Source organism: Rhinoderma darwinii, chromosome 6 (assembly GCF_050947455.1).
Source record: "Rhinoderma darwinii isolate aRhiDar2 chromosome 6, aRhiDar2.hap1, whole genome shotgun sequence".
Lineage (NCBI taxonomy): Eukaryota > Metazoa > Chordata > Amphibia > Anura > Rhinodermatidae > Rhinoderma > Rhinoderma darwinii.
Window position 1 is genome coordinate 109,664,514 of NC_134692.1, and position 72,089 is coordinate 109,736,602.

The following is a 72,089-nucleotide window of genomic DNA, read 5'->3' on the forward strand; positions in this document are numbered from 1 at the left end:
TTAAAAAAATGTGATAAAAAGTCGCATCTACTCCAAAATGGTACCAATAAAAACCACAAGTCTTCCCGCAAAAAAAATGCCCTCATACAACCGCATCGGCGAAAAAATAAAAACGTTACGGCTCTTCAAATATGGAGACACAAAAACAAATAATTTTGAAAAAAAAAGCGTTTTTACTGTGTAAAAGTAGTAAAACATATAAAAACTATACAAATTTGATATTGTTGCAATCGTAACAACCCGCTGAATAAAGTTATTTTGTTATTTATATCACACGGTAAACGGCGTAGATTTAAGACGCGAAAAAGAGTGGCGAAATTTCAGGTTTTTTTCTATTTCCCCCCAAATAAAAGTTAATAAAAGTTAATCAATAAATAATATGTCCCCCAAAATGGTGCTATTGAAAAGTACAACTTGTGCCGCAAAAAACAAGACCTTATATAGCTATGTCGACGCAAAAATAAAAACGTTATAGCTCTTGGAATGCGACGATGGAAAAACTTAAAAAATGGCCTGGTCACTAAGGTCCAAAATAGGCTGGTCATTTAGAGGTTAAATAAGTGAATGAAAACAGAAAAGTACCAAGTGCTTTTCTGTTTGTAAACATAAAACCAGAGTGTCATAATGATGCCGGCTGCGCGAAAATCACGCAGCCACGCACCATATGCTGATGCCACACTGATCTTTTGCGCGTGCAAAACGCAGCATTTTTTGCGCGTGCAAAATGGACACGTCTGTGTGAATAAGGCCTTAAAGGGGTTTAATCATCTCATAAAGTGAAGGCATATCGCTAAAAGCCCACTTCATACGCTCCAGGTATCAGCTGTGTATTACAGCTGGCACCCGGGACTAACGGCCAGGAACAACGATCGCGCTGTTCCTGATAGTTTAACCCATTAAACACTGAGGTCAATCGCGACCCCAGTATCTGAGGCGTTAATAAGAGAGGGGCGTTCCCCTCCGACAGCTCATAGGCCCCCCACGATGGATCGTGGGGTGCTGATGGTTGTCATGGCAGCACCGGGGCCTTACGAAGGCCCCAAGACTGCCATTTGTCTGCCTCTGATGATTGCTGGTTCAAGTCCCCTAGGGGACTAATAAAAAGTGTAAAAAAAAGATAAATAAAGTTTTCACTAGTAAAAAAAAATATTAAAAGTTGAAAAAAAAAAATTTCCCATTTTTTCCCTAAAGTAATGTTAGAAAAAATTAAATGAACATAACTGGTATCGCCGCGTCCATAAAAGTCAGATCTAGTACAATATAATGTTGTTTATCCTGCTCGGTAAACGCTGTAAAAAAAAAAAAGAACTCCCAACTCACCTTAGCGCCTCAAAAAAATTGAATAAAAATTGATCAAAAATTTGCATTTACCTCACTTAGTACCAATAAAAACTTCAGCTCGCCTCCCAAAAAATAAGCCCTCACACCGCTCAATTGACGGAAAAATAAAAAACGTATGGCTCTCAGAATGTGGCGACACATAAGAATTTTATTTTTTAATAAATCGTTTTTTATTTATAGAACTGGTAAAATATAAAAAAACAGAAATTTGGTATTGCCGTAATCGCATCAGCCCATAGAATAAAGTGAACATGTCGTTTTTACTATACAATGAACTCCGTAAAAAGTAAACCACGCCTTAAAATGGCACAATCGCTGTTTTTGCTCATTTGACCACATAAATAATTTTTTTCAGTTTCCCAGTACACTATACGGTAATACAATACAATAAATGGTGACAGGATAAACTGCAACTTGTCCCGCAAAAAAACAAGACCTCATATTGCTATGTTGATGAAAAAATAAAAAAGTTATGGCTTTTGGAAGGCGGGGAGGAAAAAATAAAAAGGAAGAAATGAAAATTAGCTGCGGTGGAAAAGGGTTAATATCCTAAGCTCCCTCTAGGGGTGTCAATGGCCAAAACGTATCATTTAACTAGGCAGGGGATTTGAAGCTCTTCATATGGAGTTTATATACTAATTGACAGCGAGAGCTCTTCACGCGTCGGCAGCTACAGTATAAATACTCAGCATTATCTGTATATAGATACCCTGTACATTAAAGGCTATGTAAACCTTTGAAAGGTAACATTTTTCTTTTATAAAAAGGTGTATCAGTGAGTTTTGTGTAACTTTGTAAATACTTTATATTAAAAATTTGTTTTACTTTTCTAGATACAGCTGTTCTGTATTCTCTATACAGAGCAGCGGTATCTAGCGCTATTTACTGAATCTGTCAGTCCCTCGTCAGATGTGATAGATTACAGGTGGATCCCGCGTGTCAAAGACGCAGGACTCGATGTCACTGAACCCGTCAGGTCCACAGGACTGACGGATTCAGTGAATAGCGCTAGATACCGCTGCTCGGTATAGAGAATACAGAACAGCTGTATCTAAAAAGTAAAACAAGTTTTTCATGGCACTTTTCATAACATTTTTTCGTCCACGGCCATTAAGGACCGCGGTGCAAAAAACGCTGTGAAAAGCTAGCGCCGCGTGTTTTTCTGCCTCCCATTGATTGCAATGGGAGGTCATTGACGGAACCGCAGCGAGAAAGGACATGCTGCTTTTTTTCCTGCAAGTGGCTAAAAGCCGTCTTTGCCTCCCATCAAAATCAATGGGGGGGGGGGGGGAGATTCTTCGTTTTTTTTTGCACTGGTTTCTGTGTCAAAATCAGCTCCAAAATACTATGTGTGAACTGGGCCTAAGAAAAACAGAGCATCCGACTACGATTAAGGTATATTAAAATATGAATTAGCACAGAATGTTGCATTAAAAAAAAGAACACGGTGTTAAAGGTGGAGATTCACTTTAAATTAATGGCTAGTTGGTTTATCCTTACCAGAACATGCTGTATATCCACTTACTAAGCAATATAGACTTGTACGGTCAGGAAACACAAATCTTTTACACATCAAAGCAAAAGAGGATTAATTAGGAGTCCATAGTAATGAATGGGGATTTAGAGACAGTGAAATATTTACGTTTCATGGGGTTGCATCTTTTTGGAAAGGGAAATGAATCTCTTCTTCAGCATTCATGAACTTGTTTGGAAAGTAAATTGTAATTGGGTGCTAAGAAGATTCAGTGATGCTTTTTGCTTGTTGTTTTGGTATAGCTTTGACAGCACGAGGCCTGAGGTCGGGAAAGAAGGTTTAATACAAAACAGTGTAAGAAAAAAATCTCAACAAACATGCACATCACAGGATTATGAATCAGACTAAATTCTTTCAACAGTCAAAATATGCTTTATAATTTCCACATGTTGTCTGGCACATTCAGTTAGAGAAATGTAGCAGAAAACCAATTTTTCTGCTTTGCCAGGAAAAAAAAAAAATCTAAATTACTATCAAATGACATGAGATGGAAACGTCAAATGCCCAGCAGAGGAATGCAAACAGCCAATCCAAAAGCTTGCTTTGTTTTTCATGGGCTCGTGTGTGTCGTGTGTTTACAGTAAATCTTCATATGTTGATGTTTTCATTAACGTCAAGAAAATCGCGTTGTAGGGAAGAGAAGCAAGAGGGCACAGAGTAAAAGTGAAATATTTTAGGTTCTGTTGTAAAATATAGGCAAATTAGGGCAAATTTACTAATACTGGTGTAGCACTTAGGCCCTGTTCACAAAGACGTAGGCTGTGATGGATGTCCAACAGTGGCATCCGTCACCGTTGAATTTAATGGTTTACGTTAAATTGATGCGTTGTGAACTGGGGCCATGAGCATTCATGACGTATCCATTTAATAGATACCATTGTAGTCTATGTGTTACGGATATCACTATTAGACGTTATTTTAGCGTATCCGTCACCAAAAGACTGTAATAGTATTTGTTTGACCGATACGTCATGAAAGGCTTTTGGAAAGCCCATGACGTATCCGTCAAAGAGATGCCTGTGACATATGCCATATAGTGGCATTTATCACACATAAGCTACCATGTTAAAAAAAAACATATCTGGTTTATGTTTTCTGCAAGATCCGGCAGAATGAAAAAAATGAAGTCTGCTAGGTTATTGTAAGGGTCCGTTCACATATATCCGTTGTCCCTGTCAGTTTCCCGCCGGCGTATTGCAGAAAAGCCGGAGGGAAACTGATGCTAGAACGGATCCCATAGCTTTCTATTGGATCCCACCTGGCACAGGGGACATACGTTGAGGCTCCGTATAGTGCAGGACCTGTGCAGGAGCCGGATCCAAAAGCATTACCTGCAGCGTTTTTGGTTCCGGCTGCCAGGGAGGTCCGGCGCCGTCCGTATCCTATCCATTTTAATTGTGGCCGGATGAACGCCGGGTGCTGCCACATCCACCTTCTGGCAGCACCCGGCAGGAAGGTGGATGTGAGCTAGGAGCGGAATCCCCAGTCATAGCATTGCTGGGTATTCTGCTCCAGGAGTAGCCCCTAACAACTACCTCCCAACCGTCCCAGATTCAGCGGGACAGTCCCGGATTGCGGGTGGTGTCCTGCTGCTCCGGGCGGCCGGGTGTATGTTCTGCTGTCAACTGTGTCTACGTCCTCAGGATGCAGACACAGTTGAACTTAATACTGAAGGAGGGAACCATCAGGTCCCTGCTTCAGAATGAGTTCAGAGCGGAGGAGCAGAGGGAGCTCCTCCGCTCGCCGAGGATTCCCTGGGCACAGCGCTACTTTAAGCGCTGTGCCCGGGGAGGCCCCTGACGTCACTGTCCATATATGGATAGTGAAGGCAGTGGCTACTGATTGCCGATGATCTGGCCAGGGATTCCGCTCCTAGAGGAAACCCCTGAGGTTATTGTCCATATATGGACATTGACGTCAGGGGCTCCTCCTGGAGCGGAATCCCAGGTCAGAGTCGGCAACGAGGATTCTGCTCAAGGAGTAGCCACTGACGTCACTGTCCATATATAGACGGTGGCGTCAGGCAGGGGGTCCTCCATGAGGGAATACCGTGTGTAGCGTCCATGGCCATGGGCCGTCGGGTTTACTCACCTCCCGACGCCCGCAGCCATGGATCCGTGAGCGCTGGTCCCCATCTCCTTCCTAGGAGACGCCAGCGCTCACTTCCGCTCCGGTGTGCTGTGTCCCGTAGGGTGCGTGCGCATGCTCGTACCCGGCCTTAAAGGGCCAGTGCTCTGATCCTTGCCTGAGCGTTGTAAGTTATCCCAAGTCTGTCTTGCAAATGGTCCCTTAGTGTTTTCTGTTCCAGTTGTTACCCGTGCCCTGTTACCTGTTCCTGTATCCCATGCTGTTCTTGTTCCTGTGCCTACTACTGTCGGAGTGGTGTCACGTCCTGTGTCATCTGCCACGTCCAGTGGAATTCGCCACGTCCAGAGGAATTCGCCACGTCTGGCGCAACCTGCGGCACCTGTACCATCCGCCACATTTGGCGTTGCTTGCTGCACCCATCTTCATCAGTGCCAGAGCTGCGGCCACTGTCTGGACTATCCAGGTACCCTTGTGCGGGACATTGTATTGTTTGGCCAGCTGCCTCCCCGCTACGGCGGTACAGCCTAGTGGGTCCACAAACCCGCAACGTGACACCCTGCCACTGTGTCGGCAATGCTGTGGCCGGGGATTCCATTCAGGAGTAACCTCATGTCATTGTCCATATATGGACAGTGGCGCCAGGAGCTCCACCCGGAGGGAATCCCCGACCATAGCGTCTGCAATGCTCTGGCCGGGGATTCTGCTGCTTAAGGTAGCTTCAGTGGCGCTATCTACATGGGAACGGGGGTAGCACTATATACAGCAGGGGTGGCGCTATCTACAGGGGGTCGCTATGTGGCACAATCTACAGGGGGAGTTGTGTGGTGCCATCTACAGGGGGCGCTGTGTGGCACTATCTAAAGAGGGCATTGCGGCATTATCTACAGGGGGGTGTGGCACTATATATAGAGGGCACTGTGGCATTAGCTACAGGTGTGTGGCACTATATACAGGGGGGTGTGTGGCACTATCTACAGAGGGCACTGCGGCATTATGTACAGGTGGGTGTGACACTATATACAGGGAGCGTGGTGGCTCTATTTACAGAGGGAACTGTGGCATTATCTACAGCAGTGGTGGACAACCTTTTTTGCACCGAGGACCAGTTTGATGCAAGAACATTTTTCCATGGACCGGTGGGGCGGGGCAGGTGGGTTTGGATAGAGTCAGTTTACACATTGCATAAATACAGTGTATACCTGTATTATAATACCTGTATTATGCTGTGGAAAATCCGCAGCATAATACAGTAGCAGCAAAGTGGATGAGCTAAAACAAGTCTCATCCACACTCTGCGTAAATACTGAGTGGAAAAAACGCTCAGAAATGGACCTGCGGTGCAGAATTGTATTCCGCAGCATGTCAATTTTATTTGCATAAACGCTGCTTATTCTGTTGCGGGTTTTCCCCATTGAATTCAATGGGAGGTAAAATCCACAACAAATAGCAGCAGGGGCGTAGCTAAAGGCTCATGGGCCCTGGTGCAAGAATTCAGTTTGTGCCCCCCTCCCCAAAAACACCAGGCCCCTGCATCCCCCCACAGTATAATGCCCCCATAACTGTCTCCACAGTATAATGTCCCCACACAGTGTAATGCTCTCCATGGTTTCCCACACACAGTAAAATGCCCCCATAGTATAATGCTCCCCATAGCTGCCCCACGCAGTATAATGCTCCCCATACAATATAATGCTCCCCATAGATGCCCCTCTGACAGTATAATGCCCCCATAGCTGCCCCCAAAGTATAATGCTCCCCATAGCTGCCCCCAAAGTATAATGCTCCCCATAGCTGCCTCCAGAGAATAAGGCCACCTATACAGTATAAGCTCCCATACAGTATAAGGCCCCCCCTTAGCTGCCCCATACAGTAAAATTCTCACATAGCTGCCACCATATCAGCCCCCCTTCCCTACACAGTAGGGAATTATGTTATAATTTGTAATTAGGCACATATGGGGGCATTAGCCCCCATATGTGCCTAATTAAAAATAATAACATAATTACTTACCTATCACCGTTCCCACGACGGGTGGAGGATCCCTCTCCTCCGGTCTGTGCTGTGAGTGACTTGGCGCAGACAGGCGCGATGACGTCACAACATCGTGCCTGCCTGTGCCGAGCTTCTCACGGCAGAGTGAATGCGAATGTGAATGGGGCAAGGAGCCGTCACTCTTGCTCCAGCATTCAATTCAACTGTATCTGCATCCTAAGGATACAGATGAAGTTGGAACTTGGACCAGCGGCGGTCACATGGGATGAAACATCATCCCAGGAGGCTGGCCTGGATGACGTTAGAGGGCCAGCCTCCTGGGATGACATTTCATCTCATGTGACCACCGCTGCATCCACTCACAGGCTGCAGCGGTCTCCTGGGATGAAACGTCCCAGGAGGACTCCTCAGCAGTTTTCCGCAGCGGACATTCCCTGAGCCCACTGGGGCGGATACCAGATACCCGGCCCGGCACCAAAACGAGGCCCGGTATTGGTCCGCGGCACATTGGTTGGGGATCACTGATCTACAGGGTGTGTGTGGCACTATATACAGAGGGCATTGCGGCATTATCTACACAGGGCACTGTGTCATTATCTACAGAGGGCACTGTGGCATTATCTACAAAGGGCAGTGTTTCACATGAAATTCATCTGTTTTTAAAAATTTGTCAAAAACGGAAAACACGGACACTCAACAAATACAAAATAGATGAAAAACGGCCATCAAAAACGGAGTTAGACGGCTGTTTTTTACAGCTGACACCGAACCATGTGGTGTGAATAGAAACAATAACAATACTTGCGTGGTGTGGGGTGGGTAGGAGATGCGGGTGGGATTGGGTAGCTGTAAAGGTGCCAAAAACTAGCTACTCCCTGAAATTAGGGCTAGTGTTTGGCGTCTTTGCAGGCTCACAAGGCTGCTTCAAAGATCTGGGCTCTCTCTCTTGGCGCTGGCCTTGGCGCTGCACCTAGTATGACACACGTGACATTACAATGTGTGTGTCAGACTTCAGTGTAGCGCTGAGGCCGGAGCAGAGAAGGGGAGCCCTGACATGGTTCACAGGTATCTAATCTATAATGTATCCAATCTATCACAAGCTATGCACCACTCTGATAAAATTGGCACACTTTCAGACACTAGACGACTTTTTTGGTGGACCATTGTGGTAAAAACTGATGACAACTAACGACAACTGATGGGTTTGTAGTAAAAATTGTGAAAAAGCTTGATGGTAACTGATACATTTTGCATCAGTATTTGCATCAGTTGTAATCACTTGAGAGACAAAAAAACGGATGCTGATGCAACAGGCTTTGTTCACATCTGCGTTGGGGTCCCATTCTGACGTTCCATCTGAGGTTTTCGTCAGAACGGGATCCTGAACAGGCACAAACTGACAGGAACGGAAACCAGAGGTTTCCGTTTCCATTACCATTGATTTCAATGGTGACAGATCCGCTGCCCGTATTTTCCGCTTGTGTGTTTTGTGCACCGGACCCGTCGTTTTGCCAGAAGCAATAGCGTAGTCGACTACGCTATTGCTTCCGGCAAAACGACGCTATTGCTTCCGGCAAAACGACGGGTCCGGTACATAACACACAAAAACGGAAACCACGGGCACCAGATCTGTCACCATTGAAATTAATGGTGATGGAAACGGAAACCTCAGCACTGAAATCACCCGACGATAATCTCCGACTGAACCCCTCAACGGAAAGCCAACGCTGATGTGAACAGGCCCTAAAACAAGTGTGAATAGATTAATGTAAGGGAGATTTATCAAAACTAGAGGAACTTGGAGGAGTTGCTCATAGAAACCAACCAATCAGGTTTCTGCTCTCATATTCCATAGAGCAACAGAAAATGACAACTGGACTCCTGATTGGTTGCTACAGGAACAAAAAATAATCAGGACTAAAGCTATTACAGTTAACACAAATATAATCTATTTAGCCTAATTCAGCTAAATTTCAGTGCCAGAATAAATTAAAAAAATGTCAGGAGCGCGTATTGAAATGTCGCTGAAAGCGTTGTACAATTGGTTTACTGTAATCTATAGTTGTTCGCTGTCTATAAAGTTGTTGGGAAAAAAAAACTTTGTAAACCTCAAATGAGGCTTGGAACGCAGCAATACAGGAAGTAAACAAAGTTGAGGCTAGTAAGAAACGTTGTGAGGTTCACGTAATTCCATGGCTGATGTCCCGGAGAACGCTCCGCAGCGTGAGTGAGGCCGGCAGTGTGGAGATGATGGCTGTGGTTACCGGAGCAGTATGGAGTAATGTGTTGTTGTTCTTCTACAGACTGTCCTGGCACTGACAGCAGCGAGGCGGGGAAGAGCTCCGCATGTCAGGGATGTCCCAATCAGTCAATCTGCGCCACAGGGGCAGCTGCAGGACCAGACCCAGGTAATAAATACAGCGGTGATCTCAAACCTGCGGCTCTCCACCACTCCTAGCGTGCCCTGACAGCCTGTGTCCCTTAGAGCATGCTGGGCGTTGTAGTTTTGCAGCACCTGGAGCTTCACTGCTGTACAGTATTATTCACTGCATGTGCAATATGTCACTATTCAATCTAGCTGTCAATGTCGATTTTTGTGTTTTCTTCTCTAATCAGTTTATTGTAATAGATCCATTACAGAGACACTGGTAAGGCTCTTCACATCTGCGCTCGTATTTCCGTTATGTTCTGTCACTGGAAAAGAATAAGGGTATGTTCACACGAGGGCGTCCGTTACGGCTGAAATTACGGGGATGTTTCAGCCTGAAAACATCCCTGTAATTTCAGCCGTACCGGCATGTGCAGGCGCTTGAACGCCGCGTCAATTACGGACGTAATTGGCGCTGCTATTCATTGGAGTCAATGAATAACGGCTCCAATTACGGCCAAAGAAGTGACAGGTCACTTCTTTGACGCGGGCGTCTATTTACGCGCCGTCATTTGACAGCGGCGTGTAAATTACGCCTCGTGTGAACAGACAAACGTCTGCCCATTGCTTTCAATGGGCAGATGTTTGTCAGCGCTATTGAGGCGCTATTTTCGGACGTAATTCGGGGCAAAAACGCCCGATTTACGTCCGTAAATAGGCCGTGTGAACATACCCTTACACAAATAACGAAAGCGCTGGATCCGTCAAATGACGGACAACAATGGCACCCGACTGAACCCATTGACTTTAACTGCTTCCATCGGGTCTCTCATTTTGCTGCATGCTGTGCTATTTTGTCCAGCAAACATGACGGAATATGCAACGGAGGTTCACAACGGAGCATTAGATGCGTCCAGTCATCTATGTTACAGGCAGCCCCCCTCCCCCGGTGATTTGCCCGGTCTCTGTCACCACATTATAAGTGGCCTATATTGTACATGATGTGATCGGCGCTGTAATGTAGATTACAGCAGTGTTTTTTTATTTAGAAAAACGATCATTTTTGACGGAGTTATGACCTATATCAGCTTTATGCTAATGAGTTTCTTAATCGACAACTGGGTGTGTTTTCCTTTTTGACCAAGTGGGCGTTGTACAGAGGAGTGTATGATGCTGACCAATCAGTGACCAATCAGCGTCATACACTTCTCTCCATTCATTTACATAGCGATATAGCTATATCGCTATGTGCAGTCACATAGACACTATAACATTACTGCAGTGTCCTGACAATAAATATACATTACCTCCAGTCAGGACGTGATGTCTATTCAGAATTCTGACAGTTCTGTAGCGTCTCTGTGATCTTTACAGCAAGGCAAGCGTAATCTCGTTTTAAATGACAGGTTACATCGCGAGATTACGCTTGCCTTGCTGTAAATATCACACAGACACTACAGAAGTGTCAGGATTTTGAATGGACATCACGTCCTGACTGGAGGTAATGTATATTCATTGTCAGGACACTGCAGTAATGTTATAGTGTGTGTATGTGGCTGCACATAGCGATATAGCTATATCGCTATCTGCAGTGTAAATGAATGGGGAGAAGTGTATGACGCTGATTGGTCACTGATTGGTCAGCGTCATACACTTCTCTCCACAACGCCCACTTGGTCAAAAAGTAAAATACGCCCAGTTGTCCATTAAGAAAGCCATTAGCATAAATCTAATATAGGTCATAACTCCGTCAAAAATGATCGTTTTTCTAAATAAAAAACACTGCTGTAATCTACATTACAGCGCCGATCACATCATGTACAAGATAGGCCACTCATAATGTGGTGACAGAGCCTCTTTAATATTAAAGAGATTGTTTGGTTCAAAAAAGCAGAATTCTGTTTAAATAGAGGCGAGTTCCTTCATTCAAGACCCTCACCTGTTATTCAAAGAGGATATTGGCTGCAAAGAGCATCTCTCGCTTTAGAGGACCCATTGATTTCAATGGGAACTATGTATTGCTTTAATTCTCCTTAGGGAGTGCGGTGGGAGTATCGAACTCCTGCTGCCATGTTCTCCCTCAATTTACACCTAAGGCTTCGTTCACATCTGCGTTGGGACTCCGTTCATCGGTTCTGTCGGACATTTCCGTCAGGGGAACCCATTAATGTAATCCAAACTGAAACAAACGGAATCCATCATCACTATTGATTTCAATGGTGATGGATCCGGTGCAAATGGTTTTGTCCGTAATCTACTACAGTATTGATTCTGACAAACGGAAACCATTTGCACCGAATCTGTCACCATTGAAATCAATGGTGATGATGGTTTCCGTTTGTTTCAGTGTGGGTTCGCCTGACGGAAAGGACCGACGGAACCCATGAACGGAGTCCCAATGCCGATGTGAACGAAGCCTAAGTGTATGTTCACATGGCTTATTTTCTGCCGTTTTTCGGGCCGTAAATGGCCGAAAAATCTGAAGCAGAACGCCTCCCAACATCTACCCATTGATTTCAATGGGAAAATGCAGTTCTGTTCCAAGAGGCCGTTTTTTTTACTCTGCCGTTTTTCAAAACGGCCGAGTAAGAAAAACGGCTACGAAAAAGAAGTGCAGGTCACTTCTTGGGGCGTTTTTGGAGCCGTTTTTCATAGACTCTATTAAAAACCGCTCCAAAAACAGCCGTGAAAAACGCGAGTTGCTTAAAAAACGTTTGAAAATCAGGAGCTGTTTTCCCTAACTGATCAGCTTGGTGAACATACCCTAACTGATCAGCTTGGTGAACATACCCTAACTGATCAGCTTAGTGAACATACCCTAACTGATCAGCTTAGTGAACATACCCTAACTGATGAGCTTAGTGAACATACCCTAACTGATCAGCTTAGTTTTGGCGCGCCCATTTATCAAAAAAATTTTTTTTAGCAGGCCTATTTTTCGAACAAACCTCCGCTATGAATGTGTTGCTATAATTATGCTCGATTTATACCTTTTTAGATGTCATAGAGGTCGGTACTTCAAACCCACATAGCGGGTAAACCGTTGCAAAGAAAAACTTAATTTTTTCTGGAGGACTTAGTGTGACCCTATGTTACAACTATTACTACATTTCCCCTGCAGTGATGCTAAACTCGGGTTGCTCCTTCCAGTGATAACCGCTAATGAACGACTCCTTGGGGGTCTGATCATTTGGACCCCACCAACCCTGAAAATGGCGTATTCCATTCCCTCATTTTTGGCCAAGAGGTATCCGCACATACCTGGTCACTCTTTGATACAGTGAACGGAGGTATCCGTTGATGTTTACTCGTGTTCCATAGATACTGCTGTTGCTGGGAATAGGGGTCCATTTCTTTGAGTTTTGGGATTGGTGGGGTTCCCAATGAATATGCCCCACTGATCAGACATTTTAATATTATCAATATGCTATAAATGCTCCTAGTGGCAAAACCCATTTAATGTAAGTATGATCCGTACATTTTACCTTATATGGCTGACCGTGAATCCCAAACTTATTACCTTGGCGGAACACCTGAAACATGTTTAATCTCCAAGGGAACCCCTATTCAAAGAAGCTCTGGTGTAGGAAAGGATAAAGCGTTTCATCATTTTAGATTCTGGCTGAGATTTGTTGCCTGCATTACCTCCCCCAGTGACCATCTTGGCTCAAATCAGTTTGTCATGTCTTCGGCAAGGATCAAACACGCAGATCTTGTGGCAGTTTTTGGCCAGAAGTGAATCCGAAAGGGACGGTATAAAGAAAAGACTGAGGCATCTCCTTTCTTTTGTATTCACTTCGGTATTTGACTAAAAAAGACTAAGCCAAAAAACTGCATCAATACTGTGTGTGATCCCGGCCTAACAATGACATGTCTTGCTGCTTCCCTCTGTGGAATCCCTGATCTGGTTCCGAGGGCCCCAGGTGGGGAATCACTGGAGTAAGGCCATGTTTACACCGCATATCCGCTGTATCTGAAACTCCTATTTCTGCCACAGTTTGGCCAGCGCTCCGCACTTTGATTAGTCCTATTGTATTTTAAAATAGGTAATCCATGGATTTTAAGCACAAACTCCGTGCCAATATTGAACCTGCTGCAGAATTGAAATCCACATTGCTCATTTTTTTTTTTTCAGAGCATGTTGAATGGGCATAAAATATGGCATTCGCATGCATTGCCAGCAAAAATGTTAGTGGATTCTGTCAGAATCTAGGTGTGGAATTCACGCCATTAATTCCCGACAGAATCCTCGGTGTGTAAATCTAACAAATATCATATGGAGGACCGCATTGTGAAAAGATTTCTGTTTTCCTTTTTCCAACTTGCAAATCAAATATCTGCCAATCTCCCATCATGAAAAACGCAAATCTAGATGCAAACGCCCTTCTCTGCCACCTAAATGATTTTATAAATAGGTTTTTCAATTGCGCAGAACTCGAAGGCCATGTTCACACAGCTTATTTGCCTGCGTTATTTCGGAGCCTAAACCGGCCGCATTGCACTTTAAATACGCCTTCATACAGCTTCCCATTTATTTTAATGGGAAATATGCTGTGTAGCTTAGACGAGACGTATTTTTTAGGCTGCTGATTAAAAAAGCGCCTTCTAAAAAAATAAGCCATATGAAAAAGAAGTGTCGTTTCGCCTTTTGAGATATTTTTTTTACAATTTCCAATGGACAATGCCAAAAACGCTGGGCAAATCTGCTTAAAAAAATGCCTGGTTTTCAGAGGCTGAAAATGTGTCTCGTTGTTTTCTGCTCCACACAAAATCCGTGCGAACGTGCCCTTTCATGTATCGCGGACCTTCTATAACCCGTTTGCTGGTTAACCCAGTGCCATAGTAAAGTGCCATGTTCTGACCCAGGCTGTGTATTGCAGCTTGTTACACTGGGGTTTTGCTAGCTTTATTCTCCTGGCTATTTTCTCCTTACTGTTTCCATATCGTTTGTTAGCAATAGAAGAAATCAAAGATAAATTATCTACCGTGAAACACAAGATACTAGTCCTGTCAGGAAAAGGAGGAGTTGGGAAAAGCACATTCAGCGCGCACTTGGCTCATGGCCTGGCAGAAGATGAGAGCAAGCAGGTAAGCCTTGGCATTGTCCTCATTTGTAGATCTTCTACACAGCTTTTGGCTGCAGACCATAAGGTTTCTATTCACTGACATTCAGAGATCCTTAAAATGGTGAGGAATTGAAATACAAAGTACACTATATTAGAAAGTTGCAGAACTTTTCATTATACAATAATTGGGCTGTATTAACATAAAACTGGAAAGCCTCTTTACATTGAATGGCCTCCCAATGGGACAGCGGTTTTGTGACCAGTATACAATATGGTTCTCCAAAATTTGTTCCCATCTGTGTTTAACCCCTTCCTGCCGGAGCAACTTTTAGACCAAGTGACAGAGCCTCATTTTTAAAATCTCTCGTGTTACTATATGTTGTAATAACTTTGGAATGCTTTTACCTATCCAAGCGATTCAGAGATTGTTTTCTCGTGACATATTGTACTTTGCTAGTGAAAAAATGTGGCCGATAAATTCAAGATTTTTTTTTTTTTGTGTGAAAAACACTAACATTTAGAGAAAATGTGCAAAAATGTGCATTTTTTTTAACTTCAAATGTATCTGCTTGTAAGGCAGATGGTTATACCACACAAAATAGTTACTAGTTAACATTTCCCATTTCCCATATGTCTAATTTGTTGGCATCATTTTTTGTACATCCTTTTATTCTTCTAGGACGTTACATGGCTTATAAGTTTAGCAGCAATTTCTCACATTTTTCAAAAGCCTCTTCTTTTTTTTTTTTTTCAGGGAATAGTTCACTTCTGAAGTGGCTTTGAGGGCCTTATATATTAGAAACTCACACAAATAACCCCATTTTAAAAAAAACTGCACCCCTTAAAGTCTTCAAAACAGCATTTAGAAATTTTCTTAACCTTTTAGGTGCTTCGCAGGAATTCAAGCAAAGTGGAAGGGAAATTTGCAAATTAAATTTTATTTTTTGCAGAAATTCCATTTGAATCCATTTTTTTCTCTGTAACACAGGTTTTACCAGAGAAACACAACTGAATATTTATTTCCATTATTCTGCAGTTTTTAGAAATATCCCACATCTGGCCCTAGTGTGATAATGGACTGAAACAAAAGCCCCATAATCGAAGGCTGGGTTTACTTTTCTTGATTATATTTTAGGCACCATGTCGGGTTAGAAGAGGTTTTGTGGTGCCAAAACAAAGGAAACACCCCAAAAAAAGACCCCACTTTGGAAACTACACCACTTGAGGAATTCATCTAGGGGTGTAGTGAGCATTTTGACCCCACAGGTGTTTCATAGATTTCATTAGAATTGGGCAGTGAAAATGAAAAATTACATTATTTTCCAATAAGATGTAGCTTGACATAAAAAATGTTCACTTTTTAACAAATAAATGAGGAAAAGCCCCCCCACCATTTGTAAAGCAACTTCTCCAGAGGTCAGAAATACCCAACATGTGGTCATAAACTGCTGTTTTGGCAAGCGGCAGGACTCGGAAAGGGAAGGCAAACCATTTAGCTTTTGGAGCGCAATTTTTGCTGGATTGATTTCTCTGCACCATGTCGCATTTGTAAAGCTCCTAAGGTACCATTTTGACACCACAGGTGTTTCATAGATTTCATTAGAGTTGGGCAGTGAAAATGAAACATTTATTTTTTTCGCAATAAGATGTAGCTTTAGTTTAAAATGTTTCCTTTATTTCAACAAATAAAGGAATAAAAACACCCCAACATGTGTAAAGCAACTTCTCCAGAGTACAGAGATACCCAATATGTGGTCATAAACAGCTTTTTGGATACATGGCAGGGCTGAGAAGGGAAGGAGCGCCATTTGGCTTTTGGAGTGCATATTTTGCTGCCATCGTTCTCATGCGCCATGAGGCATTTGAAGAGCTGAGGTACTAGTACAGTGGAAACCCCCCAACAAATTACCACATTTTGGAAACTACACCCGTCAAGGAATTTTTCAAGTAGAATGCTGAGCATTTTGGAGCATTTTGACCCCACAGGTGTTTCATACACTGGGCAGTAAATAAAGAAAATGTAATTTTTTTTCAAAGAAAGTGTTGCTTTAGCCCCAAATTCATCATTTTCACAAGGGGTTAAAGGAGAAAAAGCACCCACAGTTTGTTACGCAATTTCTCCTGAAGACGGCAATACCCCATTTGTGGATATAAACTGCTGTTAGAGCACATGCTGTATAAGCTTGGGTGTGACTGTAGACCCCATTGCGGAAATCACTTTGAATCTGGACATACAGTCACGCCAAATTGCAGGAAGGGGTTAAAGGGGTTTTCCCATCTTGGACATCTATGCCATATCTACAGGATATGTCATGAATATGTGATAGTTTTGGGTTTCACCTCTGGAACTCTCACCTACAGTATCTCTAGATAGGTGACCACCTTCTTACCCTCTGTCGCTGGGCTCTAGCCACTGAGTTACGAGGGTAAGGCATTTGTAAATAGTTTCAAAGGGCTAGTGAAAGAGAAGAGATTCTCCCCATTGAAGTCTATGGGCCAAGCACGCAGCATCTCTGCATAGAGCCCGCAGTATAACAGTGTTGACATGATGCAGAATTGAAAGTCGAACCACATATTTTTTTCTCGCAGTGTATCCATGACATTTGATAAATCTCATTCACCTTGCTGCTACTTTCAATGCTGCCGAATTTTGCACAGAATTCCGTTGCAGAAATTCTGCAGCGTTCGTGATATGTGCAAACCCAGCCTTGAAAATTGGGTTTCAGAGCAAATAATTGAAATCTGATGGTATTTAGAAGTGATCGCATGAGCTGTTGATATCTCTCTCTGGACTGTCTGCTTCCGTCTGGAAACTTTTGTGGCCTACGTCCAGTTAGTGACTATTTTAGCATTTCTGTTGAATCCTTTTTTGCCAGAAGCAGACAGATGGTGAAGGTGGAAACATACGTTTTAGATCATATCCTGTTTCCTGGGATTATTGCAGTATTGTCGGTCTTTCTTTTTATTAGGTATTCTCAATTTAAATAATAGTGTGTAACATTTGCATGGACTCTGCTCTGCGTCACACTTGCATACCTCATCCTTCCACCTTTCTGGAAAGCCAAAATGGCTGCCAATGAAGACTTGTGGGATTACACAGTTCATAGTTTCATCTTCCTGTTTGTCATTGACATACACTGATTCAGGAAGCGTCCAGATTCCTCGATTCTTCAGGGAGGCCTGAATATTGTGTTTACGAGTAGGTTCACTTATCTGCTGCCCAATGCCGGTGCCAGCAAGCCACTTTACCTTGGCCAAAGTGTTTAGACACAGGGCTAGAGTAGCGGATGGAATCTTTGCCCCACGTGAAAGAAAGCCTATCTATGACTCTGCCCAACATATAAGTAGTTCGGATTATACAAAAAAAAAGTTAAATATTAAAGGAGTTATCCCACCACATCAACTTATCACCCATTGACAGGATCATCCAAAGTCTCCTGAACGAACGGAGCAGCGGTCGCGCATGTGCACTCTATGGGACTTTCAGACTACAGCGCTTGGCATAATATATGTTCCTAAGTTTATTTTCACTTCTGTTTAGTTCCTTTTTACTGTGTGCGTAGAAAAAAATTCCTTTGCTACCATAAATGGCAGATAGATGCAAGTCCCACCACTGGACTTGCACCTATCTCTAAAACGGGGTCCCCTAATCCCCGTTCAGCCACTCTGTGTTGTGGCTGAATGAGTTGAATTCTGACCATGCAAAAGGTCATGACTCCCGGCCATTTCCTGGTTATATGGTCGTGAGTTACTAAAACAGCATAGCTCGTTGAGCTACTCTGTTTTCGTAAGTCCCATAGAACTGAATGCTAGTTACGGAAACAGCGTAGCTCGCATGCTACTCTGCTTCCGTAACTGCTATTCACCACTATGCGCGTTACGGAAACAGCGAGCTACGCTGTTTTCTTAACTCACGACCACATAACCAGGAAGTGGCCGGGAGTCCACGCGATCAGGCAAAGCTAGAATGGGGTTTAGGGGGCCCCCGTTCTAGAGATAGATGTGGGTCCCATCTCTGGTGCCCGCACCTATCTGACATTTGACATATCCCGTGGGTATGTCATAAATGTCTCACATGGGAAAACCCCTTTAAAGGCCACTTATAGTTCTCCTGTGAGGCAGACCACTGCTTTCCCCAGCTCCACTACATGCCAGACCACTCCTCCCGCTCATTTTTTAACTAGACCAGCTTTCCTTGTGGGCCCAACCGCTGCTTTCCTTAGTTACCGATGTGGGACTGGCCCCTCCTTCACCCACCTCCCTCATGTGGGACTGGCCGCACTTTCCCCCATGTGGGACTGGCCGCTCCTTCCCTCAGCTGCCCCATGTGGGACTGGCCGCACCTTCCCCCAGCTCCTCAACTCAGACACCTGTTTTCAATCAAATCCACTGCAGTGCAAAGGGTATCTTAAGCGGTATGCTCCACGAGTCGAGGGGGTTCATTGTAGGAATCTAGTGTAACAGGCGGTCTCCAGACATGACCGTACTATTGCAGATTTCCCCAATTTTTTTAAGTAATTACAGCAAACCCAGGATAATATTGTTGTGTGTAGTGAGCCAGATTATGCATTAAAGCTCCATGCAATGTGAGCAAGAATCCAGGGGAAGAAAATGGATCCCTGCTTGGAAAGATCCATCCTGGCCCGCAGCCAAAGTATGCCTATGTGTACTTGTGGTTAGGTGTGTATGTATTTGGATGTATGCATGTCTGTCTACTTTATGTGCCTCATAAAAATTAGTGTTAGCGCTAACTTACACGTAGTGGTTTTGTTCCCTCCTTTTTCTGACACGATTTTTGCAAAACTGCGGTAAAAACTGGATAAGATAGAATCGTACGAATAAATCCTAACACTTATTTTTATGAGTTAGAAAAAGGGTATTCCTACTATATTAATTTAATAATTTGCTTTGTGGGGGAATGATCGCTGGGCTTTCCATTGAATGTCAGAACGGGGTCGATTGACACTCACTTTTGTCGCTTGTATTTGCATTTGTACTGGAGGTGGGTGGAGGCATTAATTATTGTACTGTGTGTGGCAGCATTAATTATTGTACTGTGGATATTCGGATTAAATGAGCACTAATGGCGTGAAGCATTAAAGGGTTATTCCCAACTTAGACATTTTATGGCATATCCACAGGGCCCCCACTCTGGCTCCCCATCTATATTGAGGACGGGGGTCATCTGACCCCTGTTTCGACCTAGTGAGGTGGCCGATGGCTGCCGATTCCAAGTGGGGACTAAGTAAAGAGGTGGCCGCGCCTGCTCGGCTCTTTTCGATACCCCCATGGAATATGCATGCATGGCCACCTCTTCACTAAGTCCCCATCTAGATTTGTCAGCCAGCGGCCGCCTCGCCAAGTAAAGCAGGAGTTGAGTGACCCCCGTTCTTGATATAGGTGGGGTGCCAGAGCTGAGACCCGCATTTATCAGACTGTATGAGGGTTATTATTTGAGCACTGTATTGGGGTATCAAACCGGAATTATATATGGTGGCGTTTATTAAGAGAAACTGTGGACCTCCACGTTGACTGGATGATTAAACCTTCTCTTGTGTTCACTAATGGCAACATTGCAGTGTAATATGCTGCCAGCTTAGTGCATTTATTTAAGATAGCGAAGGAACGTAGCTTTGGGGGTACTTGGTTCAAATTTCCAATTCTTTTACGTTAAATATTTTATTACGTCATGGCTGCAGCAGGCCAGAGTGTGTGACTACTCATTTACAGTAACACAACCTACAGAAAACAGTGTATTACTGATGGGGAAGACCACTGCGGGGGAATTCTTACACAGTCTACGTCCTACGTTTTTTTCAGGCTAGGATTCAGTCCCGGCTGTGTACACTGAACGTTCTCTGCAGATTTGTTTTCTGAGTGGGAAGGTGGAGTCCCTTCCTGTAGAAGAATTGGCAGTAATAGTCTAGGAAGTTCAGGGGAACTTTGCCAGACTTATAGAAAGGTTGCGTTAAGATGATTTCTCCTTAAGTTGTTGCAACAATAGTTTAGAAATGGATAAGTTCCCCAATATAGTGTATTTCTTGTCGATTCAAAATCAGGCTTGTCCCCGACATCAGGCTAATAACATATTGATTGAAGTTATGGAGCAGTCCTAAAACTGCACAATTACTAGGAGATAGGGCAGTTATAAACTGGTGGCAGAGCCTCTTTAAAGTGTACCTCTCATTTCAAAAAGAAAACCTGTATTTCTGATAAAATGCTGCTGCAATATATCCTTGTTTTATCTTTTAACCCCTTAATGACCGGGCCTGTTTGGGCCTTAATGACCAAGCCAGATTTGTTAAATCTGGTATGTGTGATTTTATCAGAGAATAACTCAGCGAAAGTTTTGAATATCCAAGTAATTCTGACATTGTTTTTTCGTCACATGTTGTACTTTATTTTAGTGGTAAAAGTAGACTGATACGATTTACGGAAATTAATAAAAAAATAGAAAAAATGAAGAAATTTTGTAAAAATTATCATTTTTCCCTATTTTTAACGGCAATATGTCACATATGTACACACATACAGTACAATTTTTTTTTATTAAATATATATTTCCATCTCTTTACTCTATTTTGGCAGCACTTTTGAAAAAAAAAATTTTTTTTTTGAGCAATTTAGAAGACTTACAAGTTTAGTAATAATTTTATACATTTTGAAGTACATTTGGTTTTCCTGCATCAAGCCAGGTTTTCAGAGGCTCATAGGTGTCAGAATGGTGGAAACCCCCACAAGTGACCCCATTTTGCAAACTACACCCCTTTAGGTATTTATTAAGGGGTTTTGTAAGTATTTTGACCCCACAGTTTTTTTGTAAGAATTCATGCAAAGCAGGCGTAAAAAAAAATAATCTCACTTTTTTCATAAAAATATCACTTTGAAGACCGATTTCTGTGTAAAGCGACCATAAGAATGAAGAAACACACCCCAAAATCTATCACCCTGTTTCTCCTGTTTTCAAAAATGCCCCCATTGTGACTCTAATGCATTGCCTGGACACACAGCAGGGCTTGAAAGGAAGGGAGCACCCGGAGGCTTTCAGGACTCATATTTTGCTTGAAAATGTTTTAGGCCCCACTGTATATTTGGAGAGGTTTTGAACTACCAGAACGATAGAAACTCCCCATAAACGACCCCATTTAGAAAACTAGACCCCTTAAGGTATTTATCTAGGGGTGTAGTGAGTATTTTGACCCCACAGTTTTTTGCTAAATTTAATGCATAGCAGGTGAAAAAAAATAAAAAATCACTTTTTTTCCATAAAAATATCACTTTGAAGACCGATTTCTGTGTAAAGCGACCATAAGAATGAAGAAACACACCCCAAAATCTATCACCCGGTTTCTCCTGTTTTCAAAAATACTCTCATTGTTGCCCCAATCTGCTTATTAGACGTGTGGCTGGGCCAAAAAGAGAGGGAGCACCCTTTGGCTTTCAGGGCACAATTGAATAAATTCTAGGCCCCATATCATGCATTTAGAGGCATTGAGCTACATGAACAAAAAAAAAAAACACGCAGAAATGACCCCATTTTAAAAACTAAACCCCTAAAGGTATTGATCTAGTGGTGTAGTGGGCATGCGGACCAAAAATTTTTTAAAGGAGGAAATAATGGGTATCATTTCAGACACTATGGGTATATAATGTTTTATTCAAACTCTTATTACGTTTCCAGATAAAATAGAGGAGACGTGGTAGAAGGTTATTTTGTTCGAAATATGCCACATTAATAAATTTGTGCGGCATACAGAAGAGAAGTGAAGCCGTGTATTCATAATGGATACATGTTGCTATAGACGTATTTGCCTGTACTTATGACTATGTCTTGCTGAAGAAGCAGTTGGTGCCATTATAATGTCATTGTGGACAGAATTCTGTCCTAATATAAAATCAGTCAGAGAGGAAAAAATAAACTGTACTGGAGTGACGGGCAATATCTTCAAACAAATGGAGGAAAATGTATCCAACTATGTTGCAAACTCGAGTCTGTTCACTAGATAGAAGAACACCTGCAGGGCTGTCAAGACAAGCTTTTTTTTTCAGTGACTGGTTGTACAACATCTCTTTAGCTCCATCAATCCTTATGAGGGACGAATGTGCCAAGTGACGCGGTACACCATAACAGGCCCCTGCCCGGCAAGGTAGGAACCGCTATGTGCACAAAACAACCAATCACCTACAGAATATATAGAGGGGCAGTGTCCAAAACCATCTATAGGAACAGTAAAGGATCAATAATCCCCAAAATGATGTCAGTATTTCCAGAAGAACCGTAACAAAGCCCATGGTGTATTGATAAGGAACAGCTCGATTATTAGAGATCCTCCAAAAAAAAAATATCACTCCCGTATCACCCGTACAGAATTAGGAATGTAACCGCTGTATGTGGCAGGACATAGTCATAAGAAAAAGGAAATACATCCCCAATTTATTCTTGTAACCATTTCTAAAATGCACGACTTCCACTAATTCAGGGGCGGCACGGGCAATGCCCACATTTATTTTTTATTTCAAGAACGTTTGTGGGGGTCCATGTTCTGAATAGACAGATGTGGGCTCCTGCACAATAAACAGTATTCATTTGTGAGTGATCAAGTCCTGGATTTAATTGTCCAAGAATTGTATAAAAAAAATCATAAAGGGGAAATTTAGTTTTACAGTCTGGAATAAATAAACCTCCCCATGAGAATCCCTCCCTCCCTTGGAAAGCCCAGAAACGAAACAAAAAAATATGCATAAATGAAATTGACTCCCTAAAAAGAATCCCCCCCCCCACCCCACCCTTTTTGGTTTTCCCTAAATTATAGATAAAATTAATAATTAGAAACGGTGTGGTAGGTCTCAAAACAGGGGTAGTTGCACAGGCCTGGATTTGAAGGGCACATGGGGCAGTAAAACCGGGAATCGCTCCTCCTTCCGTGTTTACTGCACACCCGGCATCTCCTTTGGGGGTATTCCTTACTCTCAGTGGCAGGGACGGGGTGAAGGAAGTGGCGCTCAGTGAGCCTTTTGACATCCTCTGACTCGAAGGAGTCTCTAGGTGCGGGGGAGTCAAACAGGAGGTGCTCTATAATTTTCTCCTGATACTGGAGGAAACTGAGCGTTCCCTGGGTCTTGTACAGCACATAGCTGTTGTAAGTGGCCATCTGGATAAGGTAGATCGCTACTTTTTTATACCAGGCCCTAGTTTTGCGCTTGACCAGGTACGGTTGTAGGACCTGGTCAGATAGATCGACTCCCCCCATGAACTTGTTATAGTCCACCACGCAGACTGGTTTCCTCTTATCAGAGGTAGCGCCCCTCTCTCTCACTGCCACTGTGGTGTCCTCGTGCACGGTGGAGAGCATGTACACTTCCTTTTTGTCACTCCATTTGACAGCGAGCAACTGGTCACTTGCAAATGAGAGTGACGCACCCCTTTCTAGTCGCCTGGACACCAGTCGTTGAGGGAAGCCGACTCTATTTTTTCGTACCGTCCCACAGGCCCCTGTATTCGCAGCATGGAGGGACTTATACAGGGGGACACTGGTGTAGTAATTGTCGGTGTACACATGGTACCCTTTTTGTAGGAATGGCACCATGAGTTCCCAGACAATTTTCCCACTAATGCCAATATCCTCTGGGCATCCTGGGGGATTAAGGTGGCGGTCCCTGCCCTCATAAATGAAAAAGCCACAGGTGTAGCCCGTTGTGCTCTCGCACACCTTATAGAGTTTCACTCCGTATCGGGCTCTTTTGGAGGGGATGTATTGGCGAAACGATAGACGGCCCTTGAAGGACATAAGGGACTCATCTACCGCTAGTTTTTGGCCTGGGGTGTATAAATTGAAAAATGAGTCACTTAGGAGGGAGATTAGGGGTCTCAGTTTGTTGAGGCGATCATAGGCTGGGTCACTTCTTGGGGGGATTTGTGTATTGTCAGAAAAATTCATGAAACGCATTAGAGTCTCATAGCGCGTTCGGGCCATAACGGCTGCAAATACAGGCGTGCTATGGATAGCGCTGGTGGTGTATTTTACAGTATAATACAGCACAAGATTTGTATAGTATTTCTCTCTCTCCTCTCACAGATCAACTACAGTGAGAGGAGGGAGGGAAAGAGCACAAATCTTGTGCTGTATTTTGAAAATATGGGACTATGGTCACTATGATAGGTATATCACAGTGACCATCTGATCAGGGACCAATTATAACGGTCCCTGATCAGTTTCCATTTACAGGCAGAATCGCTGCCTTTCACTGACAGCGCATGCGTGCGCCATTTTTTTTTTATTTTTTTTTTCCGGCGGTTGGGGGGAGGGGGGGGGCACGATCGGAGGCCTAACAAGTAGTTTTTTATCTCCTCTCACCAAGCATTCATGGTGAGAGGAGATAAAAAGTCAGATTTCAATGCTGCATTAATTGTAACGGCGATCGCCGGTATTCGTTGAATACCGGCGATCGCCGGTTTGGGGACCGCAAACAACGGTCCCCAGACTGTGCTCCAAGCCCTCAGCTACCTCTGGTAGCTGAGGGCAGGGAGCTATCCCTCTGCACGGCGCCGCAATCTTAATTAGATTGTGTGCGCATGCGCGGGCGGCATTTTTTTTCTCTTCCCGGCAGCTGCGGGAGGAGAAGAAAAGGGGGACACGATCGCGGGCATCGGAGGCCCTTCAGGTTAGTTTTTTATCTCCTCTCACCAAACATTCATGGTGACAGGAGATAAAAATGTCCATTTTCCACCGCTGCACTAGTTGTAACGGCGGTCGCCGGTATTCGTTGAATACCGGCGATCGCCGGTTTGGGGACCGCAAACAACGGTCCCCAGAGTTTGGAGCTATCTCCTTTCACGGCGCCGTAATTTTATTCTGATGCAGCGCCGTGAAAAGGCGTATGTATCAGAATAAAGCCCGTTAGTGGCCGCCGTTAAAAGGCGTATTGGCGGTCACTAACGGGTTAAGCCCAATTTGCAGCACTACGCGCCACTGGGACCATACAGAATCTGTGCTGCTGCTTGGCTGAGGGCGCGGTATCACTCTGCAGCATTTGCCAGTACATTGTGTACTGACGCCGCTGCCCTCACACAATTCATTGCAATCGACAGTCTTTACTAGCTGATTGGTCTTCAGGAAGACCATGGGCACATGCTGAGCAGGACGAGGAAGACATCTATATACACAGTACAGGAGTGAGGTATGCTGATTTTATATGGCAACAGCCCGTATAGGATTTGTATACTGGGGGAATGCAACATATCAACGGGGGGATAGGGAGGTGAATATACTGGAGTCAAAAATAGTTATCATACTATATTAGGAAGTTATAGATCTACAAATGCAGAGTTTGATTATGTGCTGAACATAAAGCCCCGTCGGATGTCGTACATGGCATACGCCATACATAATCTATGGATAGTTCAGCGTATGCACTGGGAGTACACACCCAATACGGTGTGAACAGAGGCAGATTCGTGAATCCAAGTGTTCTGAAACAAATATCTACTTAACTCCTTCACACCCCATGATGTATAGTTACGTGATGAAGTCCGAAGCGATTTACGCAAATTTCCGTACACTTATGGCACACAGGTGTCATGAGTGGAGCACGCACTGTTCACAGCAGGAGCCGGCTGTAATATACAGCTAACCTCTGATCATGGCTGTGTAACCCGTTACATGCTGCAGTCGATAGTGATCGGGGCATCTAAGTGGTTGAGATAGGGAGGTATAGAAACCTATAGGTTTAATGACCGTTAAAAAAATGACATGTCAATTAGTTCAGTGTATTATAACCGCGATCAGAAGTTCAAGGCTTCAAGTCCCCTACTGGCACTAAAAAAATTGAAAAAAATGTTTTACAAAAGTAAAAAAAAAAAACGTTTCAAGTAATAAAAACACAAATTGGCTTTCTTCCATGATTACCGTATTTTTCGGAACCATAAAACGCAGTTTTTAGCAAGAATAAATCTTGCTGAAAAGTCCCTGCGTCTTTTATAGTCGGCAGTCAAGCCCTGACCACTTTCTTACCTAACCCCTTCCCGACCCATGACGTGTTGACACGTCATGGAGCGAGGGGGGGGTCATGTTTGTAGCGGGCTTACTCGCTAAGCCCACGCGATACACTTCAGCTGTCAGCTGACATGCTGTTCTAACGGCCAGAAACTGCGATCGCGCTGTTCCTGGCCGTTTAGTTAAATGCCGCTGTCAATAGCGACCGCGGCATTCATAGGTGCTTTTCCATGAAGGACATTTATGACCTATCCACAGGATATGTCATATATGTCAGATAGATGCGGGTCCCACCTATCTCTAGAACAGGGCCCCCTAAACCGCGCTCTAGCTTCTTGTGCTTGATTACATGTCGAGTTACTGAAACGGAGTAACTAGCTGAGCTATGCTGTTTCCGTAACTCCCATAGAACTGAATCGTAGTCATGGAAACATAGTAGCTTGCATGCTACCCTGCTTCCGTAACTGCCGTTGACTATTATGGGAGTTACGGAAACGGCCTAGCTCGGTGAGTTACGCTGTTTCCATAACGCATCCTTGTATTGCGGTGTATTGTATCAGCAATCTAATGATCTATTGGCTGGTTCGTGTCCCCTAGGGGAACTAATAAAATGTGTAAAAAAAATGTAAAAAAAAGATACATTTTCAGGAGTGTAAAAAAAATAATTAATAGTTACAAAAAAAAACTTTTGCCATTTCCCCCAAGCAGAATGTAAAATAAATTGGTATCACTGCATCTATAAAAGTCCTATCTATTACAATATACCATTATTTAACTTGCACGGTGAACAGCGTAAAAAATGTTTTTAAAACGCTTAAAAAAAAAAAAAAATAACAATTTTACGTTATTTATCCAGCGCGGTGAATGGCGTAAAAAACTAATTGGGAAATAAAACTCGAATTGCTTATTTTTATTCACCTTAGGCTATGTTCACATGGCAAACCAAAAACGGCCGTAAAATATGGAGCTGTTTTCAAGCGAAAATAGCCCCTGGTTTTGTGCCGTTTTTTGCAGTGCTTTTTCACGGCCGTTTTTGGAGTTGTTTTTTCAATGAAAAACTGCTCCAGATGTGACCTGTACTTTTTTACGGGGCGTTTTTTTTACGCGCCGTTTTTAGGAACGGCCGCATAAAGAACGCCCCGTGGGAACGGAAAGTCCTTTTTCCATTGAAAGCAGTGGGCAGATGTTTGGAGGTGTCCAGCCCCTGTATTTTTTGCCGTTTTTCAGGGCATTCACGGCCTGAAAAAACGGCTGAAAATAAGCCGTGTGAACATACCCTAACCTCCAAAAAAAAAATTTGACTCGTGATCAAAAATTGCGTGTACCCCAAAAAAAATACTGCTCATCCCGCAAAAAACAAGCCCCTACACGGCTCCATCGATGGAAAAATAAACGTTATGGCTCTCAGAATATTGCTTCACGAAAACATGATGATTTTGTTTTTATTGTGTAAAAGTAGTAAAAAAAACTATATAACTTTGGGATCGCCGTAATTGCACTGACCCGCAGAATAAAGTTAACATGTCCTTTTATACTGCAAGATTAACGTGGTAAAACTAAACCCAAAAATCTATTGCGAAATTGCTAATTTTCTAATTCCCCATCCCACTAAATGAAATCACTAAGTTTTTCAATACATTATATGTACCCCAAAATGATGCATTAACAATACAATCCATCCCTTAAATAAAACCTCTTTATACGGCTCTGTCATTGGAAAAATTAAAACGTTATGACTCTTGGAATGATGCAAAATGATGGCTTACATTCTACACCCAGGTCTTTCTTGTATAAAACACCACATTATCATTTGCTAGACCCCCCCCCCCCCCATGTGGATCCCATAGATGCAGTGAAGATGATGACCGTTTGGGGCCTTGTGCTGCATATGGACATTTTTGTTCACTACCCCGATTTACCGCATGGCCACGTCCCGTGGTACATAAATCTGGTTGTAGACATTGTACAAATGGAATTGTATAACACTTAGACACTTTTCACATCAGCTTATTGCATTCCATCGAAGATTTAAGTTGGGAGGACTCCCCACGTATACCTCTGATGGAAGGCCCCAATGTATAGGGGAGTTGAGATGATTTCTCAAGTTGCTGGAACAATACTTTGCAAATGCATAAGTTCTCCTATACAGCTATTCTTTAGTCGATTCACAGTGAAGAAAAACCTTGTCGCAACGTAAGGCTAATAACATATTAATTTAAAGGGCATGTGTTGCTTTTTCAGTTAAACAATTAGTATTTGAGTGATTACACATTGTTTTAATTTTTTTAATTTTTTCACAAGTCTGAAAATATTTATAAATTAGATTCTAATTTATAACCTTTCCATGTGCTGGTCACTAGAGGGAGCAGTTCCCAAAATTGCAGCATGGTCACTGTGGTAAAGTAGCCTCATTGATTTATGCTGCAAATTTGCGGTAGACACACTCGCTCTAGTGTCCTCACACAATCCCCCCTCCCTTCTTTTGGCTAGTGCCAGGAAAAGGAGGGGTTTGAAGGTCTTCAAACCTCCTACACTGTGTGCCGCCGTTTTCTGAGCGACTGCACAGTGTAGGAGGATTAGATACAGGTCTCAGCAGACCGTATCACACGAACATAATACACACATCACATACACTAACATAAATTACCTGCTCCTGCCGCCTCCGCTAGTCTACGCTCCTTGCGCCTTCGCTTAGATGAACATATGGCCGGAAGTCGTCATCTTACTGTCCGGCAGCGTCTTCTGGTCCACATGAAAATGGCGCCGGATTTCGCTCTACAAACTTGCTTTGTTTTCGTCTTTGTGGGAGCGGCGCATGCGCCGTTCCCACACAGACTGCGTACGCTTCTGAGAATGGAACGGCTCCCGTTCGCATTCTCTATGGGGTTGTATGTACCATATTCCATCTCTGTATGTGTCGTTAATCGACACATACAGAGATGAAAAAAAAATGTCAGCCCCCATAGAGAAGTAAAAGTAAGAACACCGTAAAAAGTTTAAAGTCACAACACTAATAAATAACATTTTTGTTTTTATATTTTATTAAAAGCAATATAATAAAAATAAAAAAATCAATTCATGACACCTTCACTTTAAGCTGGAGGCGGATGATTTCAAATTTATGAAAACTCACATTTTTCAACATTCTCTTAAAATTTTAGATTTTTTATAATATGAATTAATAGAACATTTCGACCAAAATTTCCCACCAAGTTTAAAGTATGTGTCACAAAAGAAAATGTACAGCCCTGTCCTCCACCCCTGTGAGCTTTATTACCATCGCTAAAAGTCATGTTCCAGTACATTGATCTATTGGAAAATGATGTCTACACTTTGTATGTGATATGATTTCCGAAGGAGAGCTGAAGTGACATTTGCGACTATTGATGTAATTTGGCGCCGAGGGCTATACCTGAATTTCTCTCTCTTTTCTGTAGTGTTTGATCCTTTATGAGGATGGTGTTAGGGACATAAATCCTTCTGAACAGCAGATGATGTCATACCTGTAATTAACATGATTTCCAGGACTTCTTCAAGGCCCATTATTTCTTTTGAACTTTCTGAGCTTCACTTCATCTATTCTTTCTGCTACATCTTTTAAGAACCTCGAATAGTAGAACTCCTTAAATTAATTAACCTCTGGCAATTACCCATGTCAATTATTTTTGCTTTAAATATATTTATGGCCTATTTTTATTTTTTTCCCCTACGGCATATTTATTCCACTTTCCTTCCCTATAAAATACAACTGTAGAAGCCCCTGTTTTTTTTTCTTCTCCTACATGAACCGGGCCTAAGATGGGCATAGACACTGGTAGGATGTAGGCCAACAGCAGCATCTGGTTGGATTCCACCCAGTGTTGTGTACGATCAGATCAGTCGAATGGTAATTCAATAGATCAGGTGTGGGTTGAGTGACTTGCTCCACTTATCTCCTGGAAAACTCCATGGATCGGGCATGTAAAATTCAGCTTTTCCAATTTTTTGTTCCATTTGACAGCAGCCATTTTTTAAGGTGTTGTCTTCTGGCTTTTTTTCTCTAAACCCTCAGGGTAATTTGCTTGAATACTTTCTTATAGTTTATGATCTAGTCTGCTGTGAGCTAGATAAGTGAAAGCGCATTCAGTCGATATCCTACCACTCCCAACTTCCTTGTGGTTATTAATTTTCTAGTAAGCAGAGGGTAAACCGAGGACAAACGAATAATTTGCTTTATAACCTTTTATTGAGAGTTTCCTCGGAAATGCTCTCCGTTCATTCTCCATGGATGAAGTATTACAACAGGTGCTGAGAGGTGTTAAAATAATTCCCATTATATAACCAATTACTTTTTAAGAAGGGCTGTGTTTTGGCAAATGGTCCTTTTCAGCTTGGATCAAAGTCGCCTAATGATATTTCAGGCTGTGACGTGCTCGGATTTGCTTGTATTTATTAAGTGCAGTACTAGAGAGCAGCTGCTGGGATCACAATGAACGTTCAGTGGTATTGGCTGGAGGTTCTTAGAGTTGTATGACGCTGACTGTTACATGCTGCGTGTGTTACTCCAACATAGAATTACAATGACGTTTTTATTGCCAGTTACAAATTGTGCCATTTCCCAAGAGGAAGATCAGATTTGCTCCCGGAAATTCATCATATTTGCCATAGTGTAAGGGCGGTTTTATTCACTTTTTAATATTTGTATTAAACACAGCTGCTTTGTATGTAAGGTTGCCACCCAGACGCTATTCTACCCATCTGACCGGTATTATCATGGTTAGGCCGGTGCTGGTATTTTTGACGTGTTTTTTTTACCGGCCCAATGGCTCCCAACCATCCTGGATCCAGCGGGATAGTGGCAGATTCCAGTCGGCCGGTTGCATGTCCTGGTTTCAACTGTATTTGCAACCTCTGATGGCTCCCAGCTGTACGGGTTCACTATGTAACACATTGTGAGCGGCTTGGCACAGACCGGAAGAGACTGGAAGAGATCCCTCTGCCAATCAGCCTGGGAACAGGGCTAGGTGAGTATTTTATTAGGCACTATGAAGGCGTTGTGCTGTGTGGGGAGGCAGCTATTGGGCATTATACTGTGTTGAGAGCAGCCATGGGGCATCATACTGTGTGGGGGCAGCTGTGGGTGCATTATACTGTGTTGGGTGACCTGGGTGTGTATGGGCGGAGTTATAGGTGTGGTGTAACAAAAAATATTGCATCAGTTGTCCCTCTTTGCAATACTTAAAAGTTGGGGTGGGCAGGTTTCTCAGTTGCTGTATTCTTGGCTCAGCACATATGCTTCTCCTTTGTCCCTCCGACTCCTCTGCTGATTTTGGCGCCAGCACCAGCAGGAAGCGGGATGGGCGGAACAAGAGGTGCAGTATAAATCCCCTCTTCTGGCGAGAATACGTTAGTCAGGGGGCCAACGTGAAGGGAACGGGCGGCTGAGCAGCAGCCTGTCACAAGTCATAACTGTCTGAGATGGATGGTGGCTGTGGGCTAGGGTGCCAGTAAGATTGTTTTCTGTACCTAATGCAGCACTGCGCTTTTGTGGTGGATTCTCTGTGTCTCTCTCTTGACTGTCTAGAATGGAGTAGTTGAGACCGGAGCAGTTAACTTGCAGAAGTCAGGACGATCTGTCTCACTAAAATGGTAACAGTCTAAATTTAAATCTAAATTAATCTAAACTAATAACTTAATTAAGAAGACTAATTTAAATTCTAAATCTGAAATCACACTTAGTGTTAAGCCACACACCCTTTTCCCTGGCCTGTATTTTTTTGTGAGAAGGTGGCAACCTTAATCAGACTTGATCCCTTTATGATCTGGAGTGCTTCTGACAATAGAGCAGGTCAGCTGCAGGAAAATAATGCCCCACCTGCACCACACTGAGGCTTAGGCCTTATTCGCACGGACCTATATAATTCAATGTGGCCATTCACAAGGCTGTTGTTTCAACGACCCTGTGAAAGGTCCGTGAGAAAATGGGACATGTCGTATTTTTGTCACGCTTCACACATCCCTCCATAGACTCTAGTCTATGGGGGATGCGTGATATCGCACTCCGCAGCACAGACCACGTATGCACCTCGGACGTGAAAAACTACCGTTTTTCACATCCAAGATGCGCAACGCCCATGTGAATTCGGCCTAAATCGGGTGAATATGGCAGCCAGTACTCTGCCTATAGCGTGCAGACATAGGCTGTCATAGAACACCCTGCATCTGCTGACAGGCTACAGATACTGGGGTGTTTGTTGAAAAACATTCTTTGTTGCCCATAGTAACCAAGCACAGCTTTCATTTCTTATAGTACTCTTGAAAAATGAAAGCTGCTCTGTGATTGGTTGCTATGGCTAACAGACATTTTTTTTTCTCTTGAGTCTATGGGTCAGATTTATCAAAACTGTCCGTATTACCCATCGCATCCAATCAGAGCTCTGCTTTCATTTTTCCACAGCAGCTTAAGAAATGAAAGTTGTGCTACAATTGGTTGCTATGGGTTTACTGTTAGATATTTTTGCAAATAAGGCCCAATTTGTCTGCAGCTTGCAGGCTTTGATATCTCAATCGCTAATAAAGGGAGATGTTCCGAAAATTGTCTTATATTCACCAAAAATGTAGGTGCCATTACCAAATTTCTAGGCTGCCTGGCCATGTCTAAACATAAGAAAGGTTTAAAATACAAAGTAACATTCATATCTAAAGGTGGCCATGAACATTCGATAATAGCGGACAAACGAACGTTCAGCCGACAGCCATTGGTTCCATTGCGCATGACATTTTTATGGAGGAAGAAGGTTGAGCTCTTGTCAGAAAACACTGGTATCACTCATCCCTGAGGAGAATAAAAAGTATGGACCAAAAATATCCAACACATCTCGGCCTCTTATACCCTGAGAATAGACAGACTTCGGAGTCCGCCAGCATCATGTGCCATCGATTGTTGGCAAATCCTGCCCAAAAACAATGAGGTATATCCGCAAAAGTATGATCTGTACAGGCGGCTTACTAGTCATCTGCTGGACATGTTCACTTGTGGTGCAATGGTCAAGTTGAGGGGGTACTGCTTGATAATGAAAAGTTCTGCAACACTGTAGTATACTTTGTGTTTAAGGATCTCTGGATGTAAAATAATATTGCTCCTATCGCTCTCCTGTCCTTCGTTCGTTACAATGTATGAGCGTAAGTAAAATATTTCATCCCAGAGTACAAACTGTGTAGCTCACCGAGGATTGCATGGACTGAATACAATTTGTAGCAAACCCTGAGACGTGAGACTTATTATGTCTGTCAGTGAATGGAAACATTCTTGTTTACATCAGTCAGCAGAGGCTTGAAAGCCCGTGTATGCAGGTGTAGCCCAGGAGGGCTAAATGATGAACTTTGGCCTGCGGGACGGAGCGGACAAAAGTGTAGAAACCCTTTTATTTTGCAGTCTGCCTCTATAGGAAATGTACAAACAGTTCTAATTTTCTTTTTTTATCTGTCTTAGATTGCCTTGCTTGATGTGGACATCTGTGGTCCATCAATTCCAAAAATAATGGGTCTAGAAGGCGAACAGGTAACCACATAAGAATGGTCCCTTTTTTTTACCCCTTCTTTACTGGAGGGTTTCAACCCCCCCCCCCTTTCATTACTGAGCCTATTTTTTACGTTTTTGTGTTTTTTTTTCGTTTTTGCATCGCCGCATTCATTGAGCCATAACTCTTTATTTTTTTTATTTTTCCATCAACTAAGCAGCATAAGGGATTCGTTTTTGCGTAGCGAGTTGTATTTTTCAATAAAACCAATATGAGGTACATATAACTTTGAATTAACTTTTATGAAGTTTTTGCGCCGGCACACTTGGCGCCGGCAGATAGTTAATGCAGCCATCGTTTAAATCCGATGGCTCACAGTTAACTGCCTACCGCTGCAACGTATTTAGTCGTTTAGCAGTAGGCAAGTGGTTAAAGAAGACCAGGCACTTTTATTTATTATAATCCTTCTTGCTATTAGACAAGGGGAAAGTGTTTTTTGATATTCTTTAAACCTGTGGATCCATGTATGTCAAAGGAACATCATAGGGGGGAACCCCTCCTTGTGCCAGCATAGAGACCTAGTCTTCTGTAAGAGTGGCTCTAGTGGACCTGGCGTGTCACTGCATAACCTGGTTGGCCATTCATCTTAATGGCCGGCATGTAATTCTACATTAGAAATGCGCGGCTGGCTGCAATTTCCCCTGGTGATAAGGTGATAACAGCTGATCGCCGGGGGGGTAGACAAGCCGTTTTTTTTTTTTTGTTTTCTTTTTTTTGTCCTCCTCTTTCCAGTCTTCCTTTGTCAGGCAGTACTTCTCATCTGCCACAGTAACATAGGTGAAAAAAGCTGGTTCCTTTATAGTACTTTTTTTTTTCTAAGTGTTGTTACTCTCATCTTGTTTTTTAGGTTCACCAAAGTGGCTCCGGATGGTCACCTGTTGTAAGTATCTGTCTCCAGACTGAATGCCCTGAATACTCCAATCCTTTTATGATGATGATCCATTGCCAGGTCTGGAGCCTTATAGTGACCTCTAGTGGCAACACCGCATATTATGATGCACTGTCTAGAAGCTGAAACTTAAGACATTGCAGTAATTCGGATGTATGACTTGTTCCAACATAAAAGAAAATTCTGCATAGCCGGATTAACCCAATATGTTTGATTAACCCTTGGTGTTCCTTTTTCTTCTATTTGAAGCATTGATCACTTACTGTATAATTCCTATGCTGAGCATCCAACTGTGGTCCAATTTACTACGATTGTATTTCAGTATGTAGAGGACAACCTGGCGGTGATGTCTGTTGGCTTCTTGCTTGGTAGTCCAGATGATGCAGTTATATGGAGGGGCCCCAAGAAAAATGGTTTGTATCAAATTAATATAAATAATGTATGAGTGGATCAATGCTATAACTTATATAAAATTGTAGAAAGAGGATTATCTCCCCCTCCCCAATTTAGGGACGTTCAGACCTGTAAAGTGTGCCAGCAGTTGTCAAGCAGAGAATACAAATATACACTTTGAAAAAAGGCAGGACATGGCGACCCCTTTTTTTAAATTAAGCCAGCCCGGTCAGTGCTTTTTATTTAGAAAAACGATCTATTTTAAACCACTTTATGAGCGATTTTTAGCTTTATGCTAATGAGTTTCTTAATGACCAACTGGGCGTGTTTTTACTTTCGACCAAGTGGGCGTTGTACAGAGGAGTGTATGACACTGACCAATCAGTGTCATGCACTTCACTCCATTCATTTACACTGCACTAGCGATATAGATATATTGTTATGTGTAGCTACATACACACACTATAACATTACTGCAGTGTCCTGATAATGAATATATATTACCTCCAGCCCTGACGTCATGTGTATTCAGAATCCTGACACGTCTGAATCTTTTCTGTGAGATTTCCAGCAAGGCAAACCTAATCTCGTTTACATCGTAATCTCGCGAAATTACTTTTGCCTTGCTTTAATTCTCACAGAGACGCTACAGAAGTGGTCAGGATTCTGAATACACATCCCGTCCTGGCTGGAGGTAAAGTATATTCATTATCAGGACACTGCAGTAATGTTATAGTGTGTGTATGTAGCTGCACACAGCGATATAGCTATATCGCTAGTGCAGTGTAAACGAATGATTGGTCAGCGTCATACACTCCTCTGTACAACGCCCACTTGGTCTAAAGTAAAAACACGCCGAGTTGGTCATTAAGAAACTCATTAGCATAAAGCTAAAAATCGCTCATAAAGTGGTAAAAATAGATAGTTTTTCTAAATAAAAAGCAGCACTGTCACCTACATTACAGCGCCGATCTCCTTATGTACAAAATTCAACTAGTTTGCGGTTAAGCAAAAAAAGAGGGGAGTGCCCTTATTCCCAGCCGGCTACAAAGGTATGCAATGAGCTCAAATGTAACTTTTATTAGGTATGATTAAACAGACAGGTAACTAAACCAAAACAGGACAAAAACACTTGTTAAAAGTTAGCTAATGCTCACCGACAGTAGAGAATTTTGCATATCTCAGATGCAATCAGTCAGTATGATATGATATGTTAAAACTCCATTGAATTGGGTTGCCCCATTTGAACCCCCGAGGGCGCTATGTATGTAGCGAAACATGGGGGGGGGGCTTCTCTTTAAGTTTTAATTGCAATGCCTCACTGACCGTTAGCCATTGACACTACCTGATCAGTGTACTGCAGACGCTGTTAGGATACACAGATACAGACATATCATATCGTACTGACTGATTGCATCTGAGATATGCAAAATTCTCTACTGTCAGTGAGCATTAGCTAACTTTTAACAAGTGTTTTTGTCCTGTTTCGGTTTAGTTACCGGTCTGTTTAATCATGCCTAATAAAAGTTACATTTTAGCTCATTGCATACCTTTGTAGCCGGCTGGGAATAAGGGCACTCCTCTCTCTTCTTTTTTTTTTTTTTTTTTTTTTTTCTTAACCGCAAACTAGTTGAATTTTGTGAAATTATTATGCCTGCTGGGTCTCTTTCCCTTATTTTGTTTGAACTCCTTATGTAGGAGACAGGGCACTTATAATGTGGTGACAGAGCCTCTTTAAGTCAGCTGAATTTAAGTGTGGTGAATTTATTTAGAAAATAGCGTTTGGTGCTGGAGTTACAGCACCAAACGCTATTTTCTAAATAAATTCACCAAGCAATTGTCATTTTTGAACAGAAAATAAGAGGCAATAAGGTTAAGTTCACACTACCTTTTGGAGCCTCCATTGGCAGTTCTGTCATATTTAACAGGAAGAATAGCTTAGTATGCAACATTGTTCTTCCTGTCAAAATGACGGATGATAGAACCCCCGCAGATCCCTTTACAGTCCCCTTCTAGTCAATGGGGTCCATCGGGCACCGTTTAATCTATCGTGTGAAGGGTCCAACACCGCCGTCCTAACAGAAACCATGACTGCGGTGTGAAAAGAGCCTAAGACCATCATAGAACTGAATGGTTGGGGAATGTTTGATGTGCTTCTACAGTTTGCTTTTCCAATCCTCTAGGAATGATTAAGCAATTTTTGAGAGATGTAGACTGGGGAGAAGTGGATTACCTGATAGTAGACACTCCGCCGGGTACCTCTGATGAGCATCTGTCAGTAGTACAGTACCTGAGTGCGGCTCACATTGATGGCGCTGTAATCATCACTACCCCTCAGGTAAGACTTTACATTCCATATGTTATTTGCTCACTTAATAATTTATTATACCTTAAAAGCTGATTTTGGTGTACTTGCCATTTATAGCAATGCATAAGTCCATGATTACTTTTGGTCGTGTCCATTGCAAAAAGTGTGGTCTGGTGGAATTTTTGCAATGGTTGGAAGGTCACCTGCAACCTTGTTTGCCATGGGGAAACATTTGAGGTTGCTGTAATGCACGACTCGCAGGCGACAAAATATCATCATGTATCCCTAGCCTAAATGGTAGTATTCAGTTCTAAGCATAGACCTTGTAGTGTAGTCACAATGTGGGTCCAATTTATAGAAAATATTTCTTATGTTTTCTTTTTTCCGCTTTTCCAGGAGGTGTCGCTGCAGGATGTACGAAAAGAAATAAATTTTTGTCGCAAAGTAAAATTGCCGATTATCGGAGTAGTAGAGAACATGAGTGGCTTCATCTGCCCAAAATGCAAGGTATGTGTACACTTCTTATTGACATCAATGTGTTGTAAGTTTCAATGTATTAACTCCTTAACGACCGCTCACCGTCGGTGCATGTCCTTAGTCTACACCAACGTCTTTTGGCGTCGCTGTAGAAGAGGCTGATGAGCGCTCCTGTGAACGCTCATCCTCTAAGCAGGAGCTGTAACTAACAGTTTCTGATCTTAGAGCAGCATGCTGAATATAGCTGGGTCGGAAAACATTCGGACCCCAGCTGTTTAACTCTTTGATCGCTGCGGTCCGTGACCGCGGCAAGATAATAGGGAATTCCCCGCTTTGATCTAGTCATCGGAAACCCAGTGACGTGATCAAACACTAAATCCCTATGCAGTCAGCCCTGGGGACCTACAAAGGACCCCAGGGCTGTCTGTTCAGTAAGCCTGCTGTTCGGGCACACTATGTGCTGCCCTAACCGCAGCCTGTGCCATAGTGACACAGTATGATGTATTAGCATACAGGATAATACATTACAAGTAATAAATAAAGTTATAAATAAAGTTATCCCCTAATGGGATTAAAAAAAAAAGTAATATAAATGATAAATACACTTAAAGTCACTATTTTGTATTAAATATATTTTATTGCCCCTACACTAAATACAAGAAAACTACACATTAGGTATCTAAACGACTGTAATAGCCTGAAGAATTAATCGAACAGTTTATTTAGCGTGAAACGTGAACGGGATAAAAAATGAACAAGAAAAACAATGTGTGAGGTATACGTTAGTAGAATTTTAAAACCCATAGCTCCAATAAAAGGATACGCCACCAATAGGCTCCCCAAAAAAAACGTAAAGCGTGATATTTATTTTTTACTGTATTCCTATGGATAGAATAGCTTAGTTCTCTACGCTATTCTATACAGTGGAAAAAAGGTATATTGGCCCCGGACACTCTTTTTGGCATACGCCGGAGGAATGGGGCCCAAAGGTTCGTTACAACATATTTCCCGGCACAAACATCGAATGTAGTTTGCTAATGTGATGTGAACAGAGGCTTACAGAAAGGATATGCGTCCCTGGATTGTATCATGGCAAGAACACATTTACACTGCAGATGAAACCGGAAAATTATGCAAAATAAGAATATTACAAAATGACTTCTCTTAACATTTTAGAACCAAGAAAATATTTAACCATTTAGCATTTGCGTATCGAGTCTTTCCCAGTGCATGCGCAGAACAGACACCCCAAACGTTGTGTGAATGGACCCAAACAGCTTTACTTCTCCTATGTTTAAAATCCTCTCCGAATAATGTGTCACGAGAACCATAGCTTTATTGGCGCCGCATATATCCTATATTATCAGAACGTACATATTCCACTGTATATAGACGCTGTGCATACTTGGATCTCCTTACATTCATCTGTTTCCACCAATAAAATTGATGGCATATCAACTAGATATATTATCAATGTCTGATCGGTGGGGTCCAACCCAAAACGGCGCCACATGCGACCAAGTGCTTTAAGAGTGGCAACACAGCCGTAATTCATGACATCGTAGACTGCCAATAATCGACAACATATTTTCCTCCTTTACAATGAATCCGTGTATCTAGTTTTCCAGGTAACACTTTGCATGATTTCATTTTTCTGCGCAGCATCTTATGTGAAGAATAGGTGACGTGTTTAGATGCTTCACATACTCCAATGATCCATCTTCATTTGTGCGGAGACCGAACGTAAGAACTTATTTTTTATTTTCTCTTTCAGAATGAATCTCAGATTTTCCCTCCAACTACAGGAGGAGCGGAGAAAATGTGCAGTGATCTCTGCATTCCCCTGCTGGGAAGGGTTCCTTTGGACCCAAATATAGGTGGGTTACAGGTTATTCCACATTCTTTTTATTCTTTTTCTATTATAAAAGAACTCGCCTTGAAGAAAATAATGTGGTTTGTTCAACTTTTTACTATGGATTTAGTAAAGATAATAAAGATAATGTATATTGAAAACATCGTCCTAATAAAGGGGTATTCTGGTTTCAGCAAATAAATGTTATTCAACTCTCTGACACACTTTCTGTATCAATTCCTTGAAGTTTTCAAGATATGGACTTGCTGTCCTTTAATAGGATTCTTTCTTTTTTTTTCTCTTTCAATGCCAGTGGGTAAAATCTGTCCTGATAGACACGCCGGTGCATGGTTCGTTACAGTTACAGCACAATTAGGAGTTCTGTAACGAGCCCTGCACCTGTGTGTTTATTACATCAGGATAGATTTTGTATTTACTGGAAGTAAGCAGTGAAAGCTCCTACTGAATGACCGCAAGCAGAGATCTTGAAGACTGAGGACTTAATACAGAAAGTATATTGGTAAATGATGTCAATTTTCATTATACAAATGACCTTTATGTGCTGAAAGCTGAATACCCTTTAACACCCTCTTAAAGCGAATATGCAGAAATCATGAAAACTGCGACATAGTCCAGAAACTCTGCCAACCGACAGCAAATAAGTCTGGGTTCACACATCGCATATTTTTTTGTGGAATTTGCACAGAAAACCCAATTCAATGGAGTTTTAACAAACCCCATTCACCAACACTGTAAAAAAAAATCCTCAGCAGATGTAGATTTTCAATGCATTGGGTGAAAACCACATGGGCATTTCGTTGCAGATTCTGGTGCAAAGTTTAAGGCCTAATGTACACGACTGTGGTGATTTTGCAGTCCGCAAAACCACAGATTTGTTGTCTGTATTTGTGGTCCATTTGTCTGTAAAAAAAACTTCCGTAGCGCATCCGCGTCATCAGTGTTCACGGATCCGCATAAAAAAAAAAAGCAGGATGTGTCATTTTTTTTGGTCCATATTTGCTGCACGGACTCTCATGAGGGAGTCTGTGCCATAAATATGGACCAAAAATCACGTCTTGAGTTTTTGCGGCCCAGACTCGAATCTGTAAACCTCACGGTCGTGAGCATGGGGCTATATAAAATTTGTCCGTGTTCTATCTGCAAGATTGCGGATAGCACACGGACAAAAAAAAAAACCAGTCGTGTGCATTAGGCTTAAGGCTAGTTCTGTAGCGTATTTTAAACGCAATGAGTGAATCCAGTATTAATTATTGTCAGATTACATGAGACGCATTTTGTCTTTTTATTGTCTTTTAGGCCAACGCTCCACATCGACTTTTGGTTGCGCTATTATCACAGTTACTGTATTACCCTCAGATTTTTCTGTATTAAGATGGGGGGGTGGGGGGTTAGCAGGTGATTTGCTACCGTTTTGCAATTGTTGTGATTGTCCAAATAGAGAGATTAAGGTCCGTCACCTGTCACAATTTTTACCACGTTCAAAAGTCTCACTGGAGCTCTATCTGGAAGATAATTTAGGCTGTGTCCACATCAGCGTTGCCCTTCCGTCAAGGGGTTCCGTCGGATTAACTCCTCAACGCAAAGACAAACTGAAACCTTAGCTTCCGTTTCCCTCACCATTGATCCCAATTGTGACGGAAACATTGCTAATGGTTTCCGTTTGCGCTATTGGTTCCGTCGGGTTCCGTCAAGAACAACGGAACCTTGTCACAACGGTGATAAATGGAAATCATTAGCAACGTTTCCGTCACCATTGAAGAAGCTAAGGTTTGTTTGCCTTTCCGTTGAGGGGTTAACCTGACGGAAACCCTCAACAGAAGGGCAAGGCTGATGTGAACAGGCCCTAACTTGATGCTGAAGGTTTACAGTATACATACATGACTTTTTATTTCCACTTCTTTCGTTAAAGGAAAGAGCTGTGACACCGGCAAATCATTTTTTACCGAAATTCCAGATTCACCAGCAACCTTGTCGTACAGGACAATAATACAAAGTATGTATGAATTTATTCTAGTTATTTTTACATTGGGCAGTCAGGAAATGTTTGCAGTGAACGACTTTTACTGATGTTGTTAGGACTAGAAGTGGGTTATACTAATGCCATAGTTTATAAAGAAGGTCTTACCCGGCGTATAAATTGTTGCAGAGTTCAGACCCCTAAAAATAAGATTTTTGGGCCAAATTAATGGTAACCTTAAGTACCGACAAGCAGGTTAGAAAAGCAAGTGGGGTCACCTGCTGCACGTCCCTACAAACCAGATGGGTCTTGTACTAAAGCGCAATGGGTAGGACTCCATTCTGGATCCCTGTAGGCACTTAGTTGTGGCAGCAGTGCCGACTAGAGTATTGAACATTGGATGGATGCACTAATCTAAGGGAGCACTTTAAAGCAGTGGATGGCAACTAAAGACCCCTCTGATGCTCACCGCGCATTACTGGCCCTTTTCCATTTGTTTAGTTTACAGTACCCGGTTTTCTGTGCATACCCTGCTTCTGTATCCATACCTGCCAACAGTCCCACTTTTCATGGGTCTGTCCCATGAGTTAAACCACCCGGGGGTGGGGATTATGCAACGTCAAATAGATGCATTATATGCTGTTTTGGAGGTGCTCCTGTGAGGGCAGGGCTTAGTGTCCCACAATTCAGGATTAAAATTTTGGGAGGTGAGGAATCAGTCCTACATTGAGTGACACCGAGTAGTGTATGTACACAGGACCTAATTGCCATTGTGTTATATAATCCTTGCCCGCCAGCTACCTGGGTCCGCTACTTGTACGCACGCAGGACAGCACATACATCCTGGCTATCTCTCTGCTGCTTATGGTGAACATGGGACATTCAATGTAATGTGCAGAGTCACATCTGAGGTCTCCATAAAGTGATGTTGGGTGTAGTTTCAGGGAAGAATGTGATTCAATATTGAAGCCACAATTGACTATATGGAGTTTTAGTATAATGTACATTTTCTAACATTGCTCCTCTTTTGGTTCTTCTAGAGATTCAAGATTTTTGTTCTCAGAGACACTGACAATCCGTTTCTTTGATTTGGAATGGTACATTCTTTTTTTTTTTCTTCATGTTTCACCAAGTGCTTTTCAATATTCCAGTTCCTGAAATTGCTACAAGAGCAACATCAAATTAAAACATCCTTTTGTCATCACTTGATACCTCAGTTTTGGTTTGTTTAAATATGGCCACTAAGTAGTTGTCTGTCTGTAGACATTGATTTATCATCTATTGCGTAGAACAGTTGTTTTATGATTCCAGCATTATCTCAATGCTGCTGCCAAGCACACGACCGAGGACTAGTACACCGCTCTATAGTGAACTTAGCGGCTGAATTCAAAGATTGCGCCTGCATTAAATTCTGACGCGGATGACAATTAGTTTTTAAAAAGTAAAGTGTCAGAAAGAAGAAACCTTTTATCATTTCGCTTTGTGTATCCAGAATTAATCATATTAGATCCATATAGGGGTCATATTATCAGTAGCTTTTACTTCTAGTGACAACATATTTGCAGCACTGAGTATCTAATAACTTTGGCTCTGGCTCAATTCACACTTGTTTTAATCTGGCCATAGACACACAGATTGTTTGGTCTCAATCACACAGCCGTATGTTGGTCAGTATTTTGCATTAGTCTTTGGAAGCCAAAACCAGGAGTAGAACCGACAGCGAAAAAGTATAAAACCGGATTCTCACACACACACACACACACACACACACACACACACACACACACACACACACACACACACACACACACACACACACACACCGTTCTGCTGTGTTTTTCATGGCGTTTTTTTTTTGTTATTTTTTTAAGCGCGGCCAGATGTTACATTAAAGCCTATAGTAAAATATCAAATGTACTACACACAACTGCGTTTTGGTTTGTGGCGTTTGAGGTAATTGTGGCCAGTGGCGCTTTTTACAAACGCAGCACGCTCTGGGTATGGCTTTTTCTTCAGGCATCTTTCCCGTAGGCTTCACTTTAGGACTTCAAAAACACCTTAAAAAAAAAAAAGCGTGTACAAAATGACACCGAATAAAAAAACACCATAAAAGATTCACATGTTATATTTGAAAACTGTTACCGTTTATAGAAGTTTTGTTTTCTTCAGTTTAAAACGGCACAATTTTTGTTAAGGAGGCCTAATGGAAATAGCTGTACCTCTTCCGAGTTTTGAACTCTATTCTGGTTTTGGCTTACAAATGCTGATAAATACTGCTGTGTGAATGTGGCCTTAGTGCTAAAAACAATTTTCCATTCTTTAATGCTAATTATGTGTCTGTAATAATAAAGTTGATAAATTCTGACTGATGGAAATCTGTCCCATGACTATTTATTTTGCAAGCATGAAAACGATGCACCCAGTCATCAGCGGTAAACTCTCCGATTATAGCGGTCATCTGAGAAAATTGTATGTGGGGCAAAGACATAATTCCCACGCTACAAACAATTTGCCTTGGGTAAAATTCATATTGTGGGAAGTGTTTATTTCAGTATGTGTTTTATTCCTGACGAATATTCCAACTGGGGAAGATCCAGAAGTTTAGGGTGGTCTGTTCTTACTACCTCTTACACCAAAAAACAGGGGCAGATCCAAGAAAGGGATTGGAGAAGTGTTTCACCTGATCCGCCGCAGATCCAGCTAGAACTGCGGATTGTAAAGTCTTCGTCTCATATCAGCCATTTGTATAGATCTATTTACTAAAACTTCTAAGTAACTAACTCCAGTCAATCTGAACATATTCCTTTTTAAATATTGATCAGAAGTCCCTATCTTCTGGATCTCTGAAAGTATAGTAGACAGACAGGGGGAGTATTCTCAAAACTGGTCAAGGAAGAAGTGGACTAGCTGCCATAGCAACCAATCAGATTTTCAAAGGCCCTTTGGAAAATGAAAGCAGCGACTTGATTGGTTGCTTTTCCTGTGCACGAGTTGTTTAAAAAGTAACTACACTCCTCTCAAACTTCTATGTCAGACCTATCAAAAGCTTGGATTGGTGGGGGTCCGTGTGCTGAGCGCTTTGCACCTTCGTCAGCTCTTGTCGTAAGGGCTTAATCAGACGAACGTGATATACGTCCGTGCAACGCGCGTGATTTTCACGCGCCTCACACGGACCTATATTAGTCTATGGGGCCGTGCAGACAGTCCGTGATTTTTACACAGCGGGTCTCCGCTGCGTAAAACTCACAACATGTCCTATATTTGTGCGTTGATCACGCATCACGCACCCATTGAAGTCGATGGGTGCGTGAAAATCACGCGCAGCACACAGAAGCACTTCCGTGGGACGTGCGTGATTCGCGCAACAGCAGAGAAAAATATGAAAAACAGAAAAGCACCACGTGCTTTTCTGTTTACAAACATCCAAACCGTGTCATCATGATGGCGTTTGCGCAAAAAGCACGCAGCCGCGCATCATATGGTGATGACACGTGTGCCATTTGCGCACACAAAACGCTGCGTTTCTTGCGTGCGCAAAACGCACATGCTCGTGTGAATCCGGCCTTAGGCTGCAGGTGGCTGACAATTATGTAGCCTAACCCTAAAAAAATGTTTTATACTATACAAGTGACCACACTAGTCAAAATTGGTTTAAAGAAAACAAAAAAAAAAAAAAACTTTAATAAATGTGCAAATAAACGATCATAAATGATGAGGGTATAAGGCACTAGAATTGAGACTGGTTCCAGCTATTTCATTTCATGTCCTATTGATGGTGAAACCAGATATTGTTTGGAAAGCTGGCTCCCTTCTTTACATCATAAGGTCTGAAAGATATAAACCAAAGCAAAGTTGGCAAATTAGTATTCGGGCTCATTCAGACGAACGTGAATTACGTCAGTGTGCTGCGCATGGAAATCACACGCAGCACTGTGAACCATTGATTTCAGTGGGGCCGTTCACACCTGCAGGAGTTTTCACGCAGCGAGAGTCCGTTGCGTGAAACTCACTGCATGTCCTATATTGGTGCGTTAACACGCCCATTGAAGTCAATGGGCGCGTGAAAACCACGCACCGCACACTGATGCACATCCACGTGTGATTTGCGCATCGATTCAATTGAAAATCAAAGAACATGTGCTTTGCGAGTGCGTGAAATCATTCCACTTGCAAAGCGCACCCGATGCAGAACGGACCAGATTCACACGCATTCTTCATGTGTGTGAATCTGATACGCTAGTGTGAATGTAGCCTTACTGTATAGGAGATGTACAGCATGGGCTGTTTAACACTGCCGACATTTCAGTCTGCAGCTTTAAACTAATACTTGGGGTATATTCAGATGTTGCCGTTAAGGGGCGTTTTAAAATACGCACAAAATAAAGCACATCCAAAAACCGCATGCATTTTTACCATGATTTGCTGTGTTTTTCAATGCGGTAGAATTATAAACTGCATGAAATTTGTGGTTAAAATGCATGTAGTTTTCGGATGAGGTTTTTACGGGACCCCAACATCTTTATATACTCCCTTATATCTCCTAGCCTACATGAGACCATGCAGCTGTTGACACCCCTCTCCCACATCTACTCCACATGCTGTACAGCGAGGTAATGGAGGTATCGCCCACTTACAAGACATGCGCCTTTTTCCCCAGACAGACCCCATCCCTGTCCCACCTTGTGTGGTGGCCACCGCATCCATGCGGAGAATGAGTGCAGAGGTAGCCATGGAAGAGTGCTTGGCAGTTTCCATAACTCCAATAGAAGTGAATGGAGGGAGACTCACAAACACAGAAACCCTTCCATTAAATCTTCGACTGGATGCGGCATCCTTGTTTTCTAACCGCATATATCACACATATATGGCACATGCCATGAATGTCTAAGATAAGAAAATCCCTTTAAAAAGAATAAAATAATTCAAAGTTTCTAGATGTAATTTTGTTTGTTCCCGACCGAGCAAAGAGCTGCTGGAAACGGACTCCTGTGACCTGTATTTCCAGTGTAAAAATACACTGCATAAAACATTACAATGTAAACCTATAGGAAAAATATTCTACAAGGCCAAAAATTTAGAAATCTGTTTTCCTGTAGGACATTATACAGTTTTTCGCAGTGCAAAAGGCAAATATGCCACTTAAAGGGTACGTGCACACACAAAGTTAAAAACGTCTGAAAATACTGAGTGGTTTTTAAGGAAAAATAGCTCTTGATTTTCAGAAGTTTTTTAATCAAAGTCACGTTTTCGCTGTGTTTTTTGGAGCAGTTCTGTAGAGTCTATGAAAAACTGCTCCAAAAACGGCTGAAGTGGTGACATGCACTTTTTTTACGCAGCCGGTTTTGTAAAAAAACGCCCCGTCTGAATAGAACGCCGCTTTTCCCATTGAAATCATGGGCAGATGTTTGGAGGCGTTCTGCTTCCGCTTTATCAGCCGTTTTTTGGGACGTTTACGGCCTGAAAAACTGCTGAAAACACTCCGTGTGAACATACCTTAAGGGTATGTTCACACGCTTACTTAAAAAAAATAAATGAAAATACGGAGCTGTTTTCAAGGGAAAACAGCGCCTGATTTTTAGCCTTTTTTTTTTTTTAGCAACTGGTGTTTTTCACGGCCGTTTTTGGAGCTGTTTTTCTATAGAATCAATGAAAAACGGCTCGAGAAGTGACATGCACTTTTACAAGGGAATTTTTTTTACGTAAAAAAACAGAAACGCCCCACGTCTGAACAGAACGCAGTTTTTCCTCATTGAAATCAATGGGCAGATGTTTGGAGGCGTTCTGCTTCTGATTTTTCAGATCCAAGTGATACGAGATGCTTGACTGGGGGTTTAGCAGATGGGGCCACCCCAACACATAACACAACTCACTCGTTGAAAGAGCTGCTGGGACAGGAATCGCGAGGCCGTCCTCCCGACATTTTTCTGGCCTCCAGTTTTACAGTGGATATAGCCATAAAGATTTGCAGACTGGAGGGAGATGCCAGCAATTACCAAGGCCTGTATGGATGGAAAGAGACGAGACAATTGCAAATTACTGGGAATAAATAACGTTAATTTGTTTTCTTCATATGCAGAGATGGTTGTATTTAGCACATCTGACCCATCTGTTTAAGAATTTTTCTATGTAAATGCAGCGATCGCATCACCAGAAACCTGGTGACGTGATCAGAGTCAGCGGGAACCCTCTGCAGTCAGACCTGGGGACCTAGAAAGGACCCCAGGGCTGTCTAGCCAGTATGCCTGGTGTTAGGGCACACTATGTGTTGTCCTAACAAGCAGCCACTGGCATAGTGACACAGTGTAATGTAAACAAAAAAGAATGGCGAAAACAGTTTTTTCTATATTCACACTGCAAAATAAATTACGTAACTGTGCAGGGAAAAAAAAAAATTAATTCCCGCATAAAACAAGGCCTCCTAGCCAGGTCAATCAAAAAACATCAAAAAGTTACGGCTGCTGAAAGGCAGAGAGGTAAAGATTAAAACAATTTGACTGATCATTAAGGGGTTAACATGCATATTATAAAACTTACGCCTCATGCACACGACCCTGTGCGCCATCCGAGTCCTGTCAGTGATCCGAGGAAAGCTAGAACATGTCCTATCTTTCCTTGGATCGGAGACTCGGACCATTTTTCACGGACCCGATTCACCCTATCAAGTAAATGGGTCCGTGAAGACTATCGGGTGCCACTCAGATGCCGTCAAAAACAAGAGTGGCACAACAGTCGTGTGTATGAGGCCTTATGCACAGTTTTGTACGGATTGTAAATTGGTGTCCTCAGTGGAAAGCAAAGTCTCTGTTCTGTTTTCCAAAATGAAATGAGTCAAAAACTCCACTAGAAATGTTACTAGAACTGCGGTTTTTCTAAAACAAAACGTGGCTTGTGCATTTCCCTCCTTTATTTAGGCAACAGTTCTTTACATCTACACATTGGATGTGTAAATTTAAGCAAACTGGATACCAACCATAATTAAGAGAGTATCAAGTGTATTGGAAATATTCTACGAGTTCTGCACTGAAGATAGTGTACTATTTAGATTGGTGGATATAAAAACAGAGATGAATGGGAAACCAGGAAGGCATTACCATCTCAGACATTTATGGCTTTTCCATGGGATAGGTGTGGGACACAGAACGGGGCTCTACATTATCTCGAGATTAGAGGGTCCCCTGTCCCTGCCTGGTGAGATGTGCGCCGTATCCTCCATGGCAAGGTAGCTGGGGGTACGAAAACAAGAAAAAGCGTAGCTCGCTGAATTGGAAGCTGCGGCTATTTCACCAGGCAGGGATGGGGTAACCCCGATCTCCAAATAGATGCGGAGCCTCGTTGTAGGACCCGCGCCTATCACATTTATGGCATATCTTATGGATATGCCATAAATGTCAGATAGGAATAAGAGGTGTAATTAATGGCTTACATGGAATAGCATTGGAAATTACCACCAATTGTGAGGGCAAACGCAATTACATAAGAAAACTGAAGCGGTGTGCTCCATATCTTGTTTCATGTCATTATTCTGAGACTATTGGGAACCTTAAACAGGAACTTTTACCTTCCTATTTTATAAACCTGCAGCATGGTTCCTATCTATGCTGCTTTCACCAATGTGTCAACTATTTTGCTTCTCTATCACTACAGCAACAAATTTTTAATTTTGTCTGAATGACACCCCCAAACCCCCCCCCAAGTTTTCATCTGAGTGGAGTGGTTTCTGCAGTGTGCATGGACTTTTACAAACCGCATGCAGATATTGGGGACATATATTTTGGGTTGCAGAGATTTCTGTAACAAATCTATAAAGTGTGAATGTAAACTTAATCTTCTTGCGACTCCTCGTTAGTGTATTCTGCAGCCGGCATTTGTTAACATTGCCTAGCAACCAGCTGTCCTTGGTTTAGGTGACTACCAGTAGGGTACATGTAGCTAGATGAGCTGAAGTGGTGACATGAAGGTCTATCTGCCGTCCAAATTAACAGCTTTGCCATGGTAGACAAGCCGGCTTACGCTTTTCTTAGGCCTCATGCACACGGCCGTAAGGGTTTGTGCTGTCCCCATATGCGGATGCCCTGCCGTAGCCGTCCGTAATTGGAGAAACGCCCATAGACTTCTATGGGCAATTCCGTCCCGCAATTGCTGACAAGAACAGGACATGTTCTATATTATGCGGATCATTTCTACGGCCCGGGCATTCATCCGTAAATACATGGAAAGGTGTCCGTGGGCTGTAGAAATTAATGAGGCCTAAGTGAGGAAACCAGCAATATTAGAAAACTTTACAGAACATCATGCAACTTCAGGGTGAAAATCAATCAAGTATGAGCAGTGTACTAAGAGAAAGACTTGGGGCAGATACTGTATCAAATATTAAACTAGTTGACCCTTCTACAACCACTTTAACAAGATGGTGGAACACATACCAGCCATTTTAACTTCAAAGAAAATAATGTGCTGAAGAAGAACACCGTCCAGATCATGGGGCAAATAATCAGACCCAACCAGAAGATTCGAGCTTCAACCTCTGTTGATGTAGAAGAATTGGGTGGAACCTGAAAAGAAGGAGATGGATAATGCATTTAGGCCTTGTTCACACAGCAGATTTGCGGCAGATTTGGCATTCATTTTTGAAGCCAAAATGAAGATTGGATACAGGAGAGCAGAACTATAAGGCCTTCCTTTATATATTTCTTCTGTTTAGGTTTCCGTTCCTGGTATTGGCTAAATAAAATACATGCAAAATCTGAAGCAAATCTTCAATGTGTGAACAAGGCCTTACTCTTCCAACTATACTCTACTGTAAAGGATCGCTGACTGTTTAATTTAGAATCCTGAGCACGGTTAGCTTGTATGATACTATCATTAAGAAAAACGGTCTGAAAAATAGTATTTTCTTATAGAGCAATTTGTTTTAGCGCAGACATGCCCCCCCCCCCCCCCATAGAAAATGTGAACAAAAACATTCAAAGTTACGATCAATCACAATTCTGAATGAGGTTGCTCTGGCATTATATTACACTGCGCTTAGCCTTGATGCCTGTCAGGTTGGCAGGGGTGGGCACTTTGTAGCTTCATATGGGTTAGCCACATAATAGGGCTGACCGCACAACGACTTCCCTCCTCTATTGTTCCCCCACTGGCACCACTAGGAGGTTATACATGACCGGCCAATCAGTGGCCACCCACATACAACTTATTTTTCTTGTACGAGAGTCACAGGGAGGAAAAAGTCTGCCAGGCAAAGGCTCTATGTGACTGACCACTTCCGCCGGAAAAGAAGCGTGACATGCTTCTACCCCCTAGAGACGAGACGCAGTCTAGCCTCGCCATGTACCTTAGAAGAGATGCGGAAAGAGCTCGGATCTTCCTTTCTTCTTCCAGGGTATGCTCACCATGCGTTAGGAAACACTGCTACAGAGCTTTACTTCTAAAACCCCCATCAGGAAAACTAATCTGCCATTGTATATACGTGTACAAATACAGAAATACCTTTTTGGCTTCAAATATCCAGTGGCTTTTTCCATCTTCATCAATCTGGTTCCACCAGCGTAATCCAACCAGTAGTCGACCGGTAACATTCTGACAGTAAGAACCACAAAACTGGTTAATATCTTTTGTAATAAAAAAAATTACAATTTGTATAGTTTAGCTGCCCAGTATCGATATGCAGACTGTCCGCAGAAGAGAATTTCACCCATTAACAGAGACGAGCTGTTTTATGACAGAAAAAACAGCCGGTTATGTTTTTTCTACAACCACTGTTCATATTATGTGTTGTACTGTCAATGATGGACTATCCTCGTCATTTTGGTGACTCAATTGTGTCCTCTATGTGTGTCACATGAAACCATTGTTATTATAGGTGTGTGACCATGTCAATCCTTCACTGCATACAAATCAACCAATTAAACTATTTTATATCCAATGAAAGCATTATGAAGAGGTCTTTTGCGTTAAAGTGCTCAAATAAGTTAAATACAAAGCAAAAATTTTTGTTTAATATCCCATTCCAGTGCCAAGTTATTACTGGCTGCTGTGTGGTACAATTATGTGCCTGTGACCCCATGACAACACTTCTGCTCCGGTACTGTAGAATATGGAAACGCTAATGGGAATAAAGTCCTTTTGACAACTCTAAACAACCAGGGCACAGGGGCAGAAGTGTCTTTTATAGCAGTGATCCCCAACCACCGGGCCGCAGACTAATACCGGGCCGCGGATCATTTTGTACTGGGCCGCGGTATCTGGTATCCGCCCCGGTGGCCTCAGGGAATTTCGGGCGAAAAACCGCACCAAACTGTGGTGCAATTTTTCACCCGGAATGTTCGCTGCGGACAACTGCTGAGTAGGCCTGCTAGGATGATGATGTTTCATCCCATGTAACCGCTGCTGGTCCCAGTTCCAACTGCATCTGCATCCTAAGGATGCAGATACAGTTGAATTGAATGCTGGAGCAAGAGTGATGGCTCCTTGCTCCAGCACTTACCTTGTTGTGAGCGGCTCGGAGCAGGCAGGCGCGATGTTGTGATGTCATCGCGCCGGTCTGCACCAAGTCACTCATAGCACAGACCGGAGGAGAAGGATCCTCCACCCATCGTGGGAACGGGGATAGGTAAGTAATTATGTTATTTTTTTATTAGCCACATATGGGGGCATTATACTGGGTATGGGAGGGGGCGCGGATATGGTGGCAGCTATGGAAGCATTTTACTGTATGGGGGCAGCTAAAGGGAGCCATTTTACTGTATGGGGGCATTATACTGTGAGGGGGAAGCTATGGGGAGCATCACACTGTGTGGGGGAAGCTATGGAGAGCATTATACTATGTGGGGGAAGCTATGGGGGTGCATTATACCGTGGAGGCAGCTATGGGGGCATTATTCTGTGGGGGCGTCAATGGGGACTGTTGGGCAAGGTGGCTGGGCATAGGCAGGGGTCTGGTGGTTTTGGGGAGGGGTAGGGGGGCCCCCAAGCTGAATTCTTGCACCAGGACCCATGAGCCTTTAGCTACGCCCCTGCTTCTATTTCTTGTGATTTTACCTCCCATTGATTTCAAGGGGGGAAAACCCACAACAAATAAAGCAGCGTTTACGCAAATACAATTGACTTGGTGCGGAATAAAATTCTGCACCGCAGGTCCATTTGAGCGTTTTTTTCCGCTCAGTATTTACGCAACGTGTGGATGAGACTTGTTTTATCTCATCCACTTTGCTGCTACTGTATTATTGCGGCACAATACAGGTATTAGAACTGGTCCTCGGTGCAAAGAAGGTTGGGGACCGCTGTTTTATAGAGACATTACACTTATTACAGGACAAATAGAGCCGTAATGAACACATCAATCTGGTTAATGGAGGAACTTGGTCAGTTAGTAGTGACAGAAATGTTAGGAGAATAAACACTTGTTAAAAAATATGACAGAACCTTACCTTAACAGACCAAAAGTCAAAGGACAGAAGGAGCAGGATAGTGACAAAACACGTGACAAAGCTTTTGCTGAACCAGTCACAGAACAAATAAGCAACAATAGCACCAATTCGAAAAAATAGATGAAAAAACGTAGCCAGGGGATGCCTATGGAAACAACCCAGAACACTTAGAGGCAAGTACAGTACTTCGGATATACAGTATGTGAGAATGTCCCCAGTCATCAGAATTAATATATTTCTATAGTGTATTCTACATCTATGTACACACGGGTCCGTTTTTAGTAAGGAGCCTATGTCTTCTGAGTGTGTAAGGAAACCCATGTTAACACGCAGAGAACATAAACTCCAGTAACTTTACTAAAAGAACTTTGTCTCGCTGACAAACTTTATACCTTTTGAGGGTATGTTCACACTGTTTTACATTACATAGTTAGTACAGTTGAAAAAAAACATGTCTGTCAAGTTCAACCAAGGAATGGGAAAGGGCAGGGAAAAATTTCTACACACAGGAGCTAATATTTTTTTGTTCTAGGAAATGTACTGTAGCTACTGTGACTGTCACAGGCAGGGAGAGTATACAGGTCATGATGACATCACACTCCAACTCCAAGTGCTTGCCTATTAGTTTACCCCCTCAGATGTATTTTTAAGTCTCTGTGATTCTTGGCATCGCAATTGCTGGGGTTTATGGTTTATACGGACTACGTAAGTTCCCCAGGAGTGTCCCATGATCAAGCTTGTTAAAGCATACCTTAGTTACGCCTGTGTATTTTATTACAGACAGACATAACATGCTAGTACAGAAAGATTTGCAGTCCAATATAGTTTAAAAATGAACAAAAAATAACTTACAAGGGCAAGTCAAAAGTTATCCGCACTCTGGCTGTAGAATTTATCTTAATCAATTTTCAGAAAAGACAAATACATAATTTTTCGACAATATACTTTGTCCATCTGTCACTAAGCTTTTGTATTCCCACATTAAAACATATTTTTAGGCAGAGCTGCGAGCCACGGATGCGCCACGGTCTTCACCTCTTCATCAGACTTGAATCTTTGCCCTTGAAGGGCTTCTTTAAGGGGACCAAACAGGTGATAGTCTATCCAATAGAATCAGTTCAGGTGCACGCTCAATGTTGTCAGTCATGGACGTGCGGCCGGCACCTTCTTCATGGCTGACACCTGCGCGACCTTCCTTGTACTTTGCTATCCAATCATACACACTTCTTCGCGACAAAACTCTTTCTCCATACTGTGCACAAGTCTTCGATAAATATCAGCACCAGACACACCCTCAGACCACAAAAAAACGAATCACTGCACGCTGCTCTTCTTTCGTGCAAATCACAAGCGGGGCAGCCATTGTTTCTCGCACCGCAGTCACAAACAAACAGACATAACACGTACAAACCTGCACTGCAGTGACTGGGGAGACGACCTCGTGCAGAAAGCACTGATAAGACTGTGCGGCCAACAGAAGTTTTAATATAACCGCAGTGCGTATCATTTTTTGACTCACCCTCGTATATTGAATAAACCGACTCGAAACCGTAAAATATACAGCTTTTCCATGATCCCAGCCACCTCTCCACTGATTCTTCGCCTGGATGGCCGACTCAACATACGGAACGGGGTTGGGGGAAGCGCACATTCTGTGGATAGGATCCGGTCACAAAGGTAGAACCCACATCTATAATATATTTATGGCATATTCTGTGGATATTCCATAAAGGTCTAAGATGGGAATAATAATAATTTTTGTGTCTGGCTTTTTCAGTGGGTTTATCTGCGTCAGTCCCTTGAAAAAAAATAAATAGAGTGGCTCCGTGAACACCGCTCCATTTAAACCGGGGACATCCGTTCTCGTTATCCGTTGGGGTCCCAGTGACCAAACACTTATCACCTATCATGTGGATAGACGATAACTAGTTATGATAGGACAGCCCCTTTAACCACTCGCACTTCCCATTGGCCATCCTACTTCCTGCCTGAAAATTTGCGTTTTCTTCCACTACAGAGAAAGGTGCTCATTGGTTAATACGGGTGTTGGTCACACAGTTACAGGTCATGTGTGTGTAAGAGGCACCATTCAGCAGGGCTGCCTCAAGAAATGTTTGGGCCCTATACAAAAGCCCCCCCCCCCCCCCCCCAGGGGAGGAAGGTAACGGATAAAAGGTCAGGGGCACTGTGGGGGAAAATGCAGGGTGAACAGAAGGTGGTGGAAGCTTTGTGAGGGGAGGACAGGGCAATGGGGTCACGCCAAGTGGCAGAGCCGTCTCGTTGATCGGCACTCGTTTACACAGCCCACGTCGGGCTGTGTAATTCTACCTTGAGGGGGAGACAAAGTAGGTGCCAGGTGTTTTTTGTTTTTTTTGGGGGGGGGGGCTGAGAGAAATGCGGCAATAACCCAACCGAAGTGTTGCAGGTAAAACTGCTGTTTACCAGAAGGGTCTATTTATTAATGGCCACATGATTTTGCAGGTAACCAGCAGTTTTACCCGCAACACCGCGCCGAACAGCATGCTGGTACGGTTCTGGGTTTTCAGTACCCCTCCAAGCCTGTAATAATCAATGAGCACTTTCACCTGCAGTAAAGGAATGTGCTCCTAGTTTATTGAGCGGCGCTCCAGTTGCCGGCCACAGCAATCTACACACAGAGATACAGCTGATCACCCAGGAAATTCGCTGTTTTTCTGTCCAGAAGGGCTGGGGCCGCAACTAGTGGCATGCGGCCAGCGGGCTGTGAACCCCTGCTCTAGAGTAACAGCTTGGTGCCACAGTAAATTATGGCAGGAGCCAAACCACAAAAAGACGTGAGAATATATCACGGGCCTATCGGGGGTGAAGCTATAATGGGTGCAGAGGTAGAAGTCACACCCGGGCACTGAAGACTAAAACCGCATCTGAATCAGCGCCAAGAGATGGCTGAAACCACCTCCCATTAATTTCAATGGAAGACGGAAGCAGTTTTTTTCCCCAGGTGGCTTGTCCTTTCTTGCCGCGGTTCCGCCTCTGACCTCCCATTGAAATCAATACAACGCATAAAAAACGTTTTTTGTCCATGGTGCTCAATAGCCACGGGCAAAAAACGCAGCCAGAAAGTGCAGGCAAGTCAAAATCTGCCTCAAAATTCCTAAGGCTGGGTTCACACGACCTATTTTCAGACGTAAACGAGGCGTATTATGCCTCGTTTTACGTCTGAAAATAGGGCTACAATACGTCGGCAAACATCTGCCCATTCATTAGAATGGGTTTGCCGACGTACTGTCCAGACGACCTGTCATTTACGCGTCGTCGTTTGACAGCTGTCAAACAACGACGCGTAAAAATACAGCCTTGTCAAAAGAAGTGCAGAACACTTCTTTCAGACGTAATTTGAGCCGTTCTTCATTGAACTCAATGAAGCACAGCTCAAAATTTACGGCTGTCAGAGAAGCCTCGCAAAATGCGAGGAGGAGCATTTACGTCTGAAACGAGGCAGCTGTTTTCTCCTGAAAACAGTCTGTCATTTCAGACGTAAATGCCTGCTATCGTGTGCACATACCCTAAAGGAGTTTTGAGCCAGATTTTTTCTGCCTGCAAAATACTCGGTGTGAACTAGGCCTAAGATGGCTGAAAGTCCCTCTGTCACATAAGAAGACACAAGAGTTATATATGGTAGGTGGAGGCTCTGTTATATATTCTGCATTGGGGACTAGGAGCTTCAAGTTATGCTTCTGCTGTAAATATCGGACTTCCTGCAATATTTGCTGCACCTGATTGTCGCTTTCCTTAGCGCAAGTTCTTCTTCGTTTCCTACATCCAGGGACACATCCTCAGTATCGTCTACAGGGACCTGAAAAATAAGATGGTTTACTCAGCAGGAATTCTTACTATCAGGCCTGGTTTACACGAGCGTGTGCGTTTTGCGCATGCAAAAAATGCGTCGTTTTGCGTGCGCAAAAGGCACTTAACAGCTCCGTGTGTCATCAGCGTATGATGCGCGGCTGCGAGATTTTCGCGCAGCCACCATCATTATGACACTCCGTTTGGATGTTTGTAAACAGAAAAGCACATGGTGCTTTTCGGTTTACATTCAGAGTTTGACAGCTGTTGCGCGAATCACGCGCGTCCCACGGAAGTGCTTCAGTGTGACCTGCGTGATTTTCACGCACCCATTGACTTCAATGGGTGCACGATGCGCGAACAGCGCACAAATATAGGATATGTCGTGAGTTTTTTTCAGCGGACTCACGCTGAGCAAAACTCACGGACTGTCTACATGCCCCCATAGACTTACATAGGTCATGCGTGAAAAGCACGCGCGTCGCACGGACGTATATCACGCTCGTGTAAATGAGGCCTTAATGGCTCTGTGAAAACTACAAAGTACATGTAAAGTGGGGCAATTATGGCAGCAACAGCGGGAGCAGAATTATTGATGCAGCGAATTATGGGGTGTATTTATTCTTTATCAGCATGTCCCTGTACAGCCAATCCTTAAGAATAAAACCTCCCAAAAAAACCCTAATACTTGACAACCCCGGTTTTGCCTAGCAGAAGTAATAAACGTACATAGACCGCACAATCGTAGCAGCGTTTAATGAGGGGTGCACATGTACGAACACTGTGGTAGAACAATGCGGTGTGCCCTATATTCCTGGACACTGTGCCCACCTGCTGTGTAATACCGAGCACCATACTTAATGCTCGTCTCTGGCGTTATTCACCAAAGAAGACTTTCATAAATTAGTCACCGTGGTTTCAGGGCTCATCCGTAATAAATATGGGAGTTTTGTATGTGCATCAATTTAAACCGGACATAAAACACATCCGCTCCTTCGCTGCATATTCATAATGGAGCTTTCAAAATCCCATTAACTGCTATGAAGAATCTTTATGATGCGTTATTTTCTCCAGAAAACCTCCATGTGTGAACAAACCCAAAAGCTGCTGTTTTTTTCTTCTGTCCTAATTAGGAGCTCTGCATTTAACCCATCAGTGCTGCCTGAGGACGAGAGGAATAAACCATTCCTGGGGGGATCCCGGGGATTATCCATACCATACGGGCCTAGAGACCTTCACCTGAACACTGCTGTGACATCCTACTTCATTATGTCCCCATGCTCCTCACTACGACTCTCCCTTATCCCTCTGCCCTTTTCCGGGTGTGCTGCTACAGAGATTCGGGTGAGGATATCGAGCTCCAGCGTTACCTGCTTCATCCTCTCTGCAGTGATGATGGGCATTCACACGTCCTCCTTCTGTTGCTATGTGAGCGCGGGCGGGTACTGTTGCTATGGAATATCTGCGCTCGGATTGGAGGAGAGAATATAAAGCTTCTTATGGGATTTGTAGATTCACCTGTTTTGTTGAAGCCAGCAGCGGCCATATTAGTAGCGGGCAATACTAACATATGGAAGAAGACGCTACTGACGAACTGTACTGTAATAGAAAGTTTGCTTACCTTTATTATAGTGGGAGCACTACGTGCTGGGAACGGTTGTACTACTTCTGTAACAAAACCGTCGTCAGTTACGGTAGACCTGGAGAATGCAGAGATGTATTATTTTTGTAGCGTCATATGAGTAAGTTCATATTGGAGGAGATTTAGCAAAACTGCTGCAAGGAAAAGTGAAAGAGTCGCCCATAGCAACCAGTCAGGCTGCAGCCCTCAATTTCTTCATGTGGTTATCCGCTTTAAGGCTATGTTCACACGGCTTATTTTCAGGCATTTTTCGAGGGGCCTAAATGCCTGAAAAAAACGGAAGCTGAACGCCTCCAAACGTCTGCCCATTGATTTCAATAGGAAAAATGGCGTTTCGTTCAGAGGAGGTGTTTTTTTACGTGGCCGTTTGAAAAAAACTCCCCCGTAACAAGAAGTGCATGACACTACTTGAGCCGTTTTTGGAGCCATTTTTCATTGTTTCAATAGAAAAACAGCTCCAAAAACGGCTCCAAAAAAACGTTTGATGCTTTAAAAACGACTGAAAATCAGAGGCTGTTTTCCCTTGAAAACAGATCCGTATTTTACAGCCGTTTTTACTTTAGCGTGTGAACATAGCCTAACCATAACCCATTCTCACATTTGATTGGTTGCTATAGGCTACTCATTTTTCTCTGGGCTTATCTGACACGAGCATAATACGGGATATATTTGTGCCCGTATTACGGACACACATTACAGCAGACCACTGGTCTAATGACCCGAACTAACAGCATTATAAAGCCCTGTGAAGCCGTTCGTTCAGGTCATTAGACCCACATTCTGACCAGGATTTGCAAGTAATATGGGGGCAAAAATTCCCCTGTATCGGGGTCTGTTTAAACTTTCGTGCATGCAGCGCTATTTTTTTCCCCCCCAAAACTTGACGGAACCCGATGGACCCATCACTGTGGTCAGTCAGACGCCATTTATGTCCATTGTGTGACAGATCCGGCCCTGGGTCGTAGTTTCTGTTATAAACAGAAATCACAACGCAGATGTGAGCAGAGCCTATGTCCCCGGGCATTCACATCACGTTTCGGCCTTCCGTCAGACGTATACGTCGGGAAATATATGGATGGTGACGTCAGAAATTTTGCAGAGCTAGAGCGTCAGCAACACTCTGGTCGGGGATTCCGACCCTGGAGAAGCCACTATGGATAGTGATGACTGGAGCTTTCCAACGTATAAGTATAACGTATACCTGTGACACATGCCATATACTATGTTAAAACGTATACCGTGCGGTATACATTTTTTTGGCGGGATCACTCAGGATGAGATAGCATTGTATACTACATTATTCCATCCTTCAAAAAAAATGTATACCGACTAGGGTTGTACGCAGGGCCGGCCATAGGATAGATGGCACCCTGTGCAAAATGATCTTTCGGCGCCCCACCCCATCATTAAAAAAAATGCCCCATAAAAAAATTATAATGCCCCTTTAGTGCCCCCATACAGTATAATAATTATATTTAATAATATATTACAACCCCTTCAAGGACACAGTATTTTGTCAACCGACAGCGTTGTGTGACCTTTTTTTGTGCTTTCTCTTAAGCTGTTGAAGCGAATGCAAAAGACGCACGAAAAAAAGCTCCAAACGAGCGCCGCAGGTATTTTCTGCCTCCTATTAATTTCAATTGGAGGTCAGAGGCAGAAACCACTTGAAGACCATCAGCCCCCCACTCACAGTAAAATGACCATCAGCCCACCACTCACAGATTCCCCCTGTAGGTAGCGCCACACAGCCCCTTGTAGGTAGTGCCACACAGCGCCCTGTGGGTAGCGCCACACAGCTCCCTTGTGGGTAGCACCACACAGCCCCTTGTAGGTAGCACCACACAGCCCCCTTGTGGGTAGCGCCAGACAGCCCCCTTGTAGGTAGTACCAGACATCCCCCTTGTAGGTAGCGCCACACAGCCCCCTTGTAGATAGCGCCACACAGCCCCCTGGTTGGAAGTGCCACACTACCCACAGCCCCCTGGTTGGTAGTGCCACACAGCCCCCTGGTTGGTAGTGCCACACAGCAAAAAATCACTCTCATAAATCACATAACCATATGCTGTCTCTCTGCATTCTCCTGCTACTAGCTGCAGGGGACATCTCTCCCAACCCTGGGCCTCCCTTTTCTTCTGCCAAGCTCAACCACTTACCTGCCACACATAGAAACCCTGCAAATCTTCTTGCCATTCCTTGTACGTCTTCTCCTGTCTCTTTTAACTGTGCTCTCTGGAACTCTCGGTCCGTGTGCAACAAACTCACCTTTATTCATGACTTATTCCTTTCTAACTCTCTCAACCTTCTGGCTCTTACAGAAACATGGCTACACCTGTCTGACACTGCTTCCCCTGCTGCTCTATCTTATGGTGGTCTCCAGTTCTCTCATGCCCCCAGAACTGAGAACAGGCAGGGTGGAGGAGTAGGTATACTTCTTTCCCCACACTGCACTTTCCAGGTCATTCCCCCGGTCCCCTCACTCACATTTCCCTCTTTTGAAGTCCACACCCTCAGACTCTTTCACCCTTTTCCCCTCCGAGTGGCAGTTGTCTACCGCCCACCGGGCTCACCCCGCCAATTCCTGGATCATTTTGCTGCCTGGCTTCCACAATTTCTATCCTCTGAAACACCCACTCTCATCATGGGTGACTTCAACATCCCCATTGATAACCCAATCTCCTCATCTGCCTCCCAGTTTCTATCTTTAACCTCGTCCCTCGGTCTGTCACAACTTACTAACTCTCCTACACATGAAGACGGGCATTCACTTGACCTGGTCTTCTTCCGGCTCTGCTCAGTTTCTGACTTTATTAACTCTCCTCTCCCGCTTTCTGACCACAATCTTCTCTGCTTTACTATCAAATATTCTCTGCCTCCTCAGGTCATCCCTACGTATCAGACATACAGAAATCTACATGCCATTAACACTGTGAAACTCATAGACAGTCTACAGTCCTCATTGTCCCCTATCTCTTCCCTCTCCTGTCCCAATCTGGCTGCCAAACTTTATAATAACACTCTCAAAAATGCATTGGATGAAGCAGCCCCCACTACACTCCGAACCACCCGACAAAGACGACGACAACCCTGGCACACGCCTCAATCCCGCTTTCTTCACCGGTGCTTGAGATGTGCCGAACGACTGTGGAGAAAATCGCATTTGGATGCAGATTTCCTCCATTACAAATTTATGCTCAAAACTTACAACTCTGCCCTTCACCGCGCCAAACAAGTCTACTTCACTTCTCTCATCTCCACACTATCTAATAATCCAAAACGCCTCTTTGATACTTTTCACTCCCTCCTTAGTCCTAAAGTGCAGACGCCAATCACAGATCTCGGTGCTGAAGACCTGGCCAATTATTTTAAAGTTAAAATTGACAACATCCGGCATGATATTATCTCCCAGTCCCCTAGTAACATCGATCCCCTTCCCCCCCGCACTCCCTCTTCTTCACTCTCAGCATTTGACCCAATAACTGAAGAAGAAGTCTCGAGGCTCCTCTCTTCTTCTCGTCCTACTACCTGCCCTAGTGATCCTGTCCCCTCACACCTCCTCCAGTCCCTCTCCCCAGCTGTCACTAGTCACCTCACTAAAATATTTAACCTCTCTCTTTCCTCTGGTATCTTTCCCTCCGCTTTTAAACATGCCATTATAAACCCATTATTGAAAAAACCAACACTTGACCCATCCAGCGCTGCCAACTACCGACCAGTCTCTAATCTGCCCTTCATCTCCAAACTCCTGGAACGCTTGGTCTACTCTCGCCTTATCCGCTATCTCTCTGCTAACTCCATTCTTGACCCCTTACAATCTGGTTTCCGCACTCTACACTCCACAGAAACTGCCCTTACTAAAGTCTCAAATGATCTCTTGGCGGCTAAATCGGACGGTAAATCCTCTCTCCTGATTCTTTTGGATCTCTCTGCAGCCTTTGACACTGTAGACCACAAACTCCTACTTAACATGCTCCACTCTATTGGCCTCAAGGACGCGGCTCTCTCTTGGTTTTCCTCCTATCTCTCTGACCGCTCATTCAGTGTGTCATTTGCTGGTTCCACCTCTTCTCCTCTTCCCCTTGATATCGGGGTTCCTCAGGGATCAGTCCTAGGTCCGCTCCTCTTTTCTCTCTACACAGCTCCTATTGGACAAACCATCAGCAGATTTGGCTTCCAGTACCATCTCTACGCTGATGACACCCAATTATATACCTCTTCCCGTGACATCACCCCTGCTCTAATACAGAACACCAGTGATTGTCTGTCCGCTGTCTCTAACATCATGTCCTCTCTCTATCTGAAACTGAATCTTTCTAAAACTGAGCTCCTTGTGTTCCCACCATCTACTAACCTCCCTAAACCTGATGTCTCCATCTCTGTGTGTGGCACTATCATAACTTCTAAGCAGCACGCCCGCTGTCTCGGGGTTATTTTTGACTCAGATCTTTCCTTTACTCCTCACATACAATCACTTTCACGCTCCTGTCATTTTCACCTCAAAAACATCTCCAGAATCCGCTCTTTTCTTACGGAGGAAACTGCCAAAACTCTCATTGTTGCTCTGATTCACTCTCGTCTTGACTACTGTAACTCATTACTAGTCGGTCTTCCCCTCACTAAACTCTCCCCTCTCCAATCTATCCTCAATGCAGCAGCCAGGCTCATCTTTATGACCAACCGCTACACCAACGCCTCTAATCTGTGCCAGTCACTGCACTGGTTGCCCATCCCCTTCCGAATAAAATTCAAACTTATTACTCTCACCCACAAAGCTCTCCACAGTGCTGCACCTCCTTACATCTCCTCCCTCATCTCTGTCTACCACCCTACTCGGGCTCTACGTTCTGCCAACGACCTTAGATTAAAATCCTCCATAATCCGAACCTCCCACTACCGTCTCCAGGATTTCTCTCGTGCTGCACCCGTCCTCTGGAATGTGCTACCCCAGACAATCAGATTAATTCCCAATATCCACAGTTTTAAACGTGCCCTGAAAACACATCTATTTAGACAGGCCTATAACATTCCCTAATCTGACTCCTTTCCATGGCCCTCCATTTAGATTAGTCATCAGAATAAGATTCCCTCACACTCCTTCTCTTCATGTCCATCATACACGGATAGTGGCTGGTGACCGGCTCATGCAGCTTTATGTTACCACCGCATGTGTATAAAAATGGCCGGACTATTGTGCAGAACAAACACTGTTACACTTTGTGTCTCCCTTATGTCCTCATAGATTGTAAGCTCTTGCGAGCAGGGTCCTCACTCCCCAGGTTTGAATTGTAAATGAACTTTGTCACTATGTAATGTCTGATATTGTTTGTTTCATGTTCCCTCTAAATTGTAAAGTGCTGCGTAATATGTTGGCGCTATATAAATAAAGATTATTATTATTATTATTATTAGTGCAAGGACTACGAAATTACCCTGATAGCTGGCGAGCAATAGACATTCAAAAAAGGACAACTGTGCAGGAGCACACAAAATACCCAGCTTTCCCAGCTATTAAATAAATGTATGGAAATAAACTAAGATGTAGCTTTTATTTAGTCTAGCTAAAGGATTAATCCTTTTAGCTAGATTATTTAAAAGTTATATCTTAGTTTATTTCCATACATTTATTTGATAGCCGGGAATGCTGGGTATTTTGTGTGCTTCTGCACAGTTCTCCTTTTTTGTAGGTAGTGCCACACAGCCCACAGCCCCCTTGTAGATAGAAACCCCCAACCCCTTCCAGTATAGATAGCGCCACTGTAGCTCCCTGAAGGAGCGGAATCCCCATGTGGCCGGGGATTCCGCTCCTGGAGCGCTGCTTGATGTCTATGTCCATATATGGACAGTGACATCAGGGGAAACTCCTGAAGCGGAATCCCCGTCCACAGCATTGCTGACGCTGTGACCGTCGCTTCCACTCCAGGAGAAGCTCCTGTCGCTGTGACCGGGGATTCCGCTTCAGGAGTTTCCCCTAATGTCACTGTCTATATATGGACAGAGACATCAAGCAGCGCTCCAGGATCGGAATCCCCGGCCACATGGGTATTCCGCTCCTTCAGGGAGCTACAGTGGCGCTAGTAGATAGCAGAGCAGGGAGATACCTCCCTGCTCTGCTATAGTGGCATCGCTACCGCTGCAGCGGCTGCTAGCGGCGCCACCGCCCTCATGCCCGATGTCACCGCTAGCAGCCGCAATGGCTGCTACAGCGGTAGCGACGGCTACTAAGTTAAGAAGCGCCCTGGTGGAAATGCGACTGCAGTTAGTGTGGTTGTACGATGCATCGAAATTTCCATACTGTTTCGATCCCGTGCACCCTCAAATGGTTCAATACTGTTAATTCATGTATTTCGATACTAAGCTGTGCTCCTGTGAGATATTTCTAAAAACTGCAGAATCTGGGCAATAAACATTGAGTTGCATTTCTCTGGTGAAACCTTCTGTGTTACATATTTTTTTTTTATTACAAATTAATTTAGGCAAAAAAAATGTCATTTGTAAATTTCACCTCTACTTTGCTTTAACTCCTGTGAAACGCTTAAAGGGTTAAAATACTTTCAAAATGGCGAGATTTATGGAGACTTTCTAATATATAAGGTCCTCAAAGCCACTTCAGAACTGAACTGGTCCCTGAAAAAATAGCCTTTTGAAATTTTCTTGAAAATTTTAGAAATTGCTGCTAAAGATCTAAGCCTTGTAACGTCCTAAAAAATAAAAGGATGTTCAAAAATGATGCAAACATAAAGTAGACATATGGGAAATGTTAACTAGTAACTATTTTGTGTGGTATTACTGTCTGTTTTACAAGTAGATACATAAAAATTTCGAAAAACGCTAATTTTTGCACATTTGACAAAATTTGTTTTTCACAAATACGTATTGAATTTATTGACCACATTTTTTTTACTAACATAAAGTACAATATGTCACAAGAAAACAATCTAAGAATTTGTTTGGATAGGTTAAAGCATTCCAAAGTTATTACCACATAAATCGACACATGTCAGATTTGAAAAAATGTCCACAAGGCCAAAACAGGCTTCGTCCTAAAGGGTTTAAAGAACTTTGCCATTATATGTATCCTATTGCACATACAGGGGGGTATTGCCACAATCAATTTACAGACTACAGGCTACACTTGCATTACAGTCTATGTTCCAGCTGCGCTTCTCTCAAATGAAGCTGGCTAAAGCTGAAGGGGCTCCACTGATGAGAATGTCTGATTTGTCTTTATGATATATATGCAATGTACAGAGCCAACTGCTTCCGTCTGCGTACATTGCATACTGTACAACACCATCTGGTGCACGCAGGCAGCCGAAGCAGCTGGTCGGTGCGGGTCCGGGTGTTGGACCTACACTGATCATATACTGATGACCTATCCGGTGGATAGTTCATCAGTTGTCTGGTAGTGGACAACCCCTTTAAAGGGGTATTCTAGTTACAAGTTACCCCTTATCCGTAGGGGTAACTTGCTGATCGGTGGGTGTCCAACAGCTGGGGCCCCCACCGTTTACAAGAACGGGGGTTCCGTACCCCTCGTTTGAACCGTGCGGCAGGTCGCTCATGTACGCTTCCGCTTCATTCATTCTCTATGGCAGCACCGGAAATAGCCGATGCTATACTCGGCTATCTCCGGTGCTCCTACAGAGAATAAATGAGGCTGCAGTGCGCATGAGCGACCTGCCGCTCTATTTAAACGAGGGGTATGAGACTCCCGTTTTAGTAAACAGTGGGGGTCCCAGGTGTCGGACACCCACATATCAGCAAGTTACCCCTTACCCTGCGGATTGGGGGTAACTTGTTGTAACCGGAATACCCCTTTAAGTGAAAATTTGTCATCGACAAGATGCCATTTGTTGGAACCTTATAAATCTGGAAAAAGCTCTACAAGTAGCCACTAGATGTCAGTGTATACAAGCAACGCTCCATGACTTGATGTCCATTTGTTATTCGCAGATTAAAGTAATATTCCCACCTATATCATGAATGCCAGGCATTAAAAACGGTCTGCATTATAGGCAGTGAGTCTCTGCCCCCCAGAGAGTGTGCAATTCTTGACTGTAAATGGCTAAATAAAGATTACAGGAATATTTGGTGAAGTTCTGTTTTAAATTGACCGACCCTTAACCCATGTTTGTATCTGTATCCCTTTGTTCTCCAAAGATTACCGAACTACACAGGTGGCCGGGAGCGCCAATAGGCAGGTAAAAACTGAAAATAATGCTGTGCTAAACCATTATGCGTCCTCTTCGCTTTCAAGATCAGTGGAGGTCTCAGCAGTCGGATCCGCACCGATCAGAAAATTATGGCTTATACTAGCATTATGCCATCACTTTCTGTGATGGGACTAATCATTTAAGAAATGAATCAGCAAATAATTGTGGACCTAAAAAGTTTAGACATAAAATGCTGTTTAAGGGTGAACATACACTTTAAGCTTGTTGCTAACTTCAATAGTCGAATAAGAGGACAAATTCCTCTTTTGGACACAGTAGTAGTCACCTTTTCTTGAAAGAACTTTGAAGGTAATTTTCTGATTAAATTTTCCTTGCCCAATAATCATCTTGATTTTGTGAGAATCATTTTCCATTAAGGCCAGGAAAACGCACGCACGCACGCACGCACGCACGCGCACGCACGCACACACACACACACACACACACACACACACACACACACACACACACACACTCTTTTGGTGCAGTTTTTGTCTCCTTTTTCTTTGTGCCAAAGCAAAAAGTTGATCCAAAAGGAGGTAAAGATATATAAAAAAAAAAAAAGACTGATATACAGTTAAGTCCAAAATTATTTGGACAGTGACACAAGTTTTGGCATTTTAGCTGTTTACCAAAACACTGAATATACAGTTATATAATCAATATGGGCTTAAAGTGCAGACTCTCAGCTTTAATTTGAGGGTATTCACATCCTAATTTGAGGAAGGGTTTAGGAATTACAGCTCTTTAATATGTAACTGCCTCTTTTTCGAGGGACCAAAGGTAATTGGACAAATATTTCAAAAGCTATTTAATGGGCTGCATCAGCTATGCCCTCGATAATCCATCATCAATTAAGCAGGTAAAAGGTCTGGAGTTGATTCCAGGTGTGGCATTTGCATTTGGAATCTGTTGCTGTGAACCCACAACATGAGGTCAAAGGAGCACTAAATGCAAATGAAACAGAAAATCGTTAGGCTGAAAAAAATGAAGAAATCCATCAGAGAGATAGCACAAATGTGGCTAAATCAACAGCTTGGTACATTCTTGAAAAAAAAGAGCGCCCTGGTGATTTTGTGAACTCCAAAAGGCCTGGACGTCCACAGAAGACAACAGTGGTGGATGATCGCAGAGTCTTTTCCATAGTGAAGAAAAACCCCTTCGCAACATTTACCCAAGTGAAGAACACTCCCCTAGAAGTAGGTGTATCAGTATCTAAGTCTACCATAAAGAGAAGACTTCATGAGAGCAAATACAGAGGCTTCACATCATGGTGAAAACCATTAATCAGCCTCAAAAATAGAAAGGCCAGATTAGACTTTTCCAAACATCTAACATCTAGCCCAGGTCTGGAACAGCATTCGTTGGACAGATGAAATTAAGATCAACCTGTACCAGAATAATGGGAGGAAGAAAGTATGGAGAAGGCTTGGAACGGCTCATGATTCAAAGCCCACTGGGTCACTAGTGTTTATTGATGATGTGACTGAAGACAGAAGCAGCCTGATGAATTCTGAAGTGTTCAGGGATTTACTTTCTGCTCAGATTCAATCAAATGCAGCAAGGTTAATTGGACATCGCTTCCCAGTACAGATGGACAATGACACAAAACATACTGCCAAAGCAACCCAGGAGTTTTAGAAGGTAAAGAAGTGGCATATTCTGCCATGGCCAAGTCAATCACAAGATCTAAACCCAATCCAGCATGCATTTCACTTAAAGAGGCTCTGTCACCAGATTTTGCAACCCCTATCTGCTATTGTAGCAGATAGGCGCTGCAATGTAGATTACAGTAACGTTTTTATTTTTAAAAAACGAGCATTTTTGGCCAAGTTATGACCATTTTTGTATTTATGCAAATGAGGCTTGCAAAAGTACAACTGGGCGTGTTGAAAAGTAAAAGTACAACTGGGCGTGTATTATGTGCGTACATCGGGGCGTTTTTACTTCTTTTACTAGCTGGGCGTTCTGACGAGAAGTATCATCCACTTCTCTTCAGAACGCCCAGCTTCTGGCAGACCACGCTGTGACGTCACTTCCCCAGGTCCTGCATCGTGTCAGACGAGCGAGGACACATCGGCACCAGAGGCTACAGATAATTCTGCAGCAGCATCAGCGTTTGCAGGTAAGTAGCTACATCGACTTACCTGCAAACGCCGATGCTGCTACAGAATCAAATGTAGCCTCTGGTGCCGATGTGTCCTCGCTCGTCTGACACGATGCAGGACCTGGGGAAGTGACGTCACAGCGTAATCTGCCAGAAGCTGGGCGTTCTGAAGAGAAGTGGATGATACTTCTCGTCAGAACGCCCAGCTAGTAAAAGAAGTAAAAACGCCCCGATGTACGCACATAATACACGCCCAGTTGTACTTTTACTTTTCAACACGCCCAGTTGTACTTTTGCAAGCCTCATTTACATAAATACAAAAATGGTCATAACTTGGCCAAAAATGCTCGTTTTTTAAAAATAAAAACTTTACTGTAATCTACATTGCAGCGCCTATCTGCTGCAATAGCAGATAGGGGTTGCAAAATCTGGTGACAGAGCCTCTTTAAGTTAAAGTGGTTTTCCAATACTTTTTTTTTTTAATAACTGCAACGCTTCTCGATTTATCTATTAAATCCTGCCCCCTGAATATAGTTATCTACATTTTTTTTTAAATTTACCATTATTCTCTTTTGTTTACATTGAGTGGTTTGTTTACCTCTGTGTGTTTGTTGTCTCGCTCTTCCGGTCATACAGTTCCCGGCATTCACCGCTTGTGTCCCAGCAGGCAATGTGACGGCAGCAGGGACTCATCATGACTACTACACCCAGCTATAAACAATCTCCATTGCCATTTTACTGCTCTCATTAGATCAGTGAGAGCTAACGATAAACCTGCAACATAGTGCTGTACCAAACAACACTCTCTTACATAATGGTGAAAAAAAAAAATTCATTTGACCCCATAGCCGGAGTCCCAAAGCAGAGCAGAGCACTAGTCTAGGCTCTGCTCCGGGACTCTGTGGAATCCCCTGACATCACTGTCCATACATTGACAGTGTTGACAGGGGCTTCCCCAGAGCCGGAGTCCCAGAGCGGAACGCTAGTATAGGCTCTCCACCAGGGCTCTGTGGAATCCCCTGACATCACTGTCCATATATGACAGTGTTGTCAGGGTCTTCCCCAGAGCCGGAGTCCCAGGCAGAGCGCTAGTATAGGCTCTGCTCCGGGACTCTGGGGAATCCCCTGACATCACTGCCCATATATGGACGATGTTGTCAGGGTCTTCCCCAGAGCCGGAGTCTCGGGCACAGCGCTATTATAGGCTCTGCTCCGGGACTTTGGGGAATCCTCTGACATCACTGCTCATATATGGACATTGTTGTCAGGGGCTAACAAAGAGCCAGAGTCCCAGGCAGAGCACTAGTATAGGCCCTGCTCCAGGACTCTGGGGAATCCTCTAACACCAGTGCCGTAGTCCTTGTCAGCTTGTCAGAGTGCTACTAGCAACTGGCTCCTGACATCACATCATTTCTTCTGATAGTTTCCGGTCCGCTGTTAGGGGGGAGAAAATGACTCGCAGGCACTGTGATAGCGCAGGAGTGGACATGCATGGTAAAGACTGCTAGTGTAGAAACCACGCATGCTCAGAGGCTATCAGTGTTTACCACGCATGCTCAGAGACTAGCAGTGTTTCTCTCCCCTAGCAGCTGACCTGAAACCATCAGAAGAAAGGGAGTATCTGGTCCACCACTTCCCTCAGTGTACAGTGACGTCAGGAATGACGTACCCATACTGTGAGCCAGCCGGAAAACGGAACTCAGATCATGGGTGGGCTAGCGCCGGAAGTAAGGATTTTCTTACTGGAGACGCATCACGTGACCAGCGCTGGAATCGGGTGTTAGAAGATTAAATCAAAACGTAAGTATATTACAAATTACATTCTTTTTTATATGTGCAGTGAAATAGAAATGAGTTAATTGGTTCCGGAAAAGCCCTTTCAGGAAGAAAGTCCCACAAACAAGCAACAACTGAAGACGCTGCAGTAAAGGCCTGGCAAAGCATCACAAAGGAGGTGACCCAGCCATTGTGATGTCCATGGGTTCCAGACTTCAGGCAGTCATTACCAAGGGATTCTCTACAAAGTATTAAAAAAAAAAACATTTTATTTATGGTAATGCTAATTTGTCCAATTACTTTTGAGCCCCTGAAATGAGGAGGCTGTGTAGAAAAATGGTTGCAATTGCTAAACGTTTCACAGCATATTTTTGTTCAACTCCTTGAATTAAACCTGAAAGTCTACACTTCGAGTGCATCTCGGTTGTTTCATTTCAAATCCAATGTGGTGGCAGCAGAGCCCAAATCATGAAGATTGGGTCACTGTCCAAATAATTCTGGACCTAACTGTATTTCCTTTCTTTTGTGTCCACTTCTGTGTTTGGTTAAAAAAAACTGAGCCAAAAACAGCATCAAAACTGTGAGTGTGATCCTGGCCTAATATAGCTGTTTTACCTCCATTTGTCAGCCAAATGTCCAGTACGTAGCGTTTTGGAAAAGAGAGGACTGGGTGAAAAATTCCATATCAACGAAGACAAGCGTCTCAGGACACAATGTACCTGTGTCTGCAGTCAGCATGCTTTGTTGGACAGATGTCTTCTTCAGTAGAAAACATCACTAGTGGGGAAGTTATTGGAGGACGTGATATGAGCGCACTACATCTGACTATGTTACGGGCACATTGTGGTTTGCTCTGTTATGGGGACACTGCAGCTTGAACCTTTATGGTACATCGATTATGGTTGGCAGTATTATGAGGCACTTACTATGACAGTCAATGCTATGGAGTCACCAAATGTAGCTGGTAAGTATGTATCTGTGTTTTTGCATGTTCTCAAGTTCTTCAGACTCCCTAATGAATACGTTTTTGAAAGTGCTGTATGCAAAGTAGCAGGCCAAATAAATTAGTCCCTTTGCTAAGCAACAGACAACTCAGTCAGCTAGTACCATTAGGGCTCCTCCACATGGTTTCATCCAATATTCCACAGAGGGGCTGGTGGTATTGATATATGTCACTAATACTTCTGCCCACCATGCATGAGACAGGTAATATGCTGTCAATTCTAACTACTAGAGCCTGGATTTCAGGGTCATTATTT

The 72,089-nt window shown here is 43.3% G+C and overlaps 2 protein-coding genes across 3 annotated transcripts; one reads left to right on the forward strand and one right to left on the reverse strand.

The window, feature by feature from the left end:
- Positions 1-9,070: 9,070 nt before the first annotated feature.
- On the forward strand, positions 9,071-44,213 carry NUBP1 (NUBP iron-sulfur cluster assembly factor 1, cytosolic). The gene is made up of 11 exons (XM_075830094.1): positions 9,071-9,178; positions 9,259-9,363; positions 14,278-14,411; positions 33,854-33,922; positions 34,789-34,821; positions 35,153-35,243; positions 37,407-37,561; positions 37,928-38,038; positions 39,783-39,885; positions 41,791-41,874; positions 42,879-44,213. Exons 1-11 carry the CDS (start codon positions 9,148-9,150, stop codon positions 42,908-42,910), a joined length of 948 nt encoding a protein of 315 aa, XP_075686209.1. The 5' UTR covers positions 9,071-9,147; the 3' UTR covers positions 42,911-44,213.
- A 1,308-nt stretch (positions 44,214-45,521) lies between these two features.
- Positions 45,522-58,800, reverse strand: TVP23A (trans-golgi network vesicle protein 23 homolog A). 2 transcript variants are annotated; one of them, XM_075830096.1, is made up of 8 exons: positions 58,714-58,800; positions 58,463-58,610; positions 57,023-57,102; positions 54,787-54,919; positions 51,328-51,417; positions 50,262-50,390; positions 47,709-47,837; positions 45,522-45,665 (listed from the first exon to the last, which is right to left on the reverse strand). In XM_075830096.1, exons 2-8 carry the CDS (start codon positions 58,493-58,495, stop codon positions 45,657-45,659), a joined length of 603 nt encoding a protein of 200 aa, XP_075686211.1. In that variant the 5' UTR covers positions 58,496-58,610; positions 58,714-58,800; the 3' UTR covers positions 45,522-45,656. The 2 variants fall into 2 exon arrangements, with proteins under 2 accessions (XP_075686211.1, XP_075686210.1); XM_075830095.1 differs by lacking the exon at positions 54,787-54,919 and adding an exon at positions 53,268-53,412 and having other exon boundaries at positions 58,714-58,797.
- Positions 58,801-72,089: the final 13,289 nt, after the last annotated feature.

Bases quoted from the DNA above. Each gene is read 5' to 3' on its own strand.
- NUBP1 (XM_075830094.1), top strand. From the start codon at position 9,148: ATGGCTGATGTCCCGGAGAACGCTCCGCAGC. The intron at 9,179-9,258 runs GTGAGTGAGGCC...GTTCTTCTACAG, and splicing joins CCCGGAGAACGCTCCGCAGC to ACTGTCCTGGCACTGACAGC. The intron at 9,364-14,277 runs GTAATAAATACA...ATCGTTTGTTAG, and splicing joins AGCTGCAGGACCAGACCCAG to CAATAGAAGAAATCAAAGAT.
- TVP23A (XM_075830095.1), bottom strand. From the start codon at position 58,495: ATGCCCATCATCACTGCAGAGAGGATGAAGCAG. The intron at 57,103-58,462 runs GTAACGCTGGAG...CTTATTTTTCAG, and splicing joins CTGCAGAGAGGATGAAGCAG to GTCCCTGTAGACGATACTGA. The intron at 47,838-50,261 runs GTATGTGTTCCA...CCATCCATACAG, and splicing joins CTTTGAAGTTAAAATGGCTG to GCCTTGGTAATTGCTGGCAT.